Source organism: Urocitellus parryii, chromosome 10 (assembly GCF_045843805.1).
Source record: "Urocitellus parryii isolate mUroPar1 chromosome 10, mUroPar1.hap1, whole genome shotgun sequence".
Classification (NCBI taxonomy): domain Eukaryota; kingdom Metazoa; phylum Chordata; class Mammalia; order Rodentia; family Sciuridae; genus Urocitellus; species Urocitellus parryii.
Window position 1 is genome coordinate 92,202,925 of NC_135540.1, and position 72,089 is coordinate 92,275,013.

A 72,089-nucleotide genomic window follows, 5' to 3' on the forward strand; every position below is an offset into this window, starting at 1 on the left:
AAATTACTGGTTTCTATCATCATCATGATATTCATAGATATATTTCAGATGCTACTACATTTCTTTTGTATAAATCTCATTCCGGTACTCATGTCTTCTTGTTTCTGTCATAGAAGCACGCACCTCCCAGATGATGTTACAACCTACTCTTTCTTTTCTTTTTCTTCCTTCCTCCTCCTCCTCCTCATTATCCTCCTCCTCCTCCTCCTCCTCCTCCTCCTCCTCCTCCTTATTTTTAGGTAAGAGGGATTGAAATCAAGGGCACTCAACCACTGAGCCACATCCCTAACCCTATTTTGTATATTATTAGAGACAGGGTCTCACTGAGTTGCTTAGCGCCTTGCTAAATTGCTGAGACTGGCTTTGAACTCAAAAACCTCCTGCCTCTGCCTCTCTGAATCACTGGGATTACAAACATGCACCACCATCCCCCCTCTAACAACTTGTTCTTTCTAAATTAGACTTTTACAGGAACCCAGCAACCTCCTTGAATCATTCCTAAAAGGGAAAACTGAACTGCTTGCCCCATGGTTCTTGTTTTCTGATCCACAGAGTAATTAGTTCACAACATTGGGGCTCTTTTAAAGATGGCTCCTGGTTATAACACCCTAAGAGATGATAAGACACCATCCTAAGATGAGGCTGACAACTGATTCTTTCTAAATTAGACTTTTACAGGAACCCAGCAACCTCCCTGAGTCATTCCTAAAAGGGCAACCTGAACTGCTTGCCCCATGTTGCCTCTGAAAAGCCTGAAGCAGCTAGGGCAGTCATTGTCAATTTCCTGTTAAACCAGTAAGGGTTTCATTAATCAGAGTGGGGAGAATGAAACAAAGACAATGGGTAGATAGTGTAGATAATGTATGATTAGGTCAGGCAGATGAGGTTTAATTCAAAAGTAAACACAATGATGATATCTCCAGAACACTTCCTTCTCTTTGCAACAACCTGTTCTCAAGAATACCTGGTCTCAGAGGAATTGTTACTCACAGCAAGGAATAGTTAATGAATATCCCTGCCTCTGGTCATTTCCACATTTTGGTCAACATATGGGAAAGTTAAGAGGAAAAAGGGGACATGGGAAGACAGGAAACCGAACATCTATAAATGGGCAGAATACCCTCACTCTATCTGGCACCAGTTCTGCCAGACACCCCCTCCTAAAGGATCTCTCTCTCTCTCTCTCTCTCTCTCTCTCTCTCTCTCTCTCCTATTCTTTAAGGAAAACTTCTCCTTTTCTCACCATTTCTCAGGTTTTTGATCTTTAACATGGGGAAACAAGAATGTGATCCTGATTTTTCAAGATTGCTTTCAAAAGCATGCAGTAAAAGGAAGCCATATTTTAAAGAAAAACGAAATCCCCCTTTAGCAGAAAACACAATCCTACATATAAAATGCCTTAGAAAATTTTGGATAAAAATCTTGTTTAAAGAAGAAAAACAGCAAGTTTCCAGAATAAAGGATTACAACACAAAGACATGTTATATTTTACCCTATTTGTAATGAAGAGTTTCAAATGCATTTAAGGCAACCATCCCATTGAAAATACAACAAAAAGGAATAAAGTACTATTATGGTTTGTATGTAAGCTAGCTCCCAAAAGCTAACATGTGAGACAATATAAAAAGTTTCAGAGGAGAAATGATTGTGTTATAAGAGTCATAAATCAATCAATAAATTTATCCCCTGGTAGGGATTAACTTAGTAGTAACTGAAGTTGCATGGTATGGCTGGAGGAGGTGGGAGTAGGGGCATGGTTTTAGGTATGTATTTGTTTCTGTAAAGTAGAGACTCTCTGCTTTCTCATTATGATGTGAGCTTCTTCCTTTTGCCACACTCTGCCACCATGATGTTAGCCTCACCTCAAGCCCCAAGAATTGGAGCCAGCCTTTTATGGACTTCTGAAAGTGTGAGCACTTAAATAAAGTTTTCCTCTTCTACAAATATTTTGGTCAGATCTTTTGAACTACAAAACTACAGAAATTAAGGGAGGTACAGTATGGATGTACAAAAAGGAAGTATGGATGTACAATAGATTATAGAACCTAGAGTCCACACAGATTTTATTTAAATGATTTTTAATTTGTTCTAATTAGTTATACATGAGAGTAGAATGCATTTTGACACATCATACATATGGTATATAATTTATCATTCTTCTGGTTGTACAATTTATAGAATCATACTGCTTTTGTAATCATATATGTACACATGGTAATAATATTGAATTCATTATGCTATCTTTCTTATCCCCATGCACCCTCCCACTCCTTTATTCCCCTCTGCCTATTCCAAAGTACCTCTATTTTTTCCAAGCCCCCCCTATTGTGAATTAGAATCCACATATGAAAGAAAACATTGTACCTTTATTTGTTTCATATTGGCTTATTGAAATTAGCAGGATATTCTTCAGCTACATCCATTTACTTGTAAATTTAATAATTTCATTCTTCATTTAGGTTGAGAAATATTCCATTGTGCATGCATACCATTTTTGCCTTAGCAATTCACTTATTGAAGGACATCTAGGTGGGTTCCATATTTTGACTATTGTGAATTGAGGTGCTAAAAATATTGATGGTGTGGCATCTCTATAGTATGCTGATTTTAGTTCCTTTGGGTATAGATCATACATACATATTAATAAATACAATTAATTATAGTAGCCAAAGGCTGTGAAAAAACTAGTGTGCACAAATTTAGGAATGAACAAACAAATGTAATATATTTTACTCCATGAATTATTATTTGACTTTGATAAAAAAAAAAAAAAAAAAAAAAAAAAAAACACACACACACACAAAAGTTAACATGAAGTTAAAGTAATAATTCTATGGAATAAGGCACTGGGCTGACTCCCACATGCTTTCTTTAAAAAAAAATAAATGATTACAAAACTGCCTGGTTTAAAACAATGCAGTGTGTTACATTCCTCAGCAAAGAAGCTTTTATCTGCCAGAGAAATGCAAGCCCCAAAATGCCAATAATTGTACCAATTACTCTATGGGGAGTGGCATGTTCTTTTATTTACCCCAAGAAAGACCTGATTACAAAACATAGGGAGATAAGGATATTTACCTGGAACCTGAAAATCTGTTTAGGAACAGGGTGTATTTAGAACAGGTCAACATGGTCCAAAGTGACCTAGAATTGCCTGGGAAGTTAAATTGCACAGTGAGAATTTAAAAGTCTGATATCATCCTGCTCTCTTTCAAAAGTCTAAGGTAGACCTGGGCAGACACTTCTGGAAAATTCCCTGTATGTTCTAAAAACTGGAGGGCAGGAAGGGCATGCTGTCTTTCTCTTGAAAGGACCACTCACTCCCTTGAGTGTGTCCTCTTTTCTCTTTTCCAGTCCATTCAATTAAATTCTGCCTGCTACCTTAGTGACATGTCTGAAACACCCTGGCATTACCACAACAATAGGATGAGAAAGGACTTCTATGGCTGCCTCAGCTCAGTGGCATAGCTCATGCCCTGTCACAGAATAAAAAGGAATGACTTCTTAACACATGCCACAATGTGGATGAATCTTTAAGACATATTTTACAAGTATTGAAATCAATCACCAAAACCCATAACAATTATTTAAATGTGTTGAAATAAATCATAAAAACCAATATATTATAAACAACTAATTTAAATGTCCCCAGCATAATCCTATCTTTAGAGAGAGGAAATTGATTAGAGATTAACTAGGAATGAGGGATGTGGAATGGTTACAGGTATAGGGAGAATTTGAATTGCTAAAATGCTTCAGCATGGAATATTAACTGAAGATTACAATTCTGAGATTCTCCTCTGAGATTAAACAATTGAAAGGTATACTTAAAATGGTGAGTACTTTCCTATGTGAATTATATGAAAACAAAATTTTTACTGAAAAAAATCTGTTAAACCATGATACCTAAGAAATGTAGATTCAACAAATATTTTTAGTTTAGTTCCAGTCAAGGACTCTATAGGCACAAGTCACCTCACTTGTCATTGTTCCACACACTCTAAAATGCTTAACATGAATACACGTGCAGAACTATCAATTCCTAATTTCAGGAAAGCACTAATGATCATGAAAGAATCATTACACATATGCAAAAATGAAGTCACCTAATCTTTGATTTTTCTGCTTGTCATCCAGAAATCTGAACTGTTCACTTATGTATTTAATTTAACGTGTATAAGTTACATTTTAACTAAGTAATGATTTCTTCTTGGACATCAGCAGAAGCAGAGAGTATTCAGTGTGAAAGAAAGACTTGCATTTTACCAGGATGTCTACAAAAATGACTGTAGTTCTTCTGCTGCTACAGCTGAGTACTCACTTTGGTTTTTGAAGTTGTGCAAAGGTGCTGGTGTGGGAAATGAAATACAGCCATTGAATCAACTTAAAAGAGAATACTGGAGGAGTTCACACAGAGGAGGCATGTGGTAACTGTTTAGAAATCTTCAATGTATGTTTTTGTGGATGGTATAACTCATTTACCATTAAATCTGAGAGCTATCCATTATTGTCAAGAAAAGATGTAGAGAATCTTTACACTCAATTGCTTGATGTAGTGGTTTATAAATTGCCCCCCACGCAAAATTTGAAAATATTAGTCAATATTACAAGAATCTGCCAGTCAGTTTTCTGATTTTGTTGAGAATATATAAAGAGATGTAGTTTTAACAAGAAACTTATGAGAAAACTACAAGAATCAAGGTTTGGTATTGTTCTTACAGATGACATTTGTCCCTCTGGTGAGCTGCTGGCTGCAATTCTTCAGAAACTATTTGTGTACACTCTCCACTTCTCTCCTGGTTACGCATTAAAAAGTATAGTTGGAGACTTCTCTTTTCTCTTTCCTATGTGCCTTTCTTATTTTCAGAATTAAGTGATCAAATGACATTCTTTGAGAGGGTAAAAAAATATGTTTTATGTGTTTTGTTTTGATTTTGGGCTTGAATTGTTTAATGCAAAAAATGGAATCAGTTTTACAGTGAGATCCTGGGTGAGTTATTTGTAGTATATAACCCTAAGTTTCCTGAGCCTTTTTGAAGGTGATCTTACAAGAATATAAAGTCAGAGGAATTTCTTTTAATAGTGTGGTGTAATAAAAAAAAATTATCGCTCAAACTCAGAGTACTACAGAAAAATGTACATTGAATTGTCAGAAGCCTATGGCCATGGCTTGTATAAGACATACCAGGAACGTGTATACTCTACACATAGAGTTCTAAGGACTTCTTTAGACAACTGCATACAGATTTTACCATTGCACTATTCATTTTATTTATATTTGAAAAATAAATTTAAACTTCACTAAATGTCTTGATGAACACAGAGAGACTGAGGACTTACATGTGTATTTCTAGTACAACTATACATGTGACACTAAGAAAATTGCTTCCCTTTAGTTCAATTAGATTTGTCATTTAGAAATCATCTTGTCATTTTGCCTAATGAATTCCTTCTCAGTTGTGTGACATTGATTCCATTACATATCAGGTGGCTCTTAATTGTGTTTTCTAGCACTTCCAAAGTCCTTTTGCTACAGGTTTGCAATTCATTCTCTGGAATTCAATTATTAGTCTCGTGTTTAAAACTATCAATCAATTGAAAAAAATGATTGAAGAAGAATTCAATTTCATTTTTCAAACTACTTCAAGTTCTTCATTGAAATTATTTATATTTTTACTGATTTTTTTAAAAAAATAAGTGACAATGGAATGCATTACAATTCTTATTACACTTATATAGCACAATTTTTCTTATCTTTGGTTATATATAAAGTATGCTAACACCAATTTGTGTCTTCATACATGTACTTTGGATAATGATCTCTATCAAATTCCACCATCCTTGCTAATCCCCTGTGCCCTCCCTTTCTCTCCCACCCCTCTACCCTATCTAGAATTCATCTATTCCTTCCATGCTCCCCCTTCTTATTCCACTATGAGTGAGCCTCCTTATATCAGAGAAAACTTTTAGTATTTGTCTTTTGGGGATTGACTAACTTCACTTAGGATTACTTTCTCCAAGGACATACATTTACCTTCAAATGCCATGATTTTATTCTCTTTTATTGCTGAATAAATTTCCATTGTGTATGTATGCCACACTATTTTTATCCATTCATCCATTGAAGGGCATCTAGGTTGGCTCCACAGTTCAGGTATTGTGAATTGTGCTGCTATAAACATTGATGTGCCTGTTTCCCTGTAGTATGCTGTTTTTAAGTTCTTTGGGTATAGTCCAAGAGAGGGATAGTTGGGTCAAATAGTGGTTCCCTTCCCAGATTTCCAAGGAATCTCCATACTGCTTTCCATACTGGCTGTACTAGTTTACAATTGCACCAGCAATGTATGCATGTACCTTTTTCCCCACATCCATGCAAAACACTTATTTTTTTTTTAATTTTTTTTTATTGGTTGTTCACAACATTGCAAAGCTCTTGACATATCATATTTCATACATTAGATTGAAGTGGGTTATGAACTCCCAATTTTTCCCCCAATGCAGATTGCAAAATTACGTCTGTTACACATCCACAATTTTACATAATGCCCTATTAGTAACTGTTGTATTCTGCTACCTTTCCTATCCCCTGCTATCCCCCCTCCCCTTCCCTCACATTTTCTCTCTCTACCCCATCTACTATAATTGATTTCTCTCCTTGTTTATTTTCCCATGCCCCTCACAACCTCTTATATGTAATTTTGTATAGCAATGAGGGTCTCCCTTCATTTCCATGCAATTTCCCTTTTCTTTCCCTTTCCCTCCCATCTCATGTCTCTGTTTAATGTTAATCTTTTCTTCCTGCTCTTCCTCCCTGCTCTGTTCATAATTGCTCTCATTATATCAAAGAAGACATTTGGTATTTGTTTTTTAGGGATTGGCTAGCTTCACTAAGCATAATCTGCTCTAGTGCCATCCATTTCCCTGCAAATTCCATGATTTTTCTCATTTTTTAGTGCTGCCTAATACTCCATGGTGTATAAATGCCACATTTTTTTTTTATGCATTCATCTATTGAAGGGCATCTGGGTTGGTTCCACAGTCTAGCTATTGTGAATTGTTCTGCTATGAACATTGATGTGGCAGTATCCCTGTAGTATGCTCTTTTAAGGTCTTCAGGGAATAGTTGGAGAAGGGCAATAGCTGGGTCAAATTCCATTCCCAGCTTTCCCAGGAATCTCCATACTGCTTTCCAAATTGGCCACACCAATTTACAGTCCGACCAGCAATGTACAAGTGTACCCTTTTCTCCACATCCTCCTCAGCACTTGTTGTTGTTTGACTTCATAATGGCTGCCAATCTTACTGGAGTGAGATGGTATCTTAGGGTGGTTTTGATTTGCATTTCTCTGACTGCTAGTGATGGTGAGCATTTTTTCATGTACTTGTTGATTGATTGTATATCCTCCTCTGGGAAGTGTCTGTTCAGGTCCTTGGCCTATTTGTTGATTGGGTTATTTGTTATCTTATTGTCTAATTTTTTGAGTTCTTTGTATACTCTGGATATTAGGGCTCTATCTGAAGTGTGAGGAGTAAAAATTTGTTCCCATGATGTAGGCTCCCTATTTACCTCTCTGATTGTTTCTCTTGCTGAGAAAAAACTTTTTAGTTTAAATAAGTCCCATTTGTTGATTCTTGTAATTAACTCTTGTGATATGGGTGTCCTATTAAGGAATTTGGAGCCAGACCCCACAATATGTAGATCGGAGCCAACTTTTTCTTCTATCAGACGCAGAGTCTCTGATTTGATATCAAGCTCCTTGATCCATTTTGAGTTAACTTTTGTACATGGCGAGAGAAAGGGATTCAGTTTCATTTTGTTGCATATGGATTTCCAGTTTTCCCAACATCATTTGTTGAAGATGGTATCCTTCCTCCATTGCATGCTTTTAGCCCCTTTATCAAATATAAGATAGTTGTAACTTTGTGGATTAGTCTCTGTGTCCTCTATTCTATACCATTGGTCCACTTGCCTGTTTTGGTACCAGTACCATGCTGGTTTTGTCACTATTGCTCTGTAATATAGTTTGAAATCTGGTTTCGCTATACCGCCTGATTCACACTTCCTGCTTAGAATTGCTTTTTCTATTCTGGGTCTTTTATTTTTCCATATGAATTTCATGATTGCTTTATCTATTTCTACAAGAAATGCCATTGGGATTTTGATTGGCATTGCATTAAACCTATAGAGAACTTTTGATAATATCGCCATTTTGATAATGTTAGTTCTGCCTATCCATGAACAGGGTATATTTTTCCATCTTCTAAGATCTTCTTCTATTTCTCTCTTTAGGGATATGTAGTTTTCATTGTATAAGTCTTTCACCTCTTTTGTTAGGTTGATTCCCAAGTATTTTATTTTATTTTTTTTTTTTGAGGATATTGTGAATGGAGTTGTTGTCCTCATTTCCATTTCAGAGGATTTGTCGCTGATATACAGAAATGCCTTTGATTTATGCGTGTTGATTTTATATCCTGCCACTTTGCTGAATTCATTTATTAGTTATAGTAGTTTCTTTGTAGACCCTTTTGGGTCTTCTAGGTATAGAATCATGTCTTCTGCAAATAGTGATAATTTAAGTTCTTTTTTATTTTTTTTTAATATTTATTTCTTAGTTTTTTGGTGGACACAAAATCTTTGTTTGTATGTGGTGCTGAGGATCGAACCCAGGCCGCACGCATGCCAGGCAAGCGCGCTACCGCTTGAGCCATATCCCCAGCCCTTAAGTTCTTCTTTTCCTATTTTTCTGCCTTTAATTTGTTTAGTCTGTCTAATTGCTCTGGCCAGTGTTTCGATGACTATATTGAATAGAAGTGGTGATAGAGGGCATCCCTGTCTGTACTTTGTTGAATACTTTTTCTGCATCTATTGAGATGATCATATGGTTCTTATTTTTAAGTCTATTGATGTGGTGAATAACATTTATTGATTTCTGTATATTGAACCATCCTTGCATCCCAGGGATGAATCCTACTTGATCATGGTGCACAATTTTTTTGATGTGTTTTTGTATTCGATTTGCCCGAATTTTTATTGAGGATTTTTGCATCTAGGTTCATTAAAGATATTGGTCTGTAGTTTTCTTTCTTTGAGGTGTCTTTTTCTGGTTTTGGAATCAGGATGATGTTGGCCTCATAGAATGAATTTGGAAGAGCTCCCTCTTTTTCTATTTCCTGAAATAACTTGAAAATTATTGGTATTAATTCTTCTTTAAAGGTTTTGTAAAACTCTGCTGTATACCCATCCGGTCCTGGGCTTTTCTTGGTTGGTAGTCTTTTGATTGCTTCTTCAATTTCATCCATTGATATTGGTCTGTTCAAATTGTGTGTATCCTCCTGACTTAGGCTGGGCAAATCATATGACTTAAGAAATTTATCGATGTCTTCACTGTCTTCTATTTTACTGGAATATAGGTTTTCAAAATAATTTCTAATTGTCTTCTGTATTTCTGTAGCATCTGTTGTGATATTGCCTTTTTCATCCCATATGTTAGTAATTTGAGTTCTCCCTCTTCTTCTCTTTGTTAGCATGGCTAAAGGTCTGTCGATCTTATTTATTTTTTCGAAGAACCAACTTTTAGTTTTGTTAATTTTTTCAATAGTTTCTTTGTTTCAATTTCATTGATTTCCGCTCTGATTTTAATTATTTCTTGCCTTCTGCTACATTTGCTGTTGTTTTGGTCTTCCTTTTCTAGGGCTTTGAGATGAAGTGTGAGCTCATTTATTTGTTGTTTTTTTCTTTTTTTGAGGAATGACCTCCAGGCGATGAATTTCCCTCTTAAAACTGCTTTCATTGTGTCCCATAGATTCCGATATGTTGTGTCTGTATTTTCATTTATCTCTAAGAATTTTTTTATTTCCTCCTTCTGTAACCCATTGATCATTCAGTTACATATTGTTCATTTTCCATGTGATGTAGGATTTTTCCTTCCTTCTTTTATCATTGATTTCCAGTTTCATTCCATTATGATCAGATAAAATGCATGGTATTATCTCCATCCCTTTATATTTACTGAGGGTTGCCCTATGGCATAATATATGGTCTATTTTTGAGAAGAATCCATGTGCTGCTGAGAAAAAAAGTATATGCATTTGATGATGGTTGATATATTCTATATATATTGTTGTTAATAGCTGCCATTCTGACTGGAGTGAGATGATATCTTAGAATAGTTCTGATTTGTATTTCTCTGATTGCTATAGATGATGAGCATTTTTTTTATATATTTGTTGATTTATTGTAAATCCTCTTCTGAGATGTGACTGTTCATGTTCTTGGCCCATTTGTTGATTGAGTTGTTTATTTTTTAGGTTATTAGCTTTTTGAATTCTTTATATATCCTAGAGATTAGTGCTCTATCTGATATGTGAGGAGTAATCATTTGCTACCAAAATGTCTATTCACCTCACAGATTATAAGAAATAATCTTGATGAGAAGAAATTCTTAGTTTGATTCCATTCCATTTAGTGATTCTTGGTTTTAATTCTTGTGCTATAGAAGTCTCATTAAGGAAGTTGGGGCCTAATTCTACATGATGAACATTAGTGCCTACTTTTTCTTCTATTAGATGCAGGGTCTGTGTTTTAATTCCTAGGTCCTTGATCCATTTTGAGTTGAGTTTTGTGCATGATAAGGGATAGGAGTTTAATTTCATTTTGTTTAATATGGATTTCCAGTTTTCCAAGCACAATTTTTTGAAGAGGTTATCTTTTCTCCAATGCATGTTTTTGGCACTTTTTTCGAATATAAGATAATTGTAATTTTATGGGTTTGTCTCTGTGTCCTGTATTCTGTACCATTGATCTACCAGTCTGTTTGGTGGAAATCCCATGTTCTTTTTATTACTATTGCTCTGTAGTACAGTCTAAGGTCTGGTATATTGATGCCACCTATTTCACTCTTCTTGCTAAGGACTGTTTTAGCTATTCTGGGTCTCTTATTTTCTGAGATAAATTTCATGATTGCTTTTTCTATTTCTATGAGGAATGCCATGGGGTTTTGATCAGAATTGCATTAAATCTGTGTAATTATTTTGGTAGTATGGTCATTTCTCTAATATTAATTCTGTCTATCCAAGATCAAGGTAGATCTTTCTAACTTTCTAAGGTCTTCTTTGACTTCTCTCTTGAGGATTATGTAGTTTTCCTTGTTTAGAACTTTCATCTCTTTTGTTAAGTTGATTCCCCAGTATCTTATTATTTTTTTTTTTTTTAGGTTATTGTGAATGGGGTAGTTTTCCTCATTTTCTTCTCAGAGGCTTTGTCACTGATATATAGAAATGCCTTTGACTTATGGGTATTGATTTTTATATCCTGTCACTTTTCTGAATTCATTTTCTAGTTCTAGAAATGTTCTGGTTGACCTTTTTGGGTCTTCTATGTCTCGAATTATATCATCACCAAATAGATGTAATTTAAATTCTTCTTTTCCTATACATATCCATTTAATTTCTTTTGTCTGACTAATTGCTCTGGCCAGTGTTTCAAAAACTATGTTGAATAGAAGTGGAGAAAGAGGGCATTCCTTTCTTGTTACAGTTTTTAGAGAGAATGCCTTTAATTTTTCTCCATTTAGAATGATGTTGGCCTGAGGCTTAGCATAGGTAGCATTTAGGATTTTGAGATATCTTCTTGTTATACTTAGTTTTTATTGTGTTTTGAACATGAAAAGGTATTGTATATTGTCAAATGCTTTTTCTGCATCTACTGAGATGATCATATGTTTCTTATCTTTGAGTCTATTGATGTGATGAATTATATATATTGATTTCCAAATGTTGAACAAACCTTGCATCTCTGAGATGAATCCCACTTGATCACGGTGCATAATCTTCTGATATGTTTTTGTATTTGATTTGTGAGATTTTTATTGAGAATTTTTGTATCTATGTTTATTAGATATATTTGAAGGTTTCTTTCATTGATGTGTCTTTGCCTGGTTTGGGGATTAGGGTGATATTGGCAATAATAGAATGAGTTTGGAAGGATTACAGGACCCTAAATGTATAAAATTACAACAGACCCACAACAAGATGCATTACAATGAAAATGCCTAGCATACAGAATAAGGATTACATTTTAAAGGACACAAGAAAAAAGTGTCAGATTACATACAAGGGGAAACCAATTCGGATCTTAGATGGTTTCTCAACCCACACTCTCAATTCTGGAAGGTACTCAGTCAACATATATCAAGCTCTCAAAGAAAATGGATGCCAACCAAAAATTTTATATCCATCAAAACTAAACTTTAGATTTGAAGATAAAATAAAAACCTTCCAAGATAAGCAATAATTAAAATAATTCACAACTAGAAAGCCTAAACAACATTCTCAATAAAATGGGAAAGAAATTTAAAAAGTGAAAACCAGCAAAAGTAGGAACTACACCAAAAGATAAGCCAATCAAAATTGAACCAAAGCCAAATTGAAACTATAAATAATCCAAAATAAATAAGAATATACATCATATCTCAATGATAACACTGAATGTTAATGAATAAGTTGATTTTTATACGTTTGACAAAACAAACAAAGGGAAAGAATAGTCTTATTATGGAATAAATGTGGTTCCAAAAACTGATTATCCACATTTAAATAAAATGCAAATGCTTGGGATGTGGCTATAGCTAAGTGGTGTAGCACTTGCCTTCCACATGTGAGGAATGGGGTTCAATCCTCAGCACTATATAAAAATAAATACAAAAATATTGTTCCCAGGACTGGGATAGAGGCTCAGTGTTAGCATACTCATTTGGCATGTGTGAGGCACTGGGTTTGAGCCTCAGCACCACAAGATAAATTTTTTAAAAAGGTATTGTGTCCATCTACAATTTAAAAAAATGTTTTTTAAAAGATATTGTTTCCATCTACAACTAAAAAATATTTTAAAATATATTTCCTTCTGTAACCTATTCCATGCATAAATATTAAATAAAGTAGTTCAGAAATTTACATGAGAGAGGTTTTAGTATATAAATGAATAACAAAAATGTATAAATATGACCTTGAGGATGGTAACAGATTCTTAGGGTACAAATGCATGGAAAATTTATAATGGAATAATTGGACTTTATCAAACTTAAATGTATCCTACATGAAAGAACATTATAAATAAAATCAAGGGAAAAATTACAAATATTTTTAAATTACATATAAATGTTAATGGATTTATAGCAGGGCTATATAAAATAGATAGGAGCTAACTAATAAGAATAACACCAAATCAACAAAAGACCTTAAAGATATAAAAGATCTTAATAGACATAATTCCAAGAAAAATATGCAAATGGCCAATGGACAACTGAAAAAAGAATTTTACAAATATGGAAAGGAAATTCAGAACAAAACCATATTGAGGTGTCTCACTATATCACCAATGATGTTGTTATAATAAAAATAATAATACAGTGCTAGCAATGATTGAGATATTAAAATACTCAAGCAATGATTATTAGATTAGAAAATTGCTTCAGTAAATAGAGTTAAGAGTTATCCAGATCCTCAATGTTAAATAGAGTTTTTGTAAGACCTAGAAATTTTATTTTAACTTATATGCCAAATAGAAATAAAAATATCCAAATAAAACTAGTACATAAAACATTAATAATTAAGATTATTCATAGTAGCCAAAGTTGGGAAAAACTAGTGTGCAAAAAAACTTAGGAATGAATTAAAAAATGTGACCAATTTTACACCATGAGTTGTGATCTGCCTTTGATAGGGAACACACAAATGTTAATAATGTGCAAAAGAGGTTAAGGTAATAATTTTATAAAGTAGAACCACTTGTTATGGTCCAGGCTATATGGGTAATGACCAAATAGACTCCATTTTATCCTGAGACTCCATATCAAGTAAAAAATACTTCTCCTATGAGAAAGTGCTACTTCTGTACCTATTAATAGTTACCTAACATAATATACTTGGCAACACAAAATAGCAATATATAGTAAATACACAATGTAAAATTCTTCTTTTTGGTTTTCATTTTTCTTGGCAATGTACCTTGTCAGAGCTTGATTGCCTATACATTAGTAACAATTCTCTAATTTGTACTGAACTAGGGTCATTTTGATCCACTTCCCTTCTGCTTTCTTACTGCTATGCCAACCTGAAAAGTCTCATGGGAAATACTAATGCACCCATTGCACTGTCTCACTAACTACCCAATTCAGCTTCTGTACATGCTTGCTTGCAGCTATGTCAACTCAGATATGGTTTTTGTGGTTTTTGCCTTTAAATATTTTAAAATTCTCAGGCTCAGGCTCGGCGCTGTTCCTTGCAGAGACACTAATGAGTCCTATGGGAGGCAGTCACTAGCTGGGCAGCTGAATAAAGACTCTTCAATTTGAACAAAACAGGGACTTGGTATGTTTTTTTCAGTGACCTGTGACCTGCCAAACAACAAACTGAGCTGACTTACACATTCTTTATTTTTTATATAAAAAATATTACTGCAGCCCTGCCTGATTTAAATCAAAAGATTATTTTACATTTCTTAGCAAAGAAGCTGTTATCTGTCACAGAAATGCAGACCTAAAATGCCAATAAAAATACAAGGTACCCTGAGGAGAAGGAGAGGTGGAATTTTATGATCTCTTACAAAACAGGGAGATAAGGATAAATAACCTTTCACCTTAAAATCTGTTTACCAATTAGAACAGGTCAGCATGGTACAGAGGGACCTAGAATTTCCCTGGAAGTTACCATGCACAGTGGGAATTTAAAGATTGGATGGTAGCCTGGTAGCCTGCTGTTTTTCAAAAGTCAAAGAAACACCTGTGAAGACCCTCTGGAAAACTCCCTGGGTCCTCCCCAAAAAAAAACTGGAGAGAAGGAAGGGCATGTCTTTCTCTTGAGAGAACCTGTCATTTTCTCAAAGTGTTACCTTTTCCTGTCCCTTCAATAAACTATGCCTGCTATTCTTAGCAATGTGTCTGAAACACCAAATCAGAGGAGAAACTAAGTTATGTTAAATACCAAAAATAAACATAAATGGCTGGGAATCCAAATCATGCCTAAATAATAACCCTGAATGTTAATGGCCTAAACTCACCAATAAAAAGACATGGAATAGCAGATTGGATCAAAAAAAGAGACCCAACAATATGTTGCCTCCAAGACACTCATCTCATAGGAAAAGACATCTACTGGCTTAAGGTGAAGGGTTGGGAAAATTCATACCACTCACATGGACTTTGGAAGCAGGCAGGGATTTCCATCCTCATATCAAAAAAAAATAAGACTCCAAGGTCAAGTTAATAAAAAGGAATAAAGAAGGACACTACATACTGCTCTAGGGAAAAATAAACCAACAAAACATAACAACTACAAATATATATGCCCCAAACAATGGAGCATCTATGTTCATCAAACAAACTCTTCTCAAGTTCAAGAGTCAAATAGACTACAACACAATAATTTTGGGTAACTTTAACACACCTCTTTCCCCACTGGATATATCCTCCCCCAAAAAAAGCTGAACAAATAAACTATAGAACTCAATAACACAGTAAATAACTTGGACTTAACTGACAAACATAGAATATTTCATCCTTCAACAGTGACTACACTTCTTCTCAGCTGCACATGGGGCCTTCTCTAAAATTGACCATATATTATGCCACAAAGGAACTCTTAGAAAATATAAAAAAAGTAGAGATACTACCCTGCATTCTATAAGATCAAAAATCAGGATGAGAAAGGATTTCCATGGTTGCCTTAGATCACTGACATAACTAATGCCCTGTCATAGCATGAAAAGGAATGAAGGCCTGACACACACTACAACATTGATGAACATTTAGGAAATAATTTAAGTATTGATATCAATCACCAAAACACATAACAATTATTTAAAAGTGTTGAAATCAATCACTAAATTCATATATTATATAATAATTACTTGAAGTGTCTCCATAATAAACATATCTAAAGAGAGAAAAGATTTACTAGATATTATCTAGCAATGAGGCATATAGGATGATTAGAGGTCCAAGGAGGGTTTGGATTTAAAACATTTCCACATTGAATTTTAACTGAGGTTTCCAATTCTGAGATTCTATTCTAAGATTGAACAACTGAATTATACACTTAAAATGGTGGTTTGTATACTATATGAATTATATACAAACAATTATTTTATTTTCATGCAAAAAATTTTAAAGGATACCTAAGAAATGTTGTTTCAACTGTATATCTAATTTAGTTGCTGTCAAGAAATCTATAAGTAAAAGTCACCTCACTTGCCAATGTTCCCTCCATATTCTAAAAATGTGAACATAAGAGAGGTGATCACACATGCAGAATCATAAATTCTTAACTGTAGGAAAGCATTTATATTCATGAAAGAGTCATTAAATTCCAAGCATGAAGTCACCTAACCTTTGATTTTTCAACTTGGAATCCAGATATTCTAAATGTTCACTTGTGTATTTACTTTGATGGGTACAAGTTAACTTTTAACCAAATAATGCTTTTTTTTTTCCTTAGATATCCACAAGAATCTATAGAACTCAATGCAAAAGGAAGCCTTGCATTTCACCAGGATGTCTATGAAAATGACTGCAGTTCTGCTCCTGTTACTGCTGAGTAGTCACTTTGTATCTGAAAGTTGTTGAAATGTGCTGGTGTGGGCAATGGAATACAAACATTTGATCAATATAAAGACAATACTGGAGGAGCTCACACAGATGGGGCATGAGGTGACTGTTTAGAAACCTTCAGGTTCCATTTTTTTGGATGGTGACAAATCATCTGCAATTAAATTTGAGAGCTATCCTTCATCATTGTAAAAAGAAGATATAGATACTTTTTTCTTCTCAATCACTAGTGCATTGATTTATGACATTCAAAAAACCCATTTTGGAAATCTTATTCAATATTTCATGAAATTTTGAGTTAATTTTCTGATTATGTAGAGAATGTATGTAGAAATGTAGTTAAGAACAAGAAAATCATGGCAAAACTACAATAGTCAAGGTTTGATGTTATTCTTTCAGATTCCATTTGTCCCTGTGGTGAGATGCTGGCTGAAATTCTTCAAAAATCATTTGTGTACACTCGCTGCTTCTCTCCTGGTTACATAGTGGAAAAGTGTATTGGGGGACTTCTCTTTTCTTCTTCCTATGCGCCTGTTATATTTTCAAATCCTAAATATCATTTCATCACTTAATCCAAGTGATGAAATGACATTCAATGAATGGGTATAAAAAATATGGTGTACATGCTTTATTTTGATTTTTGATTTGAATCATTTAATTTGAAAAATGGAATCAGTTTTACAGTGAAATACTAGGTAAGGGACTTGTAGTATAAGGTCCTAACTTTTCTGGACGTTTATAAAGGTGAACTTATAACAATATAAAATCAGAAAATTTCTTTAGTAGTTTCATGTAAAAATAAAATCATCTATCAAACTCAGTGTGTTACAGAAAAATATACATTGAAATGTCAGAAACTTCTGGCCATCATTTGTATAAAACACACTAGAAACTTATATATCCTCCACATAGAGCCCAGAGGATTTCTCTAGGCAACTGCATACATTTACCATTGTACTACTCATTTTATTTATCTTTGAAAACTAATTTTAAACTTTACTGTCTTGCTGAACCTAGATATAGAGATTGAGGACTTACACTCATATTTCTATTACAATGATCCATGTAGCACTAAGAAAACTGTTTCCCTTTATTTCAATTAGGTTCTTCATTTAGAAACTGTTTGTCAGTTTGCCTAATAAGTTCCTTCTCCATTGTGTGACATTGTTTCCATCCCATACCAGGAGGCTCTTAATTGTGTTTTCTAGCACTTCCAAATTCCTTCACTAAGTGTTTGCAATTCATTCTCTTTAAGGCGTATAATGTTAAAGCACAAAAATGTAGATTAGCCTTGTGTTTTAAACTATCTGTCAAAGAAAAAAAGGGATGAAAAGTAAAACTAAGCAAAAAAAAATCGATTTCATATTGTTACAATTTCCAGCACTTCTTTCAAAATAATTTTTGTGTAATAAATATTTGCAAGCTCCTAACATGAACCCAAAGGAGGTAGTAGGCACAAAGAACAGAATCATATTTAAACTCCCTTCAGTTCACTTGAAGAACAAGGGTCAGAGTTTTCTCTAAATTATACAAACTAGATGAAAGAATGCTGAAATGTTCTTTTATTAGCATGGAATAAATAATGGGTTACGTAACTCCAATGTTTGCTTACATTTGTGTTAGTTACTTTTTCAACTTTAGATAAAAAACTAAATATTTGCATCTATACTGGCTAGCTTATTTTGATACAATTAATCTTGTAAAGAATTAAGAGATTACAGAGAATATCTACTCCAAAAGCATTATATATATATATATATATATATATATATATATATAATAAGTATAGACTATGTATGCATATTTTCCATACACACATAGTAGCTTTATCAAACTACACACATCTTTTGAAAAAAAAATTGTTCTAATGAGTTATACATGACAATAAAATGCATTTGGATGTATTGTACACAAATGGAGCACAACTTCTTCCTCTAGCCAAATATGATTCAGATTCACACCAATACTATAATAATACATGTACACAGGGTAATAATATCCGTCTCATTCTATCAACTTTCCCATCCCCATAGCCGCTGCTCTCCCTCATACCTCTCTGCACAATACAAAGTTCCTTCATTTTTCCATTCCCACCATTGAGGATTAGCATCTGCCTATCAGAGACAACATTTGGCATTTGTTTTTTTGAGTTTGACTTATTTACCTTGGCATCCATCAATTTACTTGCAAATGCCATAATTTTATTCTTCCTCAATACTAATTAATATTCCATGTATATTTGTACATTATTTTCTTTATTGATTTATCTGTTGAAGGGCATCTAGGTTGGTTTCATAGTTTAGTTATTGTGAGTTGAGGGGCTATGAACATTGATGTGACTGCATCATTGTAGTATGCTGATTATATGTCTTTGGGGTATGTCTAAGGAGTGGGATAACTGAGTCAAATGGTGTTTCCATCTCAAAATTTCTGAGGAATCTCCATATTGATTTTCATAAAGGTTGCACCAATTTGTAGTTTCACCAGCAATAAATGGGTGTACATTTCCCCCCACATTCTCAACAACATTTATTGCAGCTTGTATTCTTGATAATCACCATTTTGGCTGAGGTGAGATGAAATGTTAGAGTAGTCTTGATTTGCATTTCTCTAATTGCTAAAGATGATGAACATTTTTTCATATGTTTGTTGATCAATTATATATCTTTTTCTGTGAAGTGTCTGTTCAGTTCCTTGGCACATTTATTGATTGGTTTATTTGTTTTTTTTTTTTTTTAGTTTTTTTAGTTCAGGTTTTTGGTTCCCTATATATCCTGGAGATTAGTGCTTCATCTGTGGCACAAAACTACATACACTTTTAAAGATATATTTCTTCATTATTGAAAGTTCTTTCTGACACCAGGCATATTCCTATCTGCACAACAACTTCCCAATTTTTTATAGATTTAATCTTCTATTTCCTGTTCAGGATGACCCACTACATTGACAGAGACAATGGCCAAAGCAGATATCTGGCTTATTCACACCTACTGGGATTTGGAATTTCCTCACCCAACCCTACCAAATGTAGATATTGTTGAAGGATTCCACTGCAGACCTGCCAAACCTCTGCCTGAGGTAAAATTGTTTCCATTTAGTTGGTTCTGTCATTGTTTCATTTCCACCAGAAATTATTCTTTCTTCCTCACTCAGAATGCTTAATCACATTTACAGTATGACAGAAAATGGAGCAAAGAGAAATCTTTCACATCGATACCATCACAAATATGTGAATTTTATCTTTGTTTCAGAAGAAGATCTTTCAAGGATAGGGTGAGTTAAATGTAGAAATTCATTATTCAACACATAAAAAAAAATACCAGTCATTCTCTGAAAGAATATTGACAAGGGACTAGGAAGTACCACAGGAAAGAGCTGAATATGCAGAGAAACAAGGTAACACAATCTCTGCCCCAAACACCTTCCATTCCGCACTGAAATGTAGACTGTGCACAAGAATGAGAAATTGTTTGGGAAATGTTATGATAAGGAAAGACCAGAAGAGTTTCTTGTCTACCCCAAGTCTATAGGGGGCCTCAAGAATACTCCCTGAGAGATCATGGGTCTCCATAGCATAACTGCTGAACAACAAGAATAGAAAAAATATATGTTGCACATGTAACATGGAGTGCAAATTGTGGATTTCTAATGAATACTTATTAATTTGTCATACTTGTATTTTTAGGCTGTCCTGAGTTTATAATTATGAACAGATCTACGTTTATAGAATTTTATATCTTAAAACAAAGCAAAAAATTAATGTATCTTAAATTAATATCACACCTTTATAATACAGTTGGAAAGCAAGCATTTTTTACTACATCATTATGTTATCATTTAAGAGGCTTTATGGCTACATCTTTTTTTTTTCAAATGGCAAAAATTATTTCTATATTTCAATGAGAAAAATTGTGCAATGTTTTAAGTAGAAAATCATATGAGATGTCTGTGAATCTAGTTATGCTTAATGTTTGCTGATAATTGGCCTGGGAGCTCTCCTTCCCTCCTGTTTGGTGAAAGAAAGGAGTCTCATGGCATCTCTCCCCCTTCCCTAGCTACTTGCCTACCTGAAGGTCATAGGCTGCATCCACAGTACCTCTGCTGTTTTCATTCATGGATGCGTTTATAAACAAAGTTTTAGTTTGAACCATGCATCAAGGCTGTTGAGCTGCATGAAGGTATAGATTAATGCTACAGATATCAACACACCCTTCCACTGTGGCACAGCACTCTCTTAGAGCAGTTCACCTTTTCTCCTGCCCAGGTGCAGCCAAGTAGTCTGCACGATTTTGCTTTTTGCAAAAGGCTTTCAATTAATCCTTCCTGTACATGTTATTTACTTATTTATTTTTTGGTGTGGGGTATATGCATGAGTTTTTCTAGAAGTAACAGGTAGAAGTGACAGGGAGAAGGCCTGGCATGGATGTAGATTTCCTGGATATTACCAATTGCTCTATTGTGGTATTTTTTTTTTTACTATTATTATATGAGTTCTTTTTTATTATTTTTATTAGCTACATTTTAGTAGAAGCATAAAATCTGATCTCATTCAAAATTTAAAATCCAATATGGTCACCCCTCATTCCACAAACAGTGAAACAGTCTGAACTGCCAAATACTTGGGTAAAATATTTGTCCATTTAGATTAAGGGATAATAACAGTATCAATAGAAAAGTTAAGATAACAGATAAAAGAGGACAAGAAAGAGGATGATTAGCAGACTAATCATAATATTTAATAAAGGCTGTTGTGGTAATGAAGCTTCATAAATAAGATTCATATCCACATCAGTGTTTGTCAGACCTATATGAATTCTTATAGCTCCAATGTGCTTTTTCACCATACACTATTACATCCTCATAAATTTGTATATATTTGGAAGAATCATATATTTGGAAATATAGCGAAAATCAGAAAAAAAGTACACATTTTCTAAATTTTTGAATGTTTTAAATAGCTAGAAGAAAGGGTTTAAAATGTTCCCAGCAAAAAAAATTGATAAATGATTAAGATGGCAGAGGTGCTAATTACTTTGATATGATCATTTAGCTTTATATACATGTGTTGAATTATCACATAAATCTCCAAAACATGTACAACTATTATGGGAAAGTAAAAATTTTATGAAGTATCACACACACACACACACACACACACACACAAATTCCTTGCTCTATTTGATTCATCACTTTGGAAATTATACAACAAAAATGTTATGCTACAATCATATTTATAGCATTTATTTATTTAAAAAAATTGGAAATCATTTAGATATACAACATGAAGGATTGATGTAAAATATGTACTTTTTTCATGTTATACAATTACAATGATTTTTATCCAAGAATACTCAACTTCAGATATTTTGGGAAAATAAGGGATATACATTAAATAAGATTGTTATTTTCTTGGAGGATGAAAAGGCATATATAATATGTGCCTAAATATTTATAAATATGTTCCATATATATGCACTGAGTTGTAAGAATATAAAACAAAACACCACAAAACATGCAAATTTATATGTATTTGTTATCTAAGTATGGAACCCAGTCCCTCATAATTACTAAGCAAATGCTGGAACACTGAACTCTATCTCTAGACCTTCAAACACACATAAATTAAGTAAATTGAAATTTTAAACATCAAGTAGTTTATTGGTAAGATAATTTCTGTTTATTATACTATTCCATTTTTATAATAAAATTTTAAAATTTGATTTCAAAGGTTGTTGTAAAATAAGAAGGACCAGTCTTCTCAGTGTTTAATCTATTACCCGAGGATGTTACAGTTAATCATATAAGTATGCACAAAATTTAAAAAAATGAATGAATGAATAAATAAATAGAAGATAATAGGCATATTTCCCATAATAGGGATGAAGAAGTATTTAAGAAGAGGATCAGTGAGATTAAATAGCAAATAAAATTGGCTACATTACTAAAAGTCATCTGAACACATGAACTATCTGGATATATCGTGTGAGTCAAAGGAATAATGTATTCATCATGAAGAAGACATAGTCAAGTTAAAATTATAATTTTAAACAATGCTGAAGACAATATGGGACCTGTAACAAATATGAAGTTATTTCATGTTGTTGCTTATGATGATTTTTTTTTCAAACAAAGCCTAACCAGTGGTTATAAAATGAAATATACTATGTGGTTTTTGAGAATGTGAATATTATTTCACACATGAAAACAGAAAACAGTGACTTGAAAACAGAAACAATAAGAAAAGTGTGGAAATTGACAAGATTTCAAAAAACTTTTGGATCTCTTTTTTATTTATGAATGAGGGACTTTATTGAACAAGATGCAATTATTCTTATATAGAATATATAAGGCAAAGGATCAGAAACCACCTGTTAGGATAATTCCAGGAGAATTTCAGGAAGCATGTATTTTTTTTTCTTCAGAAATTTCAAAACACTGAAGTGAGTTATTCAATAGTGTCACCAAATCTCTACTGGAGAATGGCCTGGTAGAATTCTCCCACTTCTATAAATTTCCTGCCAAACCCAGTAGGTGACATAAAATCTGTCACAGTTTGGTATACACAGAATATTCTACAGGGACTTAAATTTTGCAGTATGATTTCATGTCATAATATGTACAGAAATATGTTCATCAAACATGTAGCTAAACATATAAACTATTAGGGAATAAACATGAATCTTAACAATAAAGAATGATTTAGAGGTACAATTTGCAATATTCTGATGAAATTAATAAGTGATTTGAGAGCAAAGAAAAAGATATGTAAGGATTTTCTTCAATTTATCCTATTTTTTCTTTATATGTGTAGAGAAATAAAGGAGCAATGAACACACCATACTTCACCACACAATCATCACCACTGCATTGTGGTATATCAAAAGTATTTTGTGAATCAGAATCTTGTACCAGTTTAGTAATAAATGATTTTAAGTAATATCAGAACAGTTTAACCAAAAAATTTTACATAAAGTTTACAATTCACTTTTAACAAAAAATTGTCTCCCTTGGCCTGGGAAGGAATTTCTAACTCTCAGAGGTGTGGGCTGGCTGGACATAAAAAGCTAGAAAAGTAATATCAAGAAGTAAATACAAAAGATGCAGAAAAAAATATTTTTCAAAAGTGGGACATTGACAAGTGAAAGAGACTTGATGGGTCTGATCCTAACAAAGGGAAAAGCCCGAAAATGTTTTATTTTTAGTGAAACACACCAAAGCAGTTTATTTCTTCAGAGGCTTCTTCAAGGTAAAACAAGAAGCAAGAAGCTGTTCAAGCTGGCTCAGACATGCCCACGGTTCATTTGCAGAATATTTGGCACATGATCTGCAATGATTATGCAGTGAAATTTGTCATTCACAATGTTGAGACCTTGGTGATGGCATAGACATCAATATCACAACCACAGAAATAGAAGCATTCAGCTTCTGAAGGTGGGGATACTTTAGAGAGCCAAGAGCCAGATAAGTATCTGGGAAGTCAGGATATTGTTCTCTATGGACCAATTCAGGAGGATGGATGGAGGCAAATATGGTAGTTTTGCTTGGTGAGTTGTAGCCACATAATGAAGGAAACCAGAATTAAAAATTCCTCGAGGATGGACACATGAACCAATCCAATTTACAGGTTAGAGTAATATAAAAAGATGTACTATAACATTCAATTATAACAAAATCTACCTACAATCTCTTAATCTTATTAAGAAATTAAGTGAGTAAGGTTATTCTTGACAAAATGTGTCTCAACTGTTTTGGATTTATAGAATTGTTTACATCAGTTCAAATGGAATGGGAATTAACTGCATAGTGCTTTGTGAATTTGCCTTCTGAATCTTTTTGTTAGGAGTATCAAATAAGAATTCCAATCTCCACTTAAGGCTGGGAAGTCAAATCAGGCATCAGACTTTACCTTTAATACTCTTAGATTTTGATAAATTCCTCTTTACCTGTAGTCCCTAGGATAATTTAAGGTTCCTGGACCTGATAAGAAATACCTTGTTTTTCAATGCAGATAGGAGGGAATCCTAGAATTCATGACTATTTTGTCACCAAAGTATATCTTGTGTTTATTAACAAAACCAAATACATATGTTAGTGCCCCATGTCAAAATTACAAAAATGCATGGTTCCTTTCTCTAATTAGTGTTTCAGTGGTTAATTTTAGTTTGAAATGGGCTAGTATGTAATTAATACATACCACATTACAGTATATATCAAGTTATCAAGACAAATATTTTCAAACACTCTTTTGGGAAGATACAATGACACCAGCAAAATCAGGTATCATCTCAAGGTATTTCCTTGTTAACCCTATGTGACTGTTTAATATATACAGAAAAAAATATATAGGCTAAAAAAATACTTAATGCTGGTTGTTCAGAAACACAGTTTTTTTCATTAAACCAATGTCAATGCAATCTTTTTAAACAAAGATTTATTCAAGTCATGTGTGCATGAAGCCTGTTTGGGTTTCTTTACTTCTCTATATTCTAAATGTTTGGTTAGATCTACTTTCTACACATGTTGATTTAACTCTAAGTCAATATGAATAGAAATCTCTACAGGGATTTTATAAATTTAATAATGAATACCATCTTGTACTTAGGAAATATCATATAAACATATCACATACTTACATAAATAAAAAAAAACTGAATGACATATCTTTACAGACCCTATGAACTGCATTCTAAAATTTTGGCCATAAATCAGGTAACACTCTAATACAAAACTCAATGATTCAACTGTTTTTGATAAAAATACAACAATTTGAAATGACCTGCACAATACAAAGATTTTTTTAACTAATGCTTATGAAGAAGGATTTTAACATTTTCTTTTCTCCTCACATAGAGAGTCTCTCTTATGGAGGCTGAATAGGCTAAGGAGACAGATATCTTGTGGTGCTCAGAATGTCTTCTAAGCATATCTGAGTGTACGATATAGTAATTTTAATTCTTTCTTATATTTTAAAGTTTTTCTCATTAGTTAAATAAAAATAAAATTATTAAAATGCATTTTGACACATCATACATAAAAGGAGTGTAGCTTCTTATTATCACCTATCACATAATCACACATGTACACAGGGTAATAATATTTGATTCATTATATTATTCTTCCTACCCACATACTGCCTCCTTTCCCTTCAATTCTCTATTCATAATCCAAAGAAACTCTATTTTTCTCTATAATCCACCCTGTAATGTGAATTAGCAACCACATATCAGAGAAAACATCCACCTTTGGTTTTTTAGATTGGTTTATTTCACTTATCATGATATTCTCTAGCTCCATATATATGTGTGCAAATTCCATAATTTAATTTTTCTTTAGTGTTGAGTAACATTCCAGTGTGTTTATGTCCTATATTTTCTTTGTCTATTCATCTATTGAAGGGCATCTAGTTTAGTTCTATAGTTTGGCTATTGTGAATTGAGCTGCACTGATATGGCTTTATCACAGTAGTATGCTGATTTTAAGTTCTTTGGGTGTATGCCAAGGAAAAGCATAGCTGGGTTAAATGGCAATTGCATTCTAATTATTGTGAGGAAGCTCCACATTGTTTTCCATAATGGTTGCACCAATTTGCACTCCCACCAGCAATGTACCTGTTACCCCACGTCTTTGTCAATATTTATTTTTGTTATTCTTGATAGCTTTCATTTTTATTAAACCAAGATTAAATTATTTTATTTCCAATAATATTTATTTTCTGTTAAATCTCCACTAGTTGACTTAGGGGATCCTGAGTTGCTTGAGAGCTCTCAGTTGGGTCAGAAGAACAAGTGACTAGAGGAACAGTGAAGCTGAAGCAGGAACTGAAAAGTTGGCTTAGGGCACAGAGTGAGAGAACTACTAGGATCTTGAAAGGAAGCACATCAAAGGGAGTGAAGACACTAGGGGAACTATGAAGGTGTTAAAAACAATAAGAGGAGGGAGGGAGTGGTGATGAAAAGAAAGAGAAAGGTCTTATGGGAGCCAATTTGGGTGATTATAAGTTTTGAAGAGGAACTTGCACACACATAACCACAACAGCACTATTGGCAAAAGTGAAGTCTTGGAGGCAAAGTAAGTGTCTAAGAAGGATATACAGATAGGCTATTTGTAATATATGTATATCTTATATAACTTACATTCCTGGAACATTACTTACCCTATAATATGTAGGAAATAGTGGAACTGTGCCACAACCCAGATGAAACTTACTTACACTACACTGTAAAAAAAATCCAGTAAAGGGGGGCTGAGGCTATAGCTCAGCAGTAGAGTGAAGCCCTGGGGTTTGATCATCAGCACCACATACAAATGAATATGGAGAATAAAGATATTTTTTTAAAAAATCCACTAAAGGGACTAGGGTTGTGGCACAGTGGTGGACCTCTATCCTTGCACATGTGATTCACTGGGTTCAATCCTCAGCACCATATGAAAATAAATAAAGGAATTGTGTTCATCTACAACTAAAAACAACAACAAAAATATATTGAAGAAACAACAACAACAAAAACATTCCATACATATTAAGTATCTAGACTACACAAATTCAGAGAAACAGAATGTAGAAGTATTGGTAGTAAAAGATCAGAGTGAGTAAAAATAATTGTGTCCAATTTATATAATTTCTTGGTTTAGCAAAGTAATAGTGTTCTAGAAATGTTGGCATTAGGATATGTGTATGTATAGCATTATTGAACTATGTACCTCAAAAAAGGTTAAAATTATATATTTATGTTATGTATATATAAACTTCATTTTTTTAAAAGCCACTAATTTAGTATCTCCTGAACATATTTTGTCTCTCCTTATTTGAATAAATCTTTGCTTTGTTGTTAGATTTGGGATAGAGCAAATTCTTTCCTTCACAGGAAATGGAAGACTTTGTCCAGAGCTCAGGAGAGAATGGTGTTGTCATTTTTTTCAATTGGGTCAATGATTGGAAACTTGATGAAAGAGAGGGCCAAAATAATTGCATTAACTCTTGCCCAGATTCCTGAAAAGGTTAGATAATGGTATAGAACAGTGGAAAGAGTCTGTTTAACTCTGTAAAGGGTCTTATAAATGATTTTCCTTGCAAAAGATGCACACTTGTGATATGTATAATTTGTCTCAGTATTCATTTTTAAAACAAAATATATAGAACAACTGTTAAAATAGTGCAGAGATTATTTCTGATTTTAAAAAGTCAGTATTAACATTATGCTAAAGCACAAATATATTCATAGATTCAGTGTGAATATAATATTATATTAGTATGACAGATATCCCAAAATACCAAATTCTGCCCTGCCTTGTCCTCTTTTTCCATGCAGGACCCCTGAGAACAATGAAGATACCAAAGAAGTTAAGTTTGAATGAGCACCAACACAATGACAATAAGTAGGTCTTAAAAAGTCAAAATGCATCACAGATTGCCATCTTCCTACATAATCTTGGCCATAATAAATGGGATGGACTCAAACTAAAAGGTTTCTTCTCAGCAAAATAAACAATCTGTGAGGTGAATAGAGAGCCTACATCTTGGTGGCAAATCTTTACCCCTCACACATCAGATAGAGCACTAGTCACTAGGGTATATAAAGAACTCAAAAAGCTAGACACCCAAACAAACAAACAAACAAACAAACAAAAAACCCTAATAACCCAATCAATAAGTGGGCCAAGGACCTGAAGACACACTTCTTAGAAGATGACGTACTATCAATAGACATACATAGGAAAAAATGTTCAGCATCACTAGCAATTAGAGAAATGCAAATCAAAACCACTCTAAGATTTCATATCATGCCAGTCAGAATAGCAGCTATCATAAAGACAAACAACAATAAGTGTTGGCAAGGATGTGGGGAAAAAGATACACTCATACAATGCTGGTGGGACTGCAAATTGGTGCAGCCAATATGAAAAGCAGTATGGAGATTTCTTGGAAAATTGGGAATAGAACCACCATTTGATTCACCTATCCCTCTCCTCTGTCTATACCCAAAGGACTTAAAAACAGCATACTACAGGGACACAGCCACATCAATGTTTATAGCGACAGAATTCACAATAGCAAAATTGTGTAACCAAGCTAGATGCCCTTCAATAGATAAATGGTTACAAAAAATGTGGGATATGTGCACAATGGAGTATTACTCAGCAATAAAAGAGAATAAAATCATGGCATTTGCAGATAAATGGATGGAGTTAGAGAAGATAAGGCTAAGTGAAGTAAGCCAATCCCCAAAATCCAAATGCCAAATGTTTTCTTTTAGATAAGAAATCTGATTCATAGTAGAAGAGGGAGAGGGAACATGGGAGGAATAGATGAACTCTAGATAGGGCAAAGGGGTGGGAGGGAAAGGAAGTAACTAATGATGGTTCAATGTGATGATCATTATTATCCAAAGTCCATGTATGAAGAAACTAGTTGGTGTCAGTATACTATGTATACAACAAGAGATATGAAAAATTGAACTTTATATATGTAATAAGAATTGTAATGCATTCCACTGTTATATATAAATATAAATTAAAAAATAAGTTTTAAAAATAATAATAAAAATAAGAAAAAAATTGTAACATTAAATTTAAAAGTTGATAAGCACTATAAATATAGATTAATAAATGGGGGAGCCCATTAGAAATTTTTAATGATTTTTGTTTTTCAATAGAATTATTAAAACTATTAATATTTAAATACATGTATATCACATTGATATAACCATTACCTTGTCAAATATTTATGAACCCTGGAGATCGTATATCAGCAAACATTGTTAAATATAAAAATATGTACATAAAAATGTCCTTTATTTAAATCACCATTTAAGCTGTTCAGATTATCATATCTTTTTTCTATTTTTCAATTCATTATCTGATGTATCAGAAACATTAGGCTATGAAATTTCATACTCTCTTCCATATTTTAACCTGCTATATTTTGAAATTGTCTCAATGAATAAGAGGTCTGCTCTACCTTAACAGATTTTATGGAGATTTGATGGTAAGAAACCAGATACATTAAGACTCAACATTGGACTGTATAAGTGGATTCCCGAAGATGACCTCCTTGGTAAGATTTGGGAAATGAATCATGAAAATATATTTTAAAAAAACTTAATCATAAAGATAATAGTTGAGTCATTCATAATTGTATTAGAAATATTAATGAAAAAGTCATTAATTACCTAAGTTCTTTATATTTACTCTCTTTTCAGGGAAAATGGAGATTGACCAACTCTTCACATTTTATTTTACATGGCATAATAAATTATCTATATTTCAGTTGTAATTACCTCTCTCAGTGAATTTTTTTTATCAATTTCTGCATTGTGTCTTTTTCTTCTATTTCTGCAATTTTACACCTATACTTTGACATACAACAGAGCTATTTGAAATGCCATAAAATAAGGTCCCTCTCCTTTCTTACAATGTTCTCTGCATTTTCCATTATAAAAAAAACTGTGAACTCTACTTCAATTCATGATGAAGTGTCATCAGTCCTACTTCTGATTCCAGCACCACAACTACCCTACTGTCTGCTGCCTTGGACAATGCATAGCTGACTCAAAGGTGTCACAATTTCTTTAATTATACACATTCTCATTCTTCCACTTTTAAACTACACATGATATTGCTACTACCCAGAGTATTCTCTTTCTTTTTATTTACATGGCAACCTTGGTTCCACTTTAAAGTCTCAATTCACATACTTCCATGTAGCCTTCATAATTTCAGTGCACTTTCATTGTTATAATAATCTGCTATCTAGAAAATAATTCATCTCCAATGGCTCATGTTGTGCATTTCTTATCTTATTTAGAACTCAAAATTGGGAGACTGTCTTAATTTCTTTTAATCATAGGTCATCCAAAAACCAGAGCTTTTTAAAACTCCTGGTGGAACCAATGGCATCTATGAGGCCATCTATCATGGGATCCCTATGGTTGGCATTCCATTGTTTGTGGATTAACCTGATAATATTTCTCACATGAAGATCAAGAGAGCAGCTATTAGATTGGATTTTAACACAATGACAAGTACTGATTTGCTCAAAGCATTGAAAATAGTCATCAAAGTCCCTTTCTGAGTATAACAATTTTTTTCACTTAGATATATGTATAGACAGATTCCCTTGACAGTAAAAATAGATTTTCTCCTATTTTTATTCTAATTTTCAAACATGAATTGATTTATACAACGTGATGTGTGCTTTTACTAAATCAGGACTTTCAAAAATGAAAATCAAACTGATGCAGTGACTATGTGACTTCTTATTATTCAGTCAATGTGAAGCTAAAAATATATATTCTGTGTAGCTAAATGTAAACAGAACACATGGAAAATAAACAAATTTGAAGAAATATTAGATAATATTTCAAAACTTCAAATTTCTGAAATTATTTATCCTTTTATATATTGTAACCATTATTATGCAGAGTAGAAAACTTGATTCATGGATAATATATATAATGGCAAATCCAGTTCATTTTCATTTACTTCATTTAAATACTTATTTATAACTTCTATAATAACCAACTTTTAAACTCCTCTTTTCTATATCTTTATTAGATACACATGAAGAGTTGTACCCTACAGTCACCTGGCTTGGCACAGAACAATTGGACTTCTTCCTGCTAACTAACTTCCGGTTAGTACTTATTGTCCAACATCTCTATTCCTACACCCTCCTAACCTACCTAGCTTCTGGTTAGCATAATGCTAAACTTACTTCCATGAAATCAACTTTTGTTAATTTTACACATGAAGGAGACACACAGTACTCTCTCTTATGGTTTAGTTTATATTGTTTTACATGATGTTCACCAGTTCCTTTCTAATTCCTGCAAGCATAGGATTTCATTCCATTTTTATGGATGAATAATAATTCACTGCATATATATTTCACTTTTGTTATCTAAAAATGAATATGTTACTTGATTTCATATCCTGGCTAATGTTGGGAGAGCTGCAATAACATGGGGGTACAGGTATCTTTTTGATATAGTACTGATGTCTTTTTCTTTAATCCTTTTTATTCCTTACTGGAAAAGTTGAGCTCCAGGGGAGATGTATTTTTAGTTTCTCAAGAAACTTCTTTTCCAGGGTGGTTGTTCTAATTTACATTCTAGCAGTGGTCTGTAAGTATGCCTCTTACTCTGCACCCTTGCCAACATTTTTCTTTTTCTTTTTTTTTTTTTTTGACTATAGCCTTTGTCATGTATATTTGATTATTTCTTGTGGTTGTTTTCATTTGCATTTTTTTCAGGATTAGTGATGGGCAGGATCTTTGCATATACTTGTTGCCCATTTCTCTTTTGTGAAAAATGGAAATTCAGATTATTTATTCATTTTTAAGCATTTTTTCCTCTAGAGATTATAGAATTCCTCATAATATCAATATGATTTCTCAAAATCTCAGACTTGTTCAACTTTAGTTTGGAGAATTGTGTACATTTAACTGTCTTGGAGAAAGCACTCAATAATTACAATTGTGTAAAAAGTCTAACATTTCCCCTTGGTTCTGAGAGGCCATATTGCTGCTGTCTTTTAGTAGATATCCAACGTCAGCATCACTTCTCTCCTGAGCATCTGGAAAGATGTTTCCCTTCTTCCAGCTAAGTCACTTTGCAGTAGAATGTCTCTGGCATTAGAAACATAATGATTCCTATCTGCTTTCTACAGTTAAGCTATGGAAGAAAATATGTGATGTCATTAGTTCATTATTATTTCCTCTTAATCCTTCAAATAAATTCACCCGGTGGCCCACTCTCATAATCATACTTTAAAAGTAAATACTAGGTCTCAATTTTATGTTGTGGTAATATAGAACAGGAACAGGAAAAAATGCTGAATTTTGCTCTCTCCTCAAACAGAATACAATGTTACCTATATTTGTTACAGTTATGTTATGAAATGTAATGAGTTTTTGTAGACAGTTTGCAATTATGTTACTGTTCTATAACCTGTAATTATGAAGAGTTTGTCTAATTTTTATCTTTCTTCAGTAGCTGATTGTCTCCTCATACCCATAACACTAGTATGGGATCTAAATCATTTGGAATGACTGAAAACACAATCATCATACTTTTCCTTCAGAACTCAGCACATTGTCTATTATAATAATCTTTAACACTGAAAGCAATACAAAAATATATAAATTGTTGAAAAATGGTTAAATCAACCCTCAAGTAATTCAACATCACAGAAAAATTTCATGATTGAAATCATTCAAATTGAGGAATAGTTAGTATTTAGTAAGCTTTTTCACCATTGTGAATAAAAGATCAAACAGAATATTGTAGAACTTGAGAACCTCCAGGCATGGGCCAATGAGAACTGCTTCTAGTTCTATAGTTCTATTGTTGAAGGATTTTGTTGTTCACTTAAAGAGAAAGTGGCAGTGGCTGTTTGTGTGTATGGAGGGGGCGGGAGTGTGGTTAGAGAGTAGGAAGAAAATGAAGATAAGGAATAAGATCAAGAATAATGCAATATCAATAATTAGTATTACCAGATATTGTTATTAATTCATGGAAACATTTAAATTGGCATCAATAGTTATGAGCTTTTTTTCTAAATTTTGTAAAGAGAAATTATTCCCCCAAACATCTTGTTTTTCTATTAGATTCTTAGATAACTTCAGAATATATTAAAGAAGAGACATCTGTCAAATTCATCAAGAATCTTAAAAATAAATATAGTCATTGGTTTTATAAGATATTCATAATAATATAGTAAAAATGATCAAGGTGTACAGAATACTATCTTTGGCAGTTATCTATAAAATGGACACTGGATATAATGTGATTATCTTTTTTTTTCTTTTTTTTATTGTTGGTCGTTCAAAACATTACATATTTCTTGATATATCATATTTCACAGTTTGATTCAAGAGGGTTATGAACTCCCATGTGATTATATTATTTTACTGAATTACTTAAAACCTTATCTTCATAAAGCATTATTACAAAATATTTTATTCAAGAAGTTACAGTTTGCCTAAGTCAGCTTCACTATGAGCCTAGCTGGAAACTGAGGAAAAAGAAGAAACATAATAGATTAGATGAAAAAGTAGAAAGTCAATCTTATTTCATTTTTTATACTTTTCCACAATTTTCTGAATTTTCTCAAATTGAGCTGGTATTATTTTCATAAGGGTATCACAGAATGAGAACAAATCCATGTTTGCAATTAGTTCACCAACTGCGGTTGTATTACTCTACCTTTTTTGTGTAATATCATCTACTGCATGGATAGCTTTGTACCACAAACCTGTGAGACAAAGATTGAACATAAGGTTATGCTGCTATATTTTACTGGAATCACACAGAGTACCTTGATGTCCCATGGGAGTCAAAGAAATAATACAATGGTCTCCCTACAGAAAATATTTATACTTTTGAAGAATGCTCTGGACAATGTACAGTCTGCATGGTCAATATTTAGAAAAATTTTAGCTTGTTTATCTCTTCTCTAAAAATTGTTTTAAATATAAGCTCTGTATGTTACAAAATATACATTTTATGTTCAAAAGTTGCTCATTATTATACAGTGAGAAAAGAACAAATCATGCATATAAAATGGATTGACGAAAATGAAAGCAAGTATATGGTTTTAAAAACACAAGTAGTGAAATTTTGTCTCCTCCACACCTTCTTCCTTTTGTGGGGAGAAGAGTTTATAGTTTGAATATTGAATGTGTCGCAAAGCATTTATCCCTGGCTCAAGGCACCACTGGGAGGTGATAGAATTTTTAGATTGTCAGGCCCAGTGGAAGAAAATTAGGTCATTTGGCATATGCCCTTGAAAGGAATACTGGGATCTAAGACCCTTCTCTTCCTTTCTCTATGTCACTTTTTAAATTCCTAGCCAGATTCTATGCCATACTCTCCTACCAAGATGTACCCCCTCAAAATCAGCCCAAAGCAATGGTGCAAACAGACTGTGAAATGTCCCAAACTGTGAGCCAAAATAATATTTACTTCCTTATCAGTTCATTTTCTCAGTAATTTTATTAGAGTAACAATGCAAAGTTGACTAATACACAACAGAGATTAAATGAAATGATATGAGATTGCTATTATTTTAGATAATAATTTAGAAGTTGGTATGTATTGATAATCTCAAATAAGAATAATTTTCAAAGAATCCCAAGAAAACATGTCTTTACCAGGAGCTTTCTAAAAGGTGAGGTGATTTGATCAAAAGGTTGACCAGATCTACACTGGAGAATTGCTGGCTGAAACTCTTTGTTGTATAAGTGCTCCCAGTGGGACACAGAAAGGTGAGAAGAAAGACTACTCACACCCAGTTACATATAGCACATTCTACCAAAGTATCAATTGGATATCAGGGCAAAAGTTGCCACATAGAAATAATAACCTAAGAAATATGATAATTTAAATGTGTAGTTATACAAGTATACTCATTGATTCTAAACAGGACTCTTGGAACAGTTTCATTGAAATTCTAAAGCATATCACCATAATTGTAAAAATCTTAACCTTATTTAAGGAGTGATTTAAGGGGTGATGATTGGAAAAGTTCAACAAAATTTAAGATAAGCTATATAGGAATACAGAGATGAGAGAAATTGAATAAAGTTTCATCTGTATCTTCCTTTTAGTACTCCTAAATTCAAAAACATAATAACTAAAATAAATGATTCTTCAGATAATTGAATGCAACACATTGCTTAGTAAAACAATAATGATAAATATCAAACGGTGAGTTAAGTTCCTAGGTATTTTATTTTTTAATTTTTTAGTTTTTTATGGACATGATGACTTCATTTTATTTATTGTTATGTGGTGCTGAAGATCGAACCCAGTGCTTCACACATGTCAGGGAAGTGCTTAATAACTAAGCCACAAATACTGCCCCAGTTCCTAAGTATTGTTTGCTTCCAACAACAAAAAATAAACACAGTAATGTTAGATTAGATTAGAATGTTTTACACTACTGTTAAAAAATATTACCAAGAACTCTTAAAAATAGTAAGGTAGACTCATTCAAGTATCTGCATCACTGAAATCATATTTTCAGTAGGGGAATCCTGTGATTTGAACATAGCTTGTCACCACCCATGTTTGTGTTGAGGTTTATACAATATTGAGAGGTGTGGTTATTTTAGTCAACTTTTTCATCACTGTGACCAAAATGCCTAAGAACAACTTAGAGGAGAAAAAGTTTATTTGGGGCTTAAGGTTTCAGAGGTCTCAGCTCATTGATGGCTAAGTCCATTGCTCTGGGCCTAAGGTGAAGTACCACATCCTGAGGGAAGTCCCAGCAAAGAAAAGCCACTCAGCTCATGTCAGCATCTGGAAGGAGAGAGGGAGAGAGAGAAACAAAGAGAGAGAGGAACCACAGGACAGATGAACCCTTCTAGGGCATACAAACTTTTATAACCTTGACGTACTCTATCTTGTGTTTGTCTTGTATTATCCACATGATCAGTCTGTACAATTGTACTTTGAAGTGCAGGAGTTATACTTTAACTTTGGATTGATTTATCCTGAGACATATAAGCCTGAGAAATTGAAGAAAAGAAGAGCTGCTAATGTAAAAGAAGCATTACATTGCACCAAGATGTCTGTGAAAAGAAACTTGGTTCTTCTGCTGATACAACTGATGTGTTACTTTAGTTCGGGAAGCTGTGGAAAAGTGCTGGTGTGGCCCACAGAATACAGCCATTGGATCAACATAAAGACAATCCTGGATGAACTTCTCCAGAGAGGTCATGAGGTGACTGTTCTGACATCAACAGCTTCCATTCTTATTAATCCCAACACAACATCTGCTATTAATTTTGAGGTTTACCCTGCACCATCAAGTGAACAATATTTGGAAGAACGTTTCTCCAAATGGATCCATGAATTAATTTATGATACTCCAAAAATGACTTTTGGGAATTTTATTCATTATTGCAAAAACTGTTCAAGGAATATTCTGATACAATTGAACAACTCTGCAGAAATGTAGTTTTAAACAAGAAAATTATGATGAAACTACGTGAATCAAAATTTGATGTGGTTCTCCCAGATGCTATTGGTCCCTGTGGTGAGCTGCTGGCTGAGCTACTTAAAGTACCATTTGTATACACTCTCCGCTTTACTCCTGGCTATAAATATGAAAAGTACAGTGGTGGACTTACATTTCCTCCTTCCTACGTACCCATTATTATGTCTGAATTAAGTGCTCAAATGACATTCATGGATCGGATTAGAAACATAATGTATATACTTTATTTTGATTTTTGGTTCCAGTCATTTGATGTGAAGAAATGGAATCAGTTTTACAGTGAAGTTCTAGGTAAGCTGGTTCTTTGATTAGTACTGTGAAACCCTAAATTTCCTGTGACTTTGAAGCTGAGCTTGCATGAATATAAAATCAGAAGAATTTTCTTTTCTGTAAGTAAAAGAATGGAATGAAAATATAAGATGAACAAATAGTTTCACCAATAAAAGGGGGCAGTTATATTATAGGGCCAGTTAGAAACCAGTAGCAATTACTTATTCAAAAAGTTTCAGGAATTAATAACCTGCAAATTGAATCATGGAAGATTTCTCTGAGCAATTACAAATGCAATTTACTATTCTTTTCCTCTTTAAGGACAGTCATTATTAATCTCACTAAATGTTTTAATGATGATAGGCATGTACATTAATAACATACACATGTATTACTAGCACAACCATATATATGTATCATGGAGGAAATTGTTTACTTTTGAATAGCTTTGTTTCTTCTGTTAGAAATTTGAAAAAAATATGTATTTGCATTGCTGTGAAGATTATTTCACCATTAACAGTGTCTCTATATCAGGCACAGAAAAGTTATACATTGTGATACCTTATATTTCATATTCCTTTGATAAAAACAAACTAATCATGTTTTAAGCCCTAAAACCTTGGTGTAGAGTAAAACGACACCTTATTAGTCTATATTTTTTAAACTGCATATACAATTTAAGACAATATGAACTAAATTCAGCATGAGAACCAATCTCTATTTTAATATTTGTGTAAACTTTCTGGCAGATACTTTCAAAAATGTATATTTTTACAAAGTTAATACTATTAATCTCTTAATATGAGGCAAATGCAGTAGAGGTCACTAGGAATTCAGGCATACTCACTAAATCATTACAGTTCACTTGAAGAATCAAGGATCAAGGGAATGGTTTGCTCAATTGTAAGAATTGACTGACTACTCCTAGAAAAGATATCTCTACAGGGTGGGAGCAGTGATTGTTAATGGATCTCACAAAAAAATTCTAAAAAATTAGGTTACTTTTGTAGTTTTAGAGAAAAAATAAAATGCATGTTTACTTCTAATGAGGCTTAGGTTAATAATCTAATTGTGATTTTAAATATACTAATGGAACACTAGAAAGTACCCACACAACTAGTTTATGTACATATTAACATATATAAAATGTATCAAATATAGTATGCAAAAATGTGCTTAAAAAACATACCCATTGTAGTATGCAAACACACGAACACACACAAACTCAAGTGCATTTGAACACCTTGCGTACACAAATCCAACTCATTTCAAGGCAATGTATCAAGCATTCAAGGTACATATTTCTCATTTTCTTTTCTTCTCTTTTGTCCATTCAGGGAGACCCACTACAATATATGAGACAATGGGGAAAGCTGATTTTTGGCTCATTCGAACCTATTGGGATTTAGAATTTCCTCGTCCATTCTTACCAAATTTTGACTTTGTTGGAGGACTCCACTGTAAACCTGCCAAACCACTCCCTAAGGTGAATCTTCTCCTGTTTGTTTTGTTCTGTTTGATTAACATTTTTGGTAGAAATGACTCTGCATTCTTAATTCAGAGTGTTTAACTCAGAGATATGAAAAGCAAGATAAAGATTTCTGCCAATTATAGACCCAGGCATTTCTATGCCATCACATGTAATGGCGTTTCATTATTATCACAGAAGAAAGTAGGATATTTGCTTTCCTTTGAGAATAATCAGGAAAAAAGACATTCATTATGTAATACATAATAAAGAATCAATAACTTATTCTAATAAATACAGAGAATATTTATTAAGTGGCTGTCATATACCAGAGATAAGTGCTGGATACAGAGAGTTATAAAGTTGACACAGTTTCTGCATCAACCAGATCTTACATTCTGTTGGTACAGAGACTGTAACAAGTAAAAAAATTTGTGTGAGTTATTATAAGGAAATTATACAATACTAATGAAACCTCCAGCGAAGATCATTAAAAATAAAACCTTAAAGCCTTGATAACTAAGGTGAATTCTAAAGAATCCACAGGATGGGAAAGGGGGTTGAGGGAGAGAGGGAGACACAAAAGGAAAAGCACATACAATAGTAAGGGAAACTCCCAAGAACGTCAAGAGTGGTTCAGCAGGAGAAGGCTCAGCAAAGAGCAGATGATGCTAGAGAGGTAAGTGAAAGCAAGATAATTAGTAGAAGTTTAAAATATGTGTGAAGTACATTGGGTAGCCAATGAAAAGACTTAAGCATAAGAGATATGTGAATAAAGTTTCTGTTTTGAAAAATGTCAAAATGCAGTCAGCAATTTGGATTTTAGAGGGAAAGACAATGCAGAGGAACCACTCAGGACGTTCTTGCAAGACTGCAGATAACAAATGATGTAACCATGGATGAGGTTGTTCTTACATGTGACTATGCTTATTTATCTACTAATATTCAAACTTCATATTGTGTTACCTGGAAAAAGTACATAATAATGATATACAATGATATACAAAATGTCCTTGGTACAAAAATAGGATCCATAGCAATATTCACTATTGTAATTACTCTTTTTTTGTTTCTATAATACTATTTTCCTTCTGAAAAACTGAATTTTGTTATCTACTTTTTTATACCCTACCTATACCAAAAAGGTAGGATTAATACTTAGAAATAGTAATATTTGGGTATTTTTACATTTAACTTATTTTAGCATACCCTAAACACTGCTGTGTACATTAATTTGGATTATATTCAAATTTAGAGATAGAAACTCACAATATGGCTGAAAAAACTACCACAGATTTTCTCTTGTATATATATTGTATGATAGCTCTATTACCAAGAATATTAATTAGGTCATATGTGGCAGGCACAGTGGATACAATTTCATATATAACAGAAATGAGATTTCTGAAAAATCAACACTGTATTTTCAACCAAAGACCTAGAGAACAGATATTCTCTCAACTTGCTTAAAGGTAAATGCATGAATTTTGGCAATCATATGAGAAAGTGGAATTCCTGAAATGATATTATAAGTGTTCAAGCTCTTCACAACCTTTTAGCTGTAAAGTAATTGCTTTTCTCAGTGATATAAATGTGTGATCTTTACTTGTCTTCACTCCAGCATTTCAACAAACTCACCTGAGAACACAGACTACTACATCTTAGACCATGATAGGGATGTTTAGCTTGAGAGAGTTTCTGCCATATGCCAATCTTAGAGGACACCTCAGGAAAACTCCCTTGGAAAACTTACGCCTCAACATCACAGCTTCCTGACAGAATGAACATAGGAAATATATACTGCAAACATAATGATGTCCTAAGTTTTCTTGTCATTTATTTCTGAGCACAGCCATTTAGTTTACAGTTACAAAATCATTCTGTCAGCAAATAGGATAATATTTCATAGGAGGAAACAGAAGAGTCTAAAACATTTTAAATAAATACTATGCTTAGAAGCAAACATTACTTGCATATTGCTATGTGATCTCTAAAGAATGGCTGTTTCCCTACCTGTTAAAGTCAACAACACATTGAGATCTTACTTAAGCCTCATATTCAATAGAATTATTTTGTTGTTTGTGATAAGTTCCATACAATACAAACAGAAAACCAAAAAGTTAATGAAAGTTCTGACTAAAAACTGAGACAGAGTTATTGTAAGTTTTAAAGCATTAACCTCTGATCTTGAGAGATTTCCCCATTCACAGTAGGAGAAAGTTATCTTGTCAATAAAAGGGAAATGACAGCAGAGAGAGGAGGAGGACAATGAGAAGGTAGATAGCAGTGTGATCATGATAAGGAATAATAGAACCAGGTGTTATTTAATAGAATAAACAAGATTAGAATACAGGCCAATATTACAAACACTGTCTGATGGATCTTTATTATATAAAGTAATACTCCCCCAAATTACTTGCATTTCCATGAATAATTAGATTCTTAGAACAATTTCTGTATTGTTTAAATACAGAAATTTGTCAAAATGACAAAGATACAAATGTATCAATACTCTTAACAATGCAAATAGCCTTGGGTTTCACAGTGTACCAATTGTAATTATACAAACAAAAAATCAAATGAATGTAATCAGTGTTCATGGCAATTACTTATAGAATACATATTGAAAAAATGTCTTACATTAATTAATTAACACATTAAGTGATGTCATACATTAAGTAATGATTTTAAAACTTATTCTGGTACATACCACACCATCACAATCACTTTATTTACTTATATATATATTTTTTTATCTCTCTTTTTGTACTATGGATTGAAATCATGTGCACTCAACTACTGAGATATATCCCCAACCATATTTTAGATTTTATTGAGACAGGATCTCACTGAGTTGATTAGTGCTTCACTCTTGCTGAGGCTGGCTTTGAACTTGAGATCCTGCTGTCTTAACCTCCTGACCTACTGGGATTACCGGTGTGTACTAACTTGCCCAGTACAATTACTTTAAAAATAAATGCTTAACACATTAAGTCATAACACAAGGTTAGTTGGAGACTAAAAGGCAAAATACTGATTATAATAATATTAATATTTTATTGAGAAGAAAAGATTTACAAAAGAATTTTAATCTTCCATTTACATTATATATGTGCATGTATCTATTCATGTACTTACATGAACAGAAAAAAAAAAGACCACAATGAAAAAATTCAAATTTTGAACCAACAGTATGTCTAAATGAACCAAAGATCATTTTGGCAATTTTTTTAAACATTACATATTTTTTCATGCTCTTCCAAATTTTCGCATGCTTAATTTATTTTTCCTTTAAAAATAATGTTGCAGAAAGAGTGAGACCTGTGTATGTCAGAGATTAATTGGTTTATAAAAAAGTTATATTTATAAAACAGTAGTAGTGAGAAAATATTTGTACAACATGAGATGAAGAACATTTTGAGCAGGAAGAAAATATATTGAATATATTGCTGTAGGTTGCTCTAGGTTACTGGAATCACATAATAACTGGATGTGTCACAAGTTCCTAGGAGTAGTGCAATGTTCACTCTATGTGAATGAGCTACTCAGCAAGTTGACCTGTTCTATAAAAGGGCCAGAGGAAGTCCCACTGTGGTGCAAGAGCTCCCATGGTTCATAATGAGATAAAAAATAAGGTTTCTTTATAGCAGCTGATACACAGTTCATTCTCATACAACTTCAATATAATTAAAAAATTTTAGGGCAAAAGATGAGACATATAAATAATCCAAAGATATGATTACTCAAGTACATGTATCATTCCAATGCAGTGAAAATACTGATTATGGATCAGTATATTTCTGGACATGTACATGATTATTAGTATCCTTAGAATTACATAAAAGAAAGTCCAAACTATAATATTAATCTTCTGAATGCTACTGTTTGTTAATCTTGGGTTTTTATGAGCTATTATAGAGGAAAACGTGGGAAACTCACAAATTATAAATTAAGAAATGAAATACTATAGAGATAGGAAACATAAAAATGCACAAAAATCCTATGCACAGGTAACTTTACTTCTGGGCTCATAAGGACAGAAATAAGTACTAATAATTACATCTAAAAAATCATCCAGATAACCTGCCTGGAATAAAATCAAGTGTAGTACTACAACAATAAGAATTATAACCAAGTACTAGCTATAGTGTTTACCAAAAAATGAAAATAAGTAATGAATAAAATTATGAATTAAGAGTCTACATATAATAATTTCTAACATCATCACTTGAATGGCTTTATGTCATTTCTTACACACACATACACACACACACACACACACACACACACACACACATGTATTTCTACAAGTAAGCTTAATGGTGCCTTCTATGTCATAACACACACCTCTTTCCAAACAAAGTGAGTGACAGGGTCAATTTAAAAGTATCCATAACTCCCAAATTCTAATAATACATGCTTTTCTCTTAGTTTACATACAAATAATTTCTCTGCTTTTCCTACATTTTATTGGTTCATTTCATTGTCCATAATGATGAGATCTGATGTTACATATTCCATACATGTACACAATATAACAGTATAATTTGGCCAATACAACTTCCCAGGAATTTCCCATCCCTTCCCACCTCTCTCCCATTGGTCCCTTTCTCCACTGATCTCCCTTTGATTTCCATGATATCCACCCTTATTTTTTCCATTTTCCCTCTCTAGCTTACAAATATGAGAGAAAATATACAACCCATGACTTTCTGAGTTTGACTTATTTAATGTAATAGACTCTAATTCACTTCATTTTTTTGTAAAATGACATAATTTTATTTCTTATTTTGGCTGAATAAAACTCCATTGTGTATATATATTACATTTTCTTTAATCAGTAATCTATTGGCAGATACCTAGGCTGGTTCCACGTGTATTATGAGTTGTTTTGCTATAAAATGGGTATGTATGTATCACTGTTATAAGATGACTTTAATTCTTTAGGATAAATACAGAGAAATGGTATACCTGGGTGATATGATATTGACATGCTTACTCTTTTGAAAACTATCCATACTGATTTCCATAGTGGTTGTACTCATTTATAATTCCTCCAATTTGTAAAAAAATTTTTTTCTCCATATCCTCTGCATCATTTATTATTCTTTTTATGCTCGATGACTACTCTTCTGACTGGTGAAAGATAAAATCTCAGTGTAGTTTTCAATTCCCTTCTTTCTAATGATGGTAAACATATTTGGTGTTTATATTTTTGTTGCCTATTTATATTTATTCTTCTGAGAAGCATCTTTTTAATTCATTTTCTCTTTGATTATTTGGGTTGTTTGATTTTTTTGGTATAAAGTTTTTGGATTCTTTATGTATTCTAAATATTAATCATTTGTCAGAAGGTGTTTTGCAAAGATTTTCTTCCATTTCTTAAGTTCTCTCTTCACAATTCTAATTGTTTCCTTTGCAGTTCAGAAGCTTTTTAATTTGATGCCTTCCAATTTATCTACTCTTGGAATTATTTCCTGACCTTCAGGGGTTCTATTTGAGAAAGTCATTGCCTGGCCTATATGATGGAATGTTGACCCTACATTTTCTCCTAGAAGTTGTATAGTATTGGTTCTAATCTCTAGGGTTTTGACCCATTTTGAGTTGATTTTTATGCGGGTTGAGAGATAAGGGTATAGTTGCATTTTTCTGCAATTTTCCCTGCATGATTTATTTAAAAGGCAATCTTTTCTCCATCGTATGTTTTTGGCATGTGTGTGGTTTTCTCTGTGTTTTCTATTCTATACTACTGGTCAATATGTCTGTTTTCATGTCAGAATCATGCAGTTTTTGTTACTATAGCTCTGTAGTATAATTTGACATCAGATATTGTGATGCCTCCAGCTTTGCTTTTTGGGTTTAGAATTTCTTTGACTATTGAGGGTCTTTTATTCTTCCAGATAAATTTTAGGATTATCTTTTCTAATATTGTGAAGAATGTCATTGATATTTTGATGAGGATTACATTGAATCTACATATTGCTTTGGATAGTTGGTGATTTTAATAATATTAATTTTACCTATCCATGAACATGGAGGGTCTTTTCACCTTATTTTATGTCTTCTATAATTTCAATCTTCAATTTTAGAGGTCTTTTAACTCTTTTGTTAGATTTATTCCTAGGAATTTGTTGTTGTTGTTGTTGTTGTTTTTTGTTTGTTTAGAGGCTATTGCAAATGACATAATTCTCTTGATTTTTTTTTTCTCTGTAGATTCATTGTTGGTATATAAGAAAGCTATTGATTTTTGTATGTTGATTTTGTACTCAGCTACTTTGTCAAATTTGTTTATTAGCAATATCAGAATTTTGGTGGAGTCATTTGGCTCTTCTCTATATAGGATCATATCATCTAAAAATCTAATAATTTGAATTCTTTGTTTCCTATTTTCTCTCTCTTATTTATTTATCTTTCCTTGTTGCTATTTTACTGTTTGGGAATTGGTTTGTTCTTCTTTTTCAAGGGTCTTGAAATGAAAAATTAGGTTGTATGTGGGATCTTTATGATTTTATTATACAGGAACTCATAGCTATAAACTTTTCTCTTAGAATTTCCTTCATTCTGCCCCAGAGGTTGTATTACTGTTCTCATTTGAGTTTAATTTTTAAATTTCTCCCTTAATTTCTTCTATAATTCATTTTTATACAATAGAGATTGTCCAATCTCCATATGTTCATATAATTTTTGTATGGTACTCTCATGTTGACTTCTAATTTCATCCAATTATGATCTGATAGAATATATTAAGTAATACCACTTTTTTGTATTTGATGAGAGTTTTTTTGTGGCCTTAAATATTGTCTGTTTTGGAGAAGGTTTTCTTGAGATGCTGAGAAGAAAGTGTATTCAGATGCTGTTGAATAAAATGTTCTATAGATATCTGTAAGTTCATTTGGCTTATGATATTTTTCAGGTCCAAAGAATCCTTATTGATTCTATGTCTGGATGACCTATCAAAAGATGAGAGAATTGTGTTGAAATTACCAAGAATTATTTTATTCGGGTCTATCTGGTGTTTCAATTTGACTAGTGCCTCTTATGTAATTAGTTGGATCTATGTTTATGACTTAAATATTTATAATTGTTATATCTTCTTGTTGGATTATTTATTTTACCAATATGAAGTGACCAGCTTTGTCTCTTCTGATTAATTTTGGCTTGAAGTCTGTTTTTCAGATAAGAGTAGATAATCTTGCTTATTTTCTGATTCCATTTGCATTATGTATCAATTTCTATCTTATTGCTTTCAGCCTATGGCTGTCTTTTCCTGTAGGGTGTATCTTTTATAAACAACATATCATTGGGTCTGGTTTTATGATCCATTCTTCCAGACTACATATTTTAATTAAAGAATTGAGATGATTTATATTCAATGTCATTTCAAAAAGATGTTTATTAATTCCTGTCATTTTGATTCTTTTATGTTTAATGTGATCCTATTTCTCATTTGCTTAGCTACTCTTCCAATAAGATTTGTTCATTTTTGAACTTTAGGGTTTGCTTTTTTATTTCTTCTATATGAACTCTTTCTTTAATAATTATTAACATCATGGTTGCTTATTCTCTTTACTTTAGTACTGTCTGAATATTCAAAGCTGGTCACTTTTTCTTTTATATTTGACGTTCTGTTTTCAGTATTGTCTATTGTACTATAAAGATTTTCAACTCACCTTTTATTTAATTTATTTTATCTTTGACTTTGAAGATTTATATTTGGTTCTTTTTCAATATTTCCATCTTGTTGAATTTTTTATTTATATTCTGCAATGATTTTTTTTTAATTCACTCAATTGTTTTTCTATGTTCTTTTGGAATTCATTGATCATTTTTCTACTTCATTGATCATTTTAAAATATGATAATTTCATTGACTATAGTTTATAATAATTTACTTTTTGAATGTTTACCTGATTTTTTAAAATCAATTTCAATATCTTTGGCATCAGTTGTTGCTAAATTAGGAACTTTTAAGTGATTCCATGGTACCTTATTTTTACATAATTCTTAAACTCTTGTGTTGGATTTTATGCATATGTTAGGAAGGATTTCTCTTCCATGCTTTTTTTTTTAAAAAAAAATGGTTTCAGATGGACAAAATAACTTTATTTTATTTAGTTTTTTTTATTGGTACTGGGGATCAAATCTCCCCCCCCAAGTGCTCATGTGTGCTAGGCAAGCACTCTAACACTGAGTCACAACTCCACCCCTCTTCTACTTTTTTAAGGCATAATATTTACTTTCCAAAGTGTCGTGAAGTGATCTGGATTAAGACTCCTTTATAAGTATGGTATTCACAGCCTTTGAATTAATTCTCTCTATTTTTCCTGTGCAGTGGATTTCCATAGGTAGAAACCATGAACCCACCCCAGCTGTTTCTATTTGAGGCCTTATCATTTGTTTGAGTTTTTACCTCTACTATACTCTGTATTAAAGCATAGTTAGTGATTGAATACCATTAATTTTCATGTGGAGCAAGATGAACTATATTTTGGTTGAATTTTTTTCAGCAGTGGATTTCTCTACCCTGTGAACATGTAGTGTCACTGTAGATATCCAGCTACTCACAGAATAAGGGTAAATAAACAATAACAACATCTGATTCAAATAATGTACAGCATTAAAATAAATATCTGGATTTTCTTATGACTTCCAAAATGTAAATTGCTACAAAAACCAGAAAAAGTGGGTTAGCAATTGACAACAACAAAGCAGTGCATAAATATAAACTAAATCTGACATTAAAACAAGAAACAGGTGGCCACTATGTAATCCACAGAAGTAATAATTTGAACAACATTAATGTTAGGATCAAGAGTTATATAAACTAATTAGTTTAAAGATGGCAAAATAACAGTCAGTAAGAGGAAATAATGTGAGATAAGAAGATAGGGGGAAAAAGTTTGAAATTTTAAACAGTGAAGAGAGAGAATGCAGAAGAGACAGCAGGTGATAGTCGTAAGGATGGAGGAGAAAATAGGAGAAACAAATAAATGGAGAGAGAAATTGAGAATAGATTTTTGCTACAACCAAGAGAATAAAAGAGAGATACAGAAACAGACAACTAAGACAATACAAAACAAAACAAATATATACATACCAAAAATCCCTAACTATCAAAAGACAATGCAAGTAAAAATAGCTACATTTAAAAAATGCTAAAGCTGAATAAAAGAAAGAAATGTATATGAATACATGTCCATAAACCAATCAGTAATGGAAGCATACACAAACACACAGAAATAATAAGAAATAGTAAAAATATTCTTAATGATAAATGAAGGAATCATTTCCACTGAGGTGGCCAAAATTGTTAGAATGGATGGTTACTGACAATATTCAACTGTTTTTCATTCCATTTCTTTTTTACTTATGTACTGTTATCCCCTTCCTTGTTTTGTGTTTCTCTCTGAGCTACCACTTGGAATGGCCTAAGACTGAAGGTGTTTGAAATAATTCTCTGCTCCCCTTCTTACCAGTATGACATAGGTTGAAATGGGAATAAGTGTCAGTTGGAGCTTTGTGTGCACAGACCAGATCTATGCACTCCTGGGGTGGGGTTGCTGCAGTGTTCTATGGGATGAGTTCTGATGGAGGAAACTCAGGTCTAATCAGACCTCAGGGGTTTTGTTTGGTACATATACATACACTGAAGAAATTGGATGGACACACACCTAGGGCCTGGCAGTTGCTTATCTATGTAGGGAGCCTGAATCTCAGAAGCCTCCTAAGAATTATACTCATTTCACAGAGGAACTGATTTCCACACACTCTGCTGTTCACCTGCACATCTTTCCTAGGCTCAGTCCCTTAGTATTTTGCTAAGTACCTGTTCAGATTCTCACCCACTTCAGCTGGTCACATGAGCCACCAGCTCAAAAGAAAAGCAAGTTGTACTGCCCCTTTGCTCTTCTAACTTGAATCCCCCAGGGTAAAATCTTATCTATGCCTGTTTCACTCCCATTTAGCTAGGTACACTCTAGGCCACACAAAAGCATTCTAGCAGTGTTTTCTCAGATCTCCCAGTTCTGTTAACAGACACTGGAGCAAGGCCACCTCAAGATAAATTCACCTTATCTCTCCCCAGGCAGTAAATAAACAGCACTTTTCAATCACAAGTGCTCAGTGGAGCCTCTGGATCAGCTAAGTTCATGTTGCTTCTCTGATCTCAGGTTTCTTCATACCAAATATGTCCACTGTGTTTCTCCCTTCATTTTCCATTTTTCTTTGGTACACAGCACCATTACTACTGCTTGTAGCTGCTTCCACAAACAGTTTGATATCAATATAATCTTCTTTGTTTAATGAACCCAAGCTTCTGAGTCTCTGAGACACACTCACTGTCCAGTATTGAATTTTAGTGAAATCCTTCTTTCACCCACCTCACTAACAAGCAGTATTCTCACTGCGTATATTTTGATCCTTGGAGCAACTAGAAAGGCAGCCTTCCTCTAATCTGACATCTTGTATCCTCTCCCTCTTCATCTTTTTTTGATGGAGCAAATGTTTTATTCACAGGAAATGGAAGAATTTGTACAGAGTTCTGGAGAAAATGGTATTGTGGTATTTTCTCTGGGGTCCATGGTTTCTAACATGCCAGAAGAGAAAGCCAATATAATTGCATTTGCTCTTGCACAGATTCCACAGAAGGTAAGCAAAAGTGCCCTCTTAGTGGCCAAATATGTAAAAAGTCTGTTAAACTTTATAAAGGGTTTTCTTAATGAAGCATCCTTTGTGAAACATAACCTATTGTGTATCTCTAATTTATCTCAAAAATCATGTTTTAAACCAAAATATGTGTGGTTATTCTAAACAGTAGAGAGCATTTAATTCATGTTAATGTTAACATTGTGATCATAAAAAATATATATTTTACAGGTCCATTGTGAAATTTTAATTGTAAGGGTATCACAGGCATTTACACAGGTACCACATTCTTCCCTGTTACTTCATCCATTTCCTTACAGGATCCCTGAGGGCACTATATACATGGCCAATGTATCAGAAAGCTATAAAAGTTAACTCATAATTGGACCACCACAATAATGCTAAGCAGGTATTGAAAAAGGTTGAATTTTATCATGATTTTAGTTATCCCATGTAATCCCTTATTCCTTTCTTACCCTCATTTAAGAATAGGATTCTTGCCATTATATACTTCATCATTGCCCAAGAACAATGGAGTCTGCCAAATATGGACTGAACTTCTGAAACTGTAAGCCCAAAATACATCCCCTCCCCATTAAAAAAAGTATAAATTTATTTAGGAAACTTTTCCTGGAGTTTTGAGGATAAAGGCTACCCAAACCATTGGGCCAAATTCCCACTCAGTCAAATGTATTTGTAGAAAAAGAAAAAAACAGTTCACACTAGTGGACGGGATCCTGAAAATGTCTGACAATTAGAGAAATTGGAGAGATTAGTTCTGCATTTGAAGTGGACCCTGTGCATTATATGTGTACCCCAAAAGTCTTTGCTTCTAAAACATCATAAAAATACCTTTTAAGAAGAAAGAAGAGAGTATAAGGAAGAGTCAAGCAGAAGCAAGCCTGACATGGGCTGAAATTCAAAAGTTCCCACCTCCATAAAATGCTTTAATACCACAATTTCTAACATAACCACTCTTGTGGTCTTTGAGTGTTTTCCATCCACTTTGTGGTTTCCTATCTGATATAGGCTTCAACTAATCGCCCAATTATTTTTTCCTTCTGTAGACCTAAATTTACTTTGCTGCTCTCATTGCATTTAGAAGATAAGCACTTAGAAATTATACTCCAGTTCATGAAGATTGCATTTAATTTCCAAAATCAGCTCCTTAATTTGTTCCTGGACATAAAAATATCTTGGAGATATATAAGACTACTAACAAGATTTGTACTGCATCATTAAATGATTACACACAGTTTTAAAACATTAAGCAACCTCACAATTTTGAACTTTATTTCAATATCCATGTAATTATTTGTATGTTGCAAATGGGTTCTTACTTTTAAAATTTAAAGAATTTCCAAATGCACCAATATTGATAGAAGTGTGGGTTGAGATCCATAAGTACCATTAAAAAGTTTTTATAGGTAGTGTTTAATAAATTGAAGCCTAAAACAAGTTACCTGTAATTCCTAGTTAGTATTCATTTATTTCTAACAGTAGCTGACTGCATTAGTTTGCTTTTGTGTTTAAAAAACAATGCAAACTGAAATAAGCATCTTAAACAATACATGTCCTGTCTCATCTATGTCACTCACAAGAAATAAACATAATGATTTTAATTTGGAAAATGAAATCTAGGATAAAATTGCATAAAACAAAATAGTTATGGAGTTTTAGTTTGTATTTTCATAATTCTCATTACTTAAAATTGTACTTATTTCCTTATGTGTTAAATGTTGAACTAGATCTCTTAAATTTTTGAATGCAAACATGCTATAACATTAAACTTTAAATCATAGAATAAGGTACATTCTTTACCAAACAGGTCATCTGGAGATATCAAGGCAAGAAGCCAGATAAATTAGGACCCAACACTCAAATATACAACTGGATCCCCCAGAATGACCTTCTTGGTAAGACTCTGAGATAAGTCCTAAAAGCATGAGTACCATCAATCTGGATGCTTACAATTCAACAGGAAACATTTTGTGCAATACTTGTTAATTAAAAAAATCAAACACAATGTTCAACTTCCTTTTAGTTATTTTCCAGGCCCACTGATGGTTTGAAAAAAAAAAAAAAAGCAAAAAGCTACAATTTTAATATACACTGTCATTATATACCGAATCCAAGTTATCTTTATTTCTGGTACAATTACCTCTGCAAGAATTTATCACTCAGTTCCTGGGTTGTCTCCCTGTGTTGTTGTATGTCTTTCACTTATTCTTTCTTCTCCTGCAGGTGTATTTCAAATACTTTTCAAAATGGAATCCAGGGTTTTTTTTTTCTGTAATGAACAGTGACTCTTTATTTTCTCTGGAAATTAATGCACAATCTTCATTATGAAGTGCAATCATTTTGTAATGAAGTGTCGTCTCTCTTTTCTCTGAATTCAGTACCATCACCATCCTATTCCCTGTTGCTTTGGACATGCTACATAGCAAAATTAGCGACTTCAGTTTTTCTTAATGAGATAATATGCTAATATGTCCTTCATAACCTTATTTTCCATAAGTGCATGTTGATTCTTTTACTAAAAAATATTCTATTTTTTCTACCTATTAATGTTGTATTCAGTATTCAAGTCTCAAGTTATGTACTCTCTCTTGCATGTAGTTTTCGGTTAGCACTCTAGTGGGCTTAGGTGCTTCTTCCTCTGTGATATGAAAAAAAAATAATTAATTCAGGGTCATGTTTACAATAATTTGTCACCTAGAATACTCTCTGATCTCTTTAATGTCTTATAATACACATTTCTCATTTTCTAAGATTTAAATTAATAATTTTTCTGACATTAAATCAATCCTAGGTCATCCAAAACCAAAGCTTTTATAACTCATGGTGGAACCAATGGCGTCTATGAAGGGATTTACCATGGGATCCCTATGGTGGGCATTCCTTTGTTTGATGATCAACCTGATAACATTGCTCATGTGAAGGCCAAGGCAGCAGCTATTCAATTGGATTACAGAACATGGTCAAGTTCAGATCTCCTCAAGGCCTTGAGGATGGTCATTAATGACCCTATGTGAGTACAACAACTTTGACAATGGGTAGTATTCATAGAAAAATTGTCTTCTCACCAATGAGTATAAATTTTAGCCCATTTTAAGGAGGGTAATTTTAAAATTAATTAATTAATTTATATATGACAGCAGAGTTCATTATAATTCTTATTACACATATAGAACCCAACATTTTATATCTCTGGTAATATACATAGTGTATTCACACCAATTCATGTCTTCATACCTGTACTTTGCATAATAATGATCATCACATTCCACCATCATGAGTAACCCCAATGCGCTCTCCCTTCTCCTCCAACCATTGAGCTATCTAGAGTTCATCTATTCTTTCCATGTTCCTGCTCCTGATCCCACAATGAATCAGCCCCCTTATATCAAAGAAAACATTCAGCATTTGGTTTTTTGATTGGCAAACTTCCCTTAGCATTATGTTCTCTAACTCCATCCATTTAACTGCAAATGTCATGACTTTATTCTCTTTTATTGCTGAGTAATATTCCATTGTGTATATATGACACATTTTTTATTCTTTCATCTATACAAGGTCATCTAGGTTGGTTTGACAGTTTAGATATTGGGAATTGTGCTGCTATAAATATTGATGTGGCTGTGGAGGAGGGTAATTTTGAAAGAATCTAAAGATTCAACCTATATTAAATCTATTTTCAATCAGTTTAACCATTACTGTTTCAGAGTTGTATACAACTTCAAATATCATAAGAATTTTAAAATTGCATTGATCTTGTAGATTACATAGGAAAATGATTACTGCACCATTTCTACAAATACATAAATTATTTTCCATATATAGCCATTTGCAATGAGGATTGAATTTTTAAATATGACAGGATCTACAGAAGAAAAGAATGATAAACTTAAAAGATATGACAGTATCTTAAATCCATACCTAAAATTTCGGCAATTATAAATTTTTAAATTCAAAAATTTTTATATCAGTGTTAATATTTTCACAGATTTTAATGATGTATAACACACAATATACCATTTATCTCTTTAAAGTGTGAATTAAAATTAAAATTCATTTGATGTTTCCATAGTTATAAAACTCTTAAATACTATAATTTTTGGAAATTTTATCACATCAAAAGAAATGTGACCATGCATTGAAGTCATTTTTTATTGCCTCCTAGACTAGGTAAACTCCATTTAATTTTTGTCTCTATAGCTCATCCTATTCTAAATATTTCACATAGAAATATAATAAAATTATTGTTTTTTTCAATGGTTTCTTTCACTAGTGCTGTTAGATTCATCATGCTTTGCCAAGGGTCAGCCTTTATTGTTTTTTATTGTTGAATAACATTGTGTGGTTGGAAATATTCAAAGTAATTTATCAATTCATCAGTTTATAAAGGTGTCTGTTTCCAGTTTTGATTATTATGAACAATGTGAACAATTTGTATGAACATATGTATTCATGTCTTCTGTTAATTTCTAGTAATAGAACTATTAGATCATATAATAATTTTATATGTATTAAGATCTGCCAAACTATTTTCCAAAGTAGATGCAAAAATTTTTACAGCATACAAGCAGTATAAGAGAGTTCCAATTTCTCCATATCATTATTAGCATTTATTATCACCTTTTCTTGTATTGTAGTCATCCTAGTGAAAAGGATTGTAGCTCACTGTGGTCTAGACTTGCATTCCATGATAGCTAAAGAGCATAATTTTATGTGCTTTTTGGTCATTCACTTCCTTCATGAGAGAAATGTCAGCTCCAACCCTTTGCTCATTTTTAATCAGGTTATTTATGCTTTAATTATTGATTTTAATATTTCTCCATCTTTTATGGACATAAGTCTCATCAGATATATGATTTGCAAATATCTTTCTAACATTCCATATGGTTGATTTTTTTGACTTTGTGATAATCTTAGAAGCACAATAAAACTTTCTTCATGATATTTGATAAAAGAGAACTTCAATATTTAATCTTTTCCATATTGCAAAAGAAATTACATGGAGTATATAGTTTCTAGGTAGAATGACTGTCTTCAATTCAACTCTCATTTCTCTTAATGATAGAATTATTACTTAAGGAAGGTATCACTTAAAGGACAAGTTCAAAACTACATTTCCAAGAAAAAAATAGTAGCACAATAAATAATAAAAATACTCTGAAAGAAGTAAATAAAGAATGGAAAAAGAGAATACAGATTAAAACATCAGACTTAAATATGAATATATCAGTTTTACATTATATCCTAAAAGACTTTATTAACCTAAAACTCTCTCCTCCTTCTCCCCCGATCCCTTTCTTCTTGTGTAATAGTCTTCTTGTTACTTTTATGTCACCTAAGCTGCCAGATTCCACATGTGAAGGGAAACACACAATATGTTTTATTTCTGATTTTTTTTTACTTATTTCACTTACTACTGAAATGTTTAATTTCATTTTGTGTTCATTCTTGTACAGGGTCAGAGTTAGGGATCAAGTTGCAATCTTCTACATATGGGTATCCAGTTTTACCAGCATCATATTTAGAAAAGACTCTCTTTTCTCCAATGTGTATTTTTGCCAACTTTCTCAAGAATCAGATGGCTACAGCTCTACAGGTGTATTTCCTGGGCCTTTATTATATTTCATTGGTGTGTGTCTCTTATTATCCCACACTATGTTATTTGTGTTACTATGGCCCTGTAGTCTATTTTAAAATCGGAATTGTGTTAATTCCAGAATTTCTCCTTTTGTTCAGAATTTCTATTGATATTTGAGATTTTTTGGGCTTCCATATGAATTTTACAATTTTTATTTCTGAGATGAATTTCATTGGTATTTTGATATGGATTTTAGTAAATCTATAGTTTGGTTTCAGCCAGTATTCTTTCTGCAGGTTCATGACTTTCCATCTCCTAGTATTTTCTTCCTTCAATATTCTATAAATTTCATTGTAGAAAACTTACACTTCCTTTATTACATTTATTCCTAGTGATTTTTCTTTTAAGGTATTGTTAAAAAAATATTTTTCTGATTTCTTTCTCACTGAGTTTGCTATTTATATATTTAAAAAGCTAACTTGTTTTGTGTGGCTATTTGTATATTGTTACTTTTCTGAGTTTATATTTCATTATCAGATTTAAGTCTTCTAATGGATTCTTAACAATCTTCTAAGTGGCAGAACATATGACCTGCAAATTCTGTATCAGGATCCAATTAGTGGGCACATGGGTATCATTACTCCACCATCCTTGCAAGTTAATTGTGATATTTCCTGGTGATCACTTAGAATATGGTGTGTTTTTCTTGTACTATTGGGTGTTATTATAGAAAATGTAATGTATTTTAAATTATTAGGAAACACATTTTAAACAACATAAAATAATAGAAGAAATCCCTAGGGCTACTACGTTAATAAGACCAAGAAAAGTACCTCTGAGGAGTGACTTGATGGCCAAGACCTTAGCCATGAGATATAAGCAAGACTTATGGTATTTCATGAAAGGATACTCAAGGAAAAACCAGATGAGATTAAAAGTATGAAGGTGCCAAGGGGAGAGCACATTTGGTAACACTGAAGAACAGGGAGAACACACATGTACTCAAAACCACTAAAAACTAGGAATGGATCTACAATATAATTCACATATCCCACTTCTCAGTATATATTCAAAAGATCTAAAATCAGTATACTACAGGAATTCAACTACATTGATATTTATAGTAGCACAGTTCACTGTAGCCAAGCTATGAAACCAATGTAGGTGCCCTTCAACAGATGAATGGAAAAAGAAATTTTAGTGTATACACATAACGGATTATTGGTCGTAAAAGATGAAATTATGTCACTTTCCAGTAGATACATAGAACTGGAGACTATCATGCCTAGTGAAATAAGACAGGTTCAAAAAGTCAAAGGTCAAAAGTTTTCTCTTATATGTGCAAGTTAATCCAAAATAATGGGGTGTAAGAAAGGATAAACTAAAAGAGAGAATTTTATCAAAAGAGAGGAAAGATCAATAGAGTGAACAAAGAAGATTGAGGAGGAATAAGCAGGAACAGGGAAAGGGAAGAAGAATTGAAAAATTCTGGTTAAAGTTCATGTGTACATTTTTGGATATATCACAGTTAGTCCCTATATTAATTATATGCAAAAACACTAATTAAAAAAGTATACATAAATATCAGAATGATCAGTAGAGTAGAGAGAGTGAAGGAAGGGGAGGAAGGGTATGGAAAAAGAGGAGTGTCAGGGGCTAAGTTAGAGCATATTATATTCCTTGCTTTTGTCATTACATTAAAATGAGTCCTAATGTTACATATAACTAACAACAAAGTCAATAAAAATAAAATTAAAATACACATACGCCTAGACAGAATGAGAGAGAAAAAATATTATCAGAAATCATGGCCAGTGTCTAACCCATTAGAAACCACTAGTACAAGAGTAGACTTGGATTTTATTCTACTTACGATGAGAAGTGATATGAAAATTTTGATCAGGATAGCTTCATAATTAGATATGTATGTTTTAATAATGCCATCTTGGCTACTGAGTGGAAAATACAGTAGAGGGTAAAAAAGAAGAGGAAAAACAGAGAGAATAGTTAGGAAGCACTGCACACCATGATATGATTCCTCTTTAAAAGCTTCAAGGTGATCTTTTACAAATTATGTGCCTTCTCCCTCACTTATGGGACTCAGAATGGTTCATAACTATTTCCTCCGATAGAAAGCATTTGACTTGAAATTCCATGGGCACTTTAGAAATATTTATACATCAGAACATAAGTTAAAATCAGACATTATATGGTGATGAAAGAAAAAACAAATCATATGCAGGGCAAGTCTCTGATAATTATTTGAAATCATCCATATGGCACTTGTGAAAAACTTTCATTGACTTCATGTGCATAGACAGATTAAATTACTTTCAATATTGATACTTTTATTTTTCACGTTTAGATTTAAAGCAAATGCTATGAAGTTATCAAGAATTCAGCATGATCAGCCAACAAAGCCTCTGGATCGAGCTGTCTTCTGGATTGAGTTTGTCATGCGCCACAAAGGAGCTAAACACCTCCGGGTGGCTGCCCATGACCTCTCCTGGTTCCAGTACTACTCTTTGGATGTGATTGGGTTCCTGCTGGCCTGTGTGGCAACTGGGATGTTCATCATCACTAAATGCTGTCTGTTTGGTTGCCAGATGTTTTCTAAAACTGGAAAAAAGAAAAACAGGGAGTAATTTTATCTAGGCCTGCCTCCTCCTGTTGCTCCCATTAGAGGAGGCTATATGGCCAGGTTCCTACCTATCCTAACAACTTTTCACAAATCACTTTGTCAAGTCAAATTTTATCTTCATGAAATTCACTCCCTGTGTAAGAGACAGAAATATTTCAGTTCAAGGAAAAGTTATTTGAGAAAATAAAATTAAACCATATGCCTTTATATTGCCATTTGATTTTGGTTTGTAGCTTTCACCTCTTTGAAGACAGAGTTCACTAATTAGAGTGTTGTGAGTTGCCTTTCCATTGGTTTTCCAGGAAACTGGAAGTGATGCTTACCTTTCATTGTACATTCAGCCCCAGCATCCATCTTTCCTGAAAGATGAAGGAAACAAAGTCATTTGCCAGTGGCTTTAGAAATGTAGTGATGCCTACCTGCTTTTGCTTATCAAATAGAAGTATGTGGGAAATATTTGTTTTCATGAGCTCACTCCCTTTTGATCTTTGCCCTTTAAAAATGTTCACCTAGATGTCCTCATTTTCATTCCTTCTTTGGGTGGATATATAAATTATCAGTTTTTTAAATTTTTGATTGAACAGAGCAGAAGGGTCTGACTCTAAGAAAGAAATAGCCTGAGTTGCTTTAGTTATACCAGTACAGACAAAAGGGGTTCAGTAGGTGTAAGATTTCAGTGTAGCAGGGGATCCTCTGGTAAACAGGTTGTTTCATGCTTAGCAGGTCATGGCCATCTCTGCCCAACTCTGGGGAGCTGCTGTTTGATTAAGACTCTGAGCTAAGGCAGAGAACCAGCATGAGCAGGGGTTTGGGAATTTCACACAGGATTTCCCAGAAAAGCAGCTTCCCAATCTTATGTTGGCTCAAACACACCCATAATTCATATATGGCTTCCAAAAATCTTACAAAATTATGAATTCATAGTGTTAATAGAGCTGGGAACTTCTGAGACACTGAGGCAATTTGAAGATCCCCTTCAAACACTGAGTCTTGTGATCAGTTCAGAATAATTTCAGACATGTCACTCAGAGTAACAAGAATGAGTTTACTGAAGGGATATAGCAAAAGGGAAAGGGGATACTCTCAAAGTAGAGAATTGTTCCTCTCAGAGAGGAGAAGGGAAATGAGCCTCTCATGCACTTGGGTTTCATTGTGGATCCCAGAAAAGTTTCCAGTAATTTCTGCCCAGGTCCACCTTTGGATTTTGACTGAGAGAAGGGTGACATCAGACTTTGAAGAAATGACTGTCATGGCAACCCTAGGTCATCTTGGCCCATGCTGACTAGTTCCAATTGGATTTTGTTGTTGTTTTAGAACCTGGGACTGAACTCAGTGCTCTTGACCAGTGAGCCCATATCCGTAGGCCTATTTTATATTTTATTTACAGTCAGGGTCTCACTGAGTTACCTAGGGCCTTGCTAAGCTTCATAGTCTGTTTTGAACTCATGATACTCCTGCCTCTGCCTCCTGAGTCCCTGGGATTATAGGTGTGCACCATTGTGCTCAGCTTCTAATTGGATTCTTAACCACACATTCTTACAGATTTTACATTGAGGAAGAACTATTGTTATCTTCCAGAGTTTCAGGATCTTAATACAAGTGTCTCTTGGGTTCCTCCCATTAACATTATCTTGAGTCTGCGTTTTTCCTGCAGTTAACACGTTATTTGCTAAGGAATGTGACATATCCTGTCCACTTAGGCCAGACAGGGCTGCAGGTCTATTGCTTCTTTGAAAATAAAACATGTTGGGGGTCAGCACAGTGAGCCCATTGTAGGGAATTATTCCCTCAACTTTGTGTTCCCTTCATTCTCATATGTCTGTTCCCTAATGAGAAGAATTATATTTAAAACTTTCACTTAATCAACTCAAAGTATCAAAGAAAAATGTACATTGAAGTGTCAGAAAGCTTTAGCTATCACTTGTATAAGACACACCAGGAACACATATACCAAACATATGGAACTCTGAGTACTTCCTTAGGCAACTGCATATAGTTTACTATTGCAATGTTCATTTTCTTTATTTTTGAAAACTAATCTTAAACTTCAGGGAATGTCTTGATGAATATAAGCACAAAGATTGAGGACTTACACACATATTTCTAGTACACTTATCTATGTAGCACTGATAAAATTGTTTCCCTTTAGTTCAATTCGATTCTTAATTTAGAAACAATTTTGTCATTTTGCCTAATGATTTCCTTCTCATTTGGGTGACAATGTTTTCATCCCAGACTAGGAGGGCTCTAATTGTGGTTTCTAGCACTTCCATATTTCTTCACTTAGGGTTTGCAATTCATTCTCTTTAAGGCATATAATGTTGAAGCATAGAAATGCAAATTATTAGTCTTGTATTTAAATTCTCAAGTAAAAAAGTGAGTGAAAGTATTTCTATTGTATATTCTTAACTACTTCCATCTCTTCTTTTAAATTATTTTATATAATAAATATTTGCAAGCTCCTAACATGAACCCAAAGTTGTAGGAGATATAAAGAGAAAAATTCATATTCAAACTTCTTTCATTTGACTTGCAGAAACAAGGATCAGCATTGCTCCTCTGAATTGTACAAAAGAGATGGAAGAATGCTGGAAAGTTGTTTTCATTAGTGTCATACATTGAATGAATACATAACTCAAATATTTGTTTACATTTGTGTCTATTATCATTCCAGATTTAGAGGATAAACAAATACATGTATACCTCTATACCAGCTGGCTTTTTATGATGATATTTAAGATTTGGAATAATGAAATGATTACACATAGTGTGTTCTCTACATTTTCTCACATTGTGTCACATATATTTTTATATATGACACAATATACATATATATAAATATAAGCAATATATTTGTAATAAACAGACTTAAATACATATTTTCCATGCACACATAGTAGGTTTATTAAACTACATGAACTTTTAAACCTTTTCCCCTTCATTATTGAAAGTCCTTTCAGACACCAGGCATATGTGTATTTACATGACAATTTCCCAATAGCTGTAGACTACAGCTTTAATCTTCCTTTTTCCTGTTTCCACTACATTATCAGAGACAGTGGCCAAAGCAGATATCTGGCTCATTCACACCTACTGGATTCAGAGTTTTGTTTTTTTTTTTCACAACCCTACCAAATGTTCATTTTGTTGGAGGACTCCACTGCAGACCAGCCAAAACTCTGCCCAAAGTAAACCTGTTCCCATTTAGTTGTTTCTATCTTTCTTGCATCTTCATCAGGTATGATTCTCTCTTTCTTGCTCAAATGACTCACTCACAGTGACAGAACTAGCCTGAAATGGAGCAATGATACCTATAAATTGGAATTCTTGCATGTCTATACCATTACAAGTATGTGAATTTTATTTTTGTCTACAGAAGAATAGGGACTTTTGATGGGACTTTTGAGGATAGGGTCAATTAAATGAAGATCTTTTTTTACTCAACATGTAAGAAATTACCAGTCATTCTCTGAAAGAATATAGAGAAGGGACTAGTATGTATCACAGGAAAGTGCTGAATATGCAGAAAAACAATGTAGCACAACCTCTACCCCAAACACCCTGTCATTCTGCATTGAAAGTTGGATTGTGAGCAAGAAAGAGAAATTGTGTGGGAAATGTTATAACAAGGAAAGTCAGGAAGTGTTTCCTGTTTACACCACTAATATAGGTGTTCTCAGGAAAACTCCCTGAGAGGACATGAGTCTCCATACCACAGCTGCCTGACAGAAAGAATAGAACAAAAATGTATGTTGCACACATATCAAGGAATACAAATTCCATGTTTTTAAGGTGTACCTATTAATTTGTACCACTTGTATTTGTAGGCTGCCCTGAGTTTATAATTATAAACAGATCTATAAGCATATAGAATTATATTTCTTTAAATAATCAAAGAATTTAATGAATATCATGTCTTAACATAATTTGAAAGCAAGCATTTTCTACCATATCATTATTTCATCTTTCAAAGAATACTTTTTGGTTACTTTCTTCTTAGTAGCAACAGAACATCTGATTTTATTCAAAGTTTAAAAACAAATATGCTAATTCTCCATTCCACAAGCAGAGAAATGAATATTCTGCAAAGTCCAACCCTTGGCTAAATGATTTCTCCATTCACAATAAGGGATAATGACAGTGTCAATAGAAAAGTTAAGAGAACAGGTAAAAGAAGAAAAGAAAAAGAAGATTAGCAGACTAACCATGACCATTAAGAAAGGCTATTATGGTAGTGAAGTTTTGTAAACAAGATTCAAATCCACATTGGTGACTGTCAGGTCTATTTGAATTCTAATTGCTCCAAAGAGCTTCCTTGCCATTCACTATTAGATTCCCATAAATTTCTGTATTTTACAAGGATTAGATATTTGGAAAATATAACAAAAATCTGAAAAATACACATTATCTTATTTATTGTATATTTTAAAATAGCTAGATGTAAGGTTTTGGAAAGTTCTCATCATGAAGAATTGATAAATGCCTGAGGTGATACAGGCATTATCATTACACATTATATATATGTATTGTACTATCACATAAATCCCCTGAAATTATACAACTATTATGGGAAAATCAAAATTTCAAAAATTGTAGTAAGAAAAAATAAAAGTGCATTTTGCCATTTATTTTACAATAAAATTGATAAAGTATGTAGAGACAAATAATTAAGGTATACATGATATTTATAGTAGTTATTGATAAGACAAACACTGGAAGTTAATTACATACATAATATGGAAGAGTGATGTTAAAGCTTATACTTCTTTCATGTTATTACAATCATTTTATCAAAGAATACTGAACTCCACTGTCAGCCATTACACAAATACATGTGGAAAATGAGGGTAAATAGTAAATAACTTTATTATTTTCTTGCAGGATGAAAAAGTATATATAATAGGATTAGAGTTCTCTAAATATGTGCCTTATATATGCACTTAGTTGTATGAGTAGAAAACAAAACAGAACAAAACTCTTATATTTATATGTATTTGTTATCTAGGATGGAACCCAGGTCCTCATGCATATGAAGCAAATGTTGAGACACTGAGCTATATCTCCAGCCCTTAAAAATAATTTAATAAATTTAAATTTTGAAAAACAAAGAGATTATTAGTAACTAATTTCCTTTTTAGTAATATTTCAATAATTATAACAAACTTTTTAATTTTACAACAGTGTTACTCTAGTCATTAGAGTGGTTAATCTATAATAGAAAGATTTGTCACTCAATCATGTAAGTTATATACAAACTAAATAAATTAATTAATTAAATAATAAGAAAATATTTTCCACAACCTGGATATAGGAGGACTTAGCAGAGCATCAGTGAGATTATATAGTGAATATAATTGCCTACAGTACTAAAGGTCTTCTGAATCGCATAATATTTCATCCAAACTGTGTTTTGATAAAAAAATGTAACAAGTTGAAATGACTTACTCAATATGCAGTAATATTTTGAACTAATATTTTTGAAGAAGGCTTTTAATATTTATTTTCTGTTTGCATAAAGGGCCTATCTTATGGAGGCTGAATATTAGGCTGAGGAGAGAGACATCTTTTGCCCTCTAGTGGATAACATATTTATTTTATTTCTAGTTAGGCTTTTTTTTTTTTTTTCCCTCATTCAAACTCAAGTAGTTGCCTCTAGAGGATCCTGAGTCTCTTAAATGCTCTCAGTTGAGCCAAAAGAGTAATGACTGGAAGAACCTGGAAGCTGAAGAGGGAATTATAAAAGGTGGCCAGGGGCACAGAGTGAAAGAACTAGTATGACCTTGAAAGGCAACATATCAAAGGGTGTGAAGGAGCTGAGGAGAAAAGAGCAAGAGGAAGAAGTAGTGATGGAAAGGAAGAGGTTTTAGGGAAGCCAGTGTGGGTGATCATAGGTTTTGAAGAGAAACTTGCACACTATAACCATTCTCAGTAGTGAAGTGTTCAATAAAAACTAAGTATCCAATATGGATTTATAGATAGGCTGTTTGTCATGTACGTATATCTTCTATAACTTATGTTTCTGGTACTTTGCTTACCTATGAATCTTAGGAAATAGTGGTACTGTGTCTAAACCCAGATGAAATTTAAATATATTATACTATAAAAAATCCATTAAAAAGACAAAGCATTCCATGTATATTCAGTATCTACATGACTAAAATTCAGAGAAACAGAAAGTAGAAATATGGTAGACAACCAGAGCCTGGAGAAAAGAGAATTGTCTCCAATTTATATAATTTCTTGATTTTGCAAAGTAGTATGTTCTGGAATTGTTGGCATTAAGATATAAATATATGTAATATTACTGACCTATGTACCTCAGAAAGGTTAAAATTATATATTTATGTTTTGTTATTTGACCTTAATTTTCAAAAGAGCCAATATACTAGTATGTCCTGAAAATATTTATTTTTCTTTCCTTATGTGTGTAAATCAGACATTAAAGTAGCCTTTGCTCTGCTCTTGGATTTGTGATGGAGCAAATTCTCTCCTTCATAGAAAATAGAAGACTCTGTCTAGAGCTAAGAGAGATTGAGTTGTAGGGTTTTCACTAGGGTCAATGGTTTGAAACATGACCAAAGAAAAAGCTAATGTGATTACATGAGACTTTGCCTAGATGCCACAAAGGTTAGATAAGATGACCTAATGGTACAGAACTATGGAAAGACTCTATTGATCTCTCTAAAGGTTCTGATAACAGAAATTTCCTTATAAGGGTAAACCCCTGGATGTCTTTAATTTGTCTCAGCATTCACTTTTAAAACCAAATATACATGGCAGATTCTAAAATAGTTCAGATTTTAAAATTTCAATATTAACACTTTGCTAAGGAAGAAATATATTTAACATGTTCATTGTGAATTGGATATTATATTAGTATGACACATACATAGGAATTACCACATTCTGCCTTGCCATGTCCTATTTTTCCATGCAGGATCTGTGGGATCAATGTAGATATCAATGAAGTCTAATTTTTCTTAGGACCAGTACAATGATAAGTAGGTATTACAAAGCTAAATCATATCACATATTGTCATCTTCCTACATAATTTTCACTTCCATTCTTCTCCTAAATGATAAAAGGGATCAATTCATGGTGCTGTGCATGGTGTTATTCAGAGAAGAAAAGCCAAGGTCATCACCAAACCAACCATACTTAGAGAAAAAAATGTGACTGACCCTGTTAGTTTCTCAAGGTTGCAGATGTCTGAGTTAGGTTGGAGATAGGAAGCTGCCCTTACTATGGATTCTCTGCATTACAAAATGTGATCCCCCAAGGGCAAACACTAATAGAATAATTTATTTTAAGAAAGGGTTGGTTTCTGAGTTAACTTCCTCAAAATCATCAAAAGGAAAAAAAAGTGTAATATTAAATAGAAAACTTGAAAACAACTGTAAATTATGGATTCATAGAGCAAAATGAATGTAAGAGGTCATTAGAAATGTTAAGCAGATAAGTGACCCAAAATGATAAGTATCAAAGTTTTAAATAATTATATTTCAAATTGATAACCTGTTTACCTTAACTAATATTTATGAACTATAAACGTTGCATACCAAAAATAAGGTTGCATACAAAATACTGCTAACTATAAAAATACTTACAGAAGTAGGACTTCTATTCATATATCCTATGTTCCTATTATCATTTCTTCTTCCCATTTTATTATTCTACAATAGACATTTAGCTATGTAATTTTTTTCACATTCCAACTTGCTAAAATTTGAAATAATTTCAAGTAAAAAAAATCTGCCTTACCCTAATATGTTTTATGGAGATTTGATGGCAAGAAACCAAATATCTTAGGACACAATAATACTGTATAAGTAGATGCCCCAAGGTGACCTCCTTGGTAAGACTTGGGGAATGAATCATGAAAATATGAAGAAAGTTAATCGGAAAGATAGTAGTTGAAAATGGAAAATGTAGAGAACATTATATATTAGTATGACATATATATGTACATTATGTATTGAAAATATTAATGAAAATTTCATTACTTACCTATGTTCTCTCTCTTATTAGAGAATAATGAACAAAGAAAACCATTTACATTTTATTATACATAGCACAATAATAAATGATTTGCATTTCAATTGTAATTATCCCACACAAGGAGGTTTTGTTTTTTTTTTCTCTTCCTGCATTGTCTCTCTGTCTCCTGTTTTTTCAACTTTACACCTATCCTTTGACCTCCTGTAGGGCTATTTGAAATGCCATAAAAAATGTTTCTTATCCTTTATTATAATGTTCTCTACATTTTCCATGACAACAAAATCCAAGAATCTTAATTGAAGGGGTATTATTTTCGTGATGAAGTGTAGCCTGTCCTACCTCTAATTCTAGCAAAACAACTACTCTACTACCTGCTGCCTTGGACAATGCATAGCAGATTCAGGGGTGTTATTTTTACTGTAATAGTACACATTCATGTACTTCCCCTGCTATAATTAGATATCCTATTGCTACTATCCAGAATGTGCTCTTTCTTTTTGACTTTTCTTTATCTTTCAAGTCTCAAGGCACATATTTCCATATCGCCTTCACTTAAGTCTCCAAAAGATGTAATGCTTCTTGCTCTGATATTTAAAAGCAATTTCTGCATAGTTTCATGGTTATAATAATCTCTCTTAGGGGCTGGGGTTGTGGCTCGGTAATAGAGTACTCACCTAGCATGTGTGAGGCACTGGGTTTGATCCTCAACATCACATAAAGATAAATAAATAAAGGCATTGTGTCCATCTACAACTAAAAATATTTTTTTAAAAATCTGCTTTCTAGAAAATAATTCATATTCAATGGTTTATATTGTGCAGTAGTTGTTAATTTTTTCTGACTTATAATTTGCCCTAATTTATTCTTATCCTAGGTCATCTGAAAACCAAACTTTTGTAATTGATGTTGGAACCAATGGCATCTATGAGGAAATATATCATGGGAACCCTGTGATTGGCACTTTGCTTATTTGCAGATCAACCTGATAATATTTCTCACATGAGGATCAAGGGTGCAACTGTTAGATTAAAATTTAAAACAATGTCAAGTACTGATTTGCTTAAAGCCTTGAATAATACAGTCATCAATTTTATTTAGGGATATATATATATTCCCTATATGATGAAAATAGATTTGTTCATATTTAAGTCCAATATTTAAAATTAAAATAATTTAGACAATGTGATATGTGCTTTTACCAAACAGTCCTTTTAAAATGGAAAAATCACACTGATACATTAACAGCATGATTAGTTATTATTAAATCAATGTGATGTACAAAAATATTTTCTGTGTAGATAAAAGTAAATATTTTTTTAATATGAAAGCATACAGAGAAAATTTGAAGTAATATCAGATAATACTTCAAAACCTCAAATTTCTGAAATTATTAATCTTTTCATATATTGTAAATATTGTTATGCAGAGTGAAATAATATCATACATGAATAATATATGTAATGGCAAATCCAGTTAATTTTCCTTTCTGTCTTTTAAATACTTATAATTTCTGTTGTTAAGAATCTCTAACTTTTCTTTTCTGATTCTTTATAAGAAAAATAAGAAGAATTGTACTGTATAGTCTCCTGACTGAGCCCAGCACAGTTGTACTTATTCCCACTATGTAACTGCAGTTTGGTACCTGTTTTCCAACATCTCTATTCTCACTACCTCCTATACTGCCTTGCTTCTGCTTAGTACCATTCTAAAGCTATTTCCATGAAATCTACTTTTGTAGATTCTATACTTGAAAGAGAACACAGTACTTTTCTCCTAGGGTCTAGTTTTTCTTATTTAACATGATATTCATCAGCTTCACACTCATTCCTGAAAAGACAGGGTTTCATTTTGTTTTAAATGGCTGAACAATACATTACTATACATGTTTCACTTTTTTACCCATCATCTATCAAAGAACATACAGTCTATTTCATATCTTGGATAATTTTGTAATAAACATGAAGGTACAGGTGTCATTTTGATATACATGTTATTTTCTTTTAATTTATAGCCCTTCGTGGGAAAATTGAGCTCCAGAAGAGTCATATTTTCAGTTTTTCCAAAAATGTCCTTATTCTTTTCTGCAGTGGTTGTGATAATTTACATTCTGGTATAAAGCTGTAAATGTGCCTCTTACTTTGCTCCCTCAACAAAATTTCTCATTTTTTTTTTTTTTTTGTCTTTTCAGCTACAGCCCTTCCTACCAGGGTTAGATTACCTCTTGTGTTTGTCTTCACTTGCATTTCCTTCAGGTTTAGTGATGGGGACTAACTCAAAATATATGTTATTGCCAGGGATTAATGCTGTACTGGCAAGGCATTTGTGCATTCCATCCATTTAGAAAAGGTACCAAATTCTATTGCAAAATGATTAGGGCAGTAAGGTATTGGTAGATGCTTCATGGGAAACACAGTCTTGTCATGGGATAGTCCCACTTTTGTAACTGTGTGAACATATAATTTTCTGGTCCAGGGGCCAGTGTGATTGGGTGCCCTGGCTATCTTTCTCTAAGGCTATTTTTAAAGAGCCAGCATCTTTGTCATTGGACCAACATATAGGTAAATTCTCAGTATAATTAGTGTAATTAAATCCAATTGAATGAACAGGTGTAATGTGTTTGTCTGAAAAACCTCACATCATTTGTATGATTATTAATACTGGGATATATTTTCCTTTCTAAACAGTTGGGTGTACTAAAGGTATATCTGGGAAATAGGTCCAATAAGTTTCCCATTAACTCTACTTACCTGACAGCTCAAAAAAGCCAGATAGACACAAACTTTGTGGTGGAGACTTAGTACCTCCCTGTTGTTTGATTATCTGCTCAGCCTGATATGTCAGGTCCTTCAGTTGTCCCTCTCATGGCAGGTTGGCCTTTTGGTTCCTCAGAGTCTTCTCTCCCCTCTACTTCTTGGGGATGGGATTGACAAATCTGGACGAGCTCTTTATTTCCAGATCCTCCATGATGATGACAGATGGCATGTTCAGATACTCAGATGGGACAAGCTGCATATTTGGGAAAGATACAGTGCATGTCATTTACCCACATTATCACTCAATCAGGTCTATTCCATTGTCCTCTTTGTAAGTCTCTCTGCCAAACTAGGCCTAATGGGCCTGTGAAGTGGTAAATGTGTTGCTCAGCAGAAATGCAACCTTTAGAATCACAATTTAAAAATCTTAAAACAAAGAGAGCATGATTCAAACAGTTTTGTGGGGTTCTATCTCCTCCTTTTTGTTTATGTAATTGTAGTTTAAGAGACAAGTGAGTCTACCCACAATAGTCTGGCCTTTGTGAGATTATAAGGAATACCTGTTTGGTGATCAGTATATGTTGAAAAGAATAACTAATGTAAGCTGGAACATTATCAGTTTTAATTTGTAGAGGGTACCCAGCACTGCAAAAGCAACTGAGTGATGAGAAATAACCTGATGAGTATGTTCTCCTGTGAAAGCAGTATCAAAAATGAAATGAGAACAAGTATCAATAATAACAGGTACATAGCACTGTTTGCCAAATTGAGGGATGTAAGTTACATCCATCTGCCACAGTTGGTTTGGCCAAAAAACTACAGGGATTAACCACAGTTGGTGAAGCTGGGCTGTGAACTACACAATGAGGATACTGATGAACAAACTGGTGAGTTGTTCTTAAGTAATATGAGATTTTTTTGTGCAGACTGGAAGCATTCGGATGATGTAATGTATGAGAGACTTAGCAGAGTCATATGGAGACAATTGTTGACAGGCTGCAACAAGATGGTCAGTCATAGAATTACCTGATGTTAAAGAATAAGGAAGTTTGGAATGAGCTCTAATATAACCAATAAAGCATGCACTTGAATTGTTTTCTCGAAAGTAATGAATAAATAAAATAATTATTCTGCATATATCCAATGGTAGATGTTTTATGTGTATAGTGACTCCTACTGGATAGGCACAGTCACTGTAGATATAAATTGGCTCATTAGAAATAGGAAGTAAGGCACAAAGAAGAGCTTTAAACTGTGCTCATACCTTACTATGACCATGGCTATAGAAACCAGCTTTTCCTGAGCTGGAGCCATCAGTAAACACTGTGATTGGCCCAGATATTGGCTGAGTATGTACAATATGTGGAAAAATAAATGAGGTTAAAATAGCCAATTGAAGGGGTTCATCACAAGGATATTAATTTTCTATTTGCCCAGGAAAATTAGAAAAAACTACTTGCCAAGAGTTTGAAGATTATAATAGACAATTTTGTTGTTGCACTGAGAATGGTACCATGATAAAAGAAGGCTCAGCTTCCACCAACTATATGGCTTGAGTGCTGCCTTTAATACTGAACTAAGAAACAAAATCATGAAATGGAGTTAAAGATTTTGGAGGAGAGTGAGCAAGGTGAAGCTATTTGATAATTCCCAAGAATTGCCATATTGTTCATTTGGGAGTATGAGTAGTGGAAAATATCAACACATATGTAGGCTCCTAAAAATTAATTCTAATGAGCTGTGCAGTCTTTAGAGTAGCTCTAACATTTAGTATTGCAGGCTTGGTTTTTGCTATAAGCTGTTGAGGAGAAGCTGGAAAAGGTTATCACATAAAATATCAAATAAGAAGATTAAATATTCAGGGGATAATTTAGACAATACCTCAGCATATTGATGTCACCCCAACAACATTTGAAATCCCTTAAGAGTATGTAAAACATCAGATAAGATTTGTAGATTCTATAGATGAATCATGAGTTCTCAATTAAGCTGCCTGGATACTAAAAGGGAGAAAACTTTTGTACTCTTTCAGGTGTTAGGAATAAACTCACTCTGGTAAGTGAGGTTTCTAAGGAAGTAAAAGTTTTAAAAGCATATCTATATTAGAATAAACCCAAAGTATTACATCTATATAAAAATTAATATATGCATCAGGACATTGCTCTTGAACTGAAGCAATGGCTTGAGCTATAAAAGTCTGACATAAAGTATGAATATTGGCCATTCACTGTGGCAAAACATTCTGACAATATCTCTTAACATGCTTTTCAAAATTAATAGTTGGAACACTAAATGCAAAGCACTTAGAATCAGTTGGATGTAAAGGTATAGAAAAAATCCTTTAAATCTATTTTTATTAAATGATAATCAAAAGGAATAGTCAGAGGAGAGGGAAGTCCAGGCTGTAAATCATGCATTAAATCTATTGTCTGTTTAACTGCTCTGAGATATTGTAACAATCTCCATTTATCAGATGTTTTTTATTACAAAAATAGGAGTATGCCATGGGGTAAAAGTAGGTTCAATATGACCAGTTTGATGTTGTTCTTGGCTTAGCATATGAGCTGCTTGAAGTTTCTCCCCTGGAAGAGGTCATGAATCAACCCACACAGAATTATATAACAGCCAATTAATGTTGTTCTTTGGGCCAGGAAAGAGATAGATGCCTCTACCAAAAAGACTGTTTAGGTAAATATCTCAATCCATATCATCCTTGTTGAGAGGATTGTGCCACAGGTGAACACCTTCCTTGTTTGTTTTTCCCACTTCCCTAGTAGAGTTAAGTTCTTGATCAAGCATATGAGAAATAACCACTGACCAGGAGTCTTTAATTATTTTTTTTTATTGGTCGTTCATAACATTACATAGTTCTTAATACATCATATTACATGGTTGATTCACGTGGATTATGAACTCCCGCTTTTACCCCGTATACAAATTGCTGTATCACATCAGTTTCCCTTCCATTGATTGACATATTGCCTTTCTAGTGTCTGATGTATTCTGCTGTCTGTCCTATTCTCTACTATCCCCCCTCCCCTCCCCTCCCCTTTTCTCTCTCTACCCCTTCTACTGTAAATCATTTCTTCCATTTGTATTATCTTGTCTTGCCCCTCCTTTCCTCTTATATGACATTTTGTATAACCCTGAGGATCGTCTTCCATTTCCATGCAATTTCCCTTCTCACTCCCTTTCCCTCCCACCTCTCATCCCTGTTTAATGTAAATCTTCTTCTCAAGCTCTTCGTCCCTACCCTGTCCTTGTTTACTCCCCTTATATCAAAGGAGTCATTTGGTATTTGTTTTTTAAAGATTGACTAGCTTCACTTAGCATAATCTGCTCTAATGCCATCCATTTCCCTCCAAATTCTATGATTTTGTCATTTTTTAATGCAGAGTAATACTCCATAGTATATAAATGCCACATTTTTTTTATCCATTCATCTATTGAAGGGCATCTAGGCTGGTTCCACAGTCTTGCTATCGTGAATTGAGCTGCTATGAACATCGATGTAGCAGTGTCCCTGTAGCATGCTCTTGTTAGGGCTTTAGGGAATAGACCGAGAAGGGGAATAGCTGGGTCAAATGGTGGTTCCATTCCCAGCTTTCCAAGACATCTCCATACTGCTTTCCAAATTGGCTGCACCAATTTGCAGTCCCACCAGCAATGAACAAGAGTGCCCTTTTCCCCGCATCCTCTCCAGCACTTATTGTTGTTTGACTTCCTAATGGCTGCCAGTCTTACTGGAGTGAGATGGTATCTTAGGGTAGTTTTGATTTGCATTTCTCTGACTGCTAGCGATGGTGAGCATTTTTTCATGTACTTGTTGATTGATTGTATGTCCTCCTCTGAGAAGTGTCTGTTCAGATCCTTGGCCCATTTATTGATTGGGTTATTTGTTATCTTATTGTCTAATTTTTTGAGTTCTTTGTATATTCTGGTTATTAGGGCTCTATCTGAAGTGTGTGGAGTAAAGATTTGTTCCCAGGATGTAGGCTCCCTGTTTATCTCTCTTATTGTTTCTTTTGCTGAGAAAAAACTTTTTAGTTTGAGCAAGTCCCATTTGTTGATTCTATTTGTTAACTCTAGCGCTATGGGTGTCCTATTGAGGAATTTG

The 72,089-nt window shown here is 33.1% G+C and overlaps 2 pseudogenes; both read left to right on the forward strand.

The window, feature by feature from the left end:
• The first annotated feature begins 4,678 nt into the window (after positions 1–4,678).
• Positions 4,679–30,672, forward strand: LOC144257188 (UDP-glucuronosyltransferase 2B4-like; annotated as a pseudogene).
• Positions 30,673–36,150: 5,478 nt separating this feature from the next.
• On the forward strand, positions 36,151–57,379 carry LOC144257210 (UDP-glucuronosyltransferase 2B31-like; annotated as a pseudogene).
• Positions 57,380–72,089: the final 14,710 nt, after the last annotated feature.